General features: G+C 53.6%; 2 protein-coding genes across 2 annotated transcripts; one reads left to right on the top strand and one right to left on the bottom strand.

Moving 5' to 3' along the window:
• Positions 1 to 13607: 13607 nt before the first annotated feature.
• Positions 13608 to 18419, top strand: DLX3 (distal-less homeobox 3). The gene is made up of 3 exons (XM_038546144.1): positions 13608 to 14106; positions 15185 to 15375; positions 16951 to 18419. The coding sequence occupies exons 1-3, from the start codon at positions 13782 to 13784 to the stop codon at positions 17296 to 17298; spliced, it is 864 nt and encodes a 287-aa protein (XP_038402072.1). The 5' UTR covers positions 13608 to 13781; the 3' UTR covers positions 17299 to 18419.
• Positions 18420 to 33198: 14779 nt separating this feature from the next.
• DLX4 (distal-less homeobox 4) lies at positions 33199 to 39358 on the bottom strand. The gene is made up of 3 exons (XM_038546143.1): positions 38523 to 39358; positions 34863 to 35059; positions 33199 to 34436 (listed from the first exon to the last, which is right to left on the bottom strand). Exons 1-3 carry the CDS (start codon positions 38776 to 38778, stop codon positions 34191 to 34193), a joined length of 699 nt encoding a protein of 232 aa, XP_038402071.1. The 5' UTR covers positions 38779 to 39358; the 3' UTR covers positions 33199 to 34190.
• Between the last annotated feature and the right edge of the window lie 23095 nt (positions 39359 to 62453).

The following is a 62453-nucleotide window of genomic DNA, read 5'->3' as shown; positions in this document are numbered from 1 at the left end:
CTTCACGTTGGGGCACCAGTCTTTGCCTGCCTTCACACTGAAACATATCATCAGGCACTGGAACTCAGGCCTTGGAACTCAGGCCTTGGAACTCAGGTCTTGGAACTCAGGTCTTGGAACTCAGGCTAGAACTATACTATCAGCTCTCATGGGTCTGTCTTCAGCATGCTAACTGCAGATCTTGAGATTCCAACCTCTATAACCACATAAGCCAATTCCCTAAAACAGTCAGATGATAGATGATAGATAGATAGGTGAGGGCAGCCCTGGTGGCGCAGCGGTTTAGTGCCGCCTGCAGCCCAGGGCATGATCCTGGAGACTCTGGATTGAGTCCCATGTCAGGCTCTCTGTATGATGCCTGCTTCTCCCTCTGCCTGTGTCTCTGCCTCTCTCTCTCTCTCTCTCTCTCTCTCTCTCTCTGAATAAATAAATAAAAATTAAAAAAAAAAGATAGGTGATAGATAGATAGATAGATAGATAGATAGATAGATAGATAGATGATAGATATCATGTTGGTTCTGTTCTCTGGAGAACCCAGACTAATGCAGATTTCAAATAAGTATAAGTTACAGTTCTTATTTAAAAAATTAAGAAGGACACCTGGGTGGCTCAATGGTTGATCATCTGCCTTTGGCTCAGGTTGTGATCCAGGGGTCCTGGAATCGAGTCTCAGGTTGTGATCCCGGGGTCCTGGAATCGAGTCTCGCATTGGAGTCCACACAGGAAGCTTGCTTCTCCCTCTGCCTCTCTGTCTCTGCCTCTGCATGTCTCTTATGCATAAATAAATAAAATATTTTAAAATTTTAATTTAATTTAAAATTAACAATGTCTTATTTAACCTGGCTGCCTTTTTGTGGTAACCTTTTTTTTTTTTTTTTAGTTCTGAAGCAGTCTTTTTTCCTAAATATGAATCTTTTTTTCCTGTATAAGTTTTTGTCACAACCTACACATGATATTGAACAACTCAAATGCAGTCAGTTCATCCTTCCATAGGCTCCAAAGATCATCAAACAGTTTTGGAGAAATAGCACATATATTTCCATTTTACTGTGATACCTTTCTTCATTTTTATTTATTTTTTTAAGATTTTATTTATTTATTCATGACAGAGAGAGAGAGAGAGGCAGAGACACAGGCAGAGGGAGAAGCAGGCACCATGCAGGGAGCCTGATATGGGATTCAATCCCGGGTCTCCAGGATTACACCCCAGGCTGAAGGTGGTGCTAAACCACTGGGCCACTGGGGATGCCCTTTTTCTTTATTTTTAAAAAAGATTTTATTTATTTATATAAGAGAGAGAGAGAGCAGGGCAAGAGGCAGAGGGAGAGGGAGAAGTGGACACCCCACTGAGCATGGCACCTACCACAGGCCTGATCCTGGGACCCTGAGATCATGATCTGAACTGAAGTCAGACACTTAACCCACTGAGCCCCCTGGGGCCCCCCTTCTTTCTTTCTTTTTATCTTTCATATGCTTCCAAATTAGAGAAGGGGATTCTTCTTCTTTTACCCCTTAAAAATGACTTTACAGATCAACATGCTAACATCTCTGCCATGGATAGCAATACTGATAGTCACCTTGTAGGCAGATGTCTTAGGAGAATCTCTTTCCATGTGTATAAGGTCAGTGATCTCAGTAAGCACTTCTGCACATTTTGAGGAAACTGAAGCATGACTAAAAATGTTTGCTATGAAAGCCTCAGTATCGCAAGTAAGTACATTATTCCCCCTTTTAGCAGCATTGTGCACAGGATGTGCAGGACATTTCACAGGCAATATATTTTCTATTTTTTGGTAAGAAGTTTATAGACTTGCGGGGATCCCTGGGTGGCACAGTGGTTTGGCACTTGCCTTTGGCCCAGAGTGCGATCCTGGAGACCAGGGATCAAATCCCACGTCGGGCTCCCGGTGCATGGAGCCTGCTTCTCCCTCTGTCTGTGTCTCTGCCTCTCTCTCTGTGTCTCTCATGAATAAATAAATAAAATCTTTAAAAAAAAAAAAAAGAAGTTTATAGACTTGGGAAGCCTGGGTGGCTCAGTGGTTAAGTGCCTGCCTTCAGCTCAGGGTGTGATCCTGGAGTCCCTGGGTCAAGTCCCACATTGGGCTTCCTATATGGAGCTTGCTTCTCCCTCTGCCTGTGTCTCTGCCTCTCTCTGTGTCTCTCTGTGTGTCTCTCATGAATAAATAAATAAAATCTCAAAAAAAAAGTTTATAGACTGAATGGTATTTGCTAAAATATCAGCACAGAAGCTTCACTGAGCACACATGACAAGGAATATAGTCCTTGCAAAAATAGTTTGATAAAGTCACCAAATGGATGACTGTTTCCCATAGCAAATGACAACAACAAATCCTAGATAGAAAGAAAAATCTGATTTCCAAAGGTACCACATTACAAAATTCAAAATACCTAGTTTTAACAACAAAATGACAAGGCCTAAAACGAAACAGAAAATATAGCCCATTCACAGGAAAAGAAACTAACAGAAAGAAAGCATAGGCATTGGACTTACTAAAAAACAAAAACATAAACAAACAAAGATATTGGACTTACTAGACAAAGACTTTACTATTTCTAAAATATGCCCCCCAAAATAAAATAAAACAAAATAAAATATGCCCAAAGAGCTAAAGAAAAGCATGAACAAATAATGAAAGGAAACTGAAAGAACAATGTCTGAATTAATGGAGAATATCAATGAAGAGATAGAAATTATAAAATGAAACTAAGTAGAAATTCTGCAACTTAAAAGTACAATATCTGAAATGAAAAATTCCCTAGAGGGATTCAGCAGTAGATTTGAACAAAGAGAAGAGTCAGTGATGGAAAGAAAGTCCATTGAAATCATCCAGCCTGATGGACAGAAAGAAAAAAAGATGAAAAAAAAAAGTGCAGACCCTAAGAGAACTGTGGGACACCATCAAGTATACCAGCATATACATTATGGAAGGCTTAGATGGAGAAGGGGGACAGAAAGAATATTTGAAGAAACAATTGCCACAGCACCCAGGTGGCTCAGTCAGTTAAGCGTCTGCCTTTGCCTCAGGTCATGGTCTCAGGGTCCTGGGACTGAGCCCCACACTGGACTCCCTCCTTAATGAGTCTGCTTCTTCAACTTCCTCTCCCTTTGTGATCTCTCTCACTCTCTCTAACAAATAAATAAAATCTTTTTTTTTTTTAAGAAAAGATGGCCAAAAATGGCCCAAATTTGATGAAAGACATAAATCTACACATCCAAGAATCTCAACATATTCAGAGTAGGAAAAATTTGAAAAGATCCACACTGAGACACGTTCAAATTAAAAAAAAAAAAAGGGGATTCTTGGGTGACTCAGTGATTAAGTATCTGTCTTTGGCTCAGGTGATGATCCCAGGGTCCTGGGATGGAGCCCCACATTGTATTGAGTTCCCTGCTCAGCAGGGAGTCTGCATGTCCTTCTCTCTCTGCCCCTCCCCTTGCTTGTGCTCTCTGCCTCTCAAATAAACAAAATCTTATATAAAAAAAAAAGTCAGACTATGTCACTCCTCAGCTCACAATTCTGCAGTGGACCGCATTTCACTTACAGTAAAATTCAAAGTCCTTTCAACATCTGTGAGGCCCTATATATATAATCCCTCCATCCCTGTCACATCACCTCTCTGTCTTCATCTTCTGGCACTCTTGCTCACTCTCCAACCACATTGGCCTCCTTCAACCCCATTGGTAATTCAAACTCAATCAATAAAGGTGTGTTGAAGTCTCCAACTATAATAGCAATTTGTCTTTTTCTCCTTGTAGTTCAATTATTTTTTTTTTGCCTCATATATTTTGACACTCCTGTTAGGTGCATATACATCAAAGATTGTTATGTCTTCTTGGAAAATTAATCCCTTTATCATTATATAATGCCCCTTTTTATCCCTGGTTATTTTCTTCCTTCTGAAGTTTGCTTTGTCTGAAACTAATATAACTACTCCAGTCTTTTTTGATTAGTCTTAGTATGTATATCTTTCTTGATTCCTTTAGGTTTAATCAATTGTATCTTTATATTTAAGGAAGGTTTCTTATAGAAAACACATAATTGGGTTTTGTTTTGTTTAGTTTATCCACCCTGTCAATCTATCTTTTCATGGATGTACTTATATTATTCACATTTAAATGATTATTGATAGAGTTGGATTAATGTCTACTATATTGGTGGCTGTTTTCTATTTATTGCACTTGTCCTCTGTTTCCTTCTTTTTGAAATCTGTCCCCTCTTTTCCTTTTCTGGCTTTAGTTGAGCATTCTATATTATTCCATTTTATCTGCTTTTTATTTTATTTTATTTTATTTTATTTTATTTTATTTTTTTAACAGAAACAGTCTTTTTATTTATTTATTTATTATACAGAGAGAAAGAGGCAGAGATACAGGCAGAGGGAGAAGCAGGCTCCATGCACCGGGAGCCCGACGTGGGATTTGATCCCTGGTCTCCAGGATCGCGCCCTGGGCCAAAGGCAGGCGCTAAACCACTGCGCCACCCAGGGATCCCTATCTGCTTTTTAAAATACCCACTATACTTATTTTAAAAATCTTTTTAGTTGTTGCCCTAGAGTTTATGATATACAGTTAACCTGATCTAGGTCCATTTTCAAATGATACTATTCTGCTTCATAGCCAGTATAGGTACCTTATAACAGAATATTCTGTATTTCTCCCTCTTACCCCTTATAACTTTGCAGTAATTCACTTCACTTATCCATAAGCTATAATTACCCAATACATTATTGCTTTTATTATACAAACATGTTTCTCTTAAAGAATAAGAAAAATAAAATATTTTATTTTATCTTCATTTGTTCCTCCCCTAATCCTCTTCGTTTCTTTACACAGAACTGAGTTTTTTGCTTTTACCCTTTTCCTTCTTTCTGAAGAACTTCTTTTAACACTTCTTCCAAAGCAGATCTACTGGCAACAAATTCCCTCAGCTTTTGTTTGACTGAGAAAATATTTTTTTATGCTCACTTTTGAAGGATATTTTCACTAGATACAAATTCTTTTTTTTTTTATTGTATTTATTTGAGAGAGTGAGCATGTGAGCAAGAAAGCACAAGTGAGGGGAGGAGCAGAGGGAGAGGGAGAAGCAGACTCCCTGCTGAGCAGGGAGCCCAACACAGGACTTGAGCCCAGGGCCCTGCGATCATGACCTGAGCCAAAGGTAGACACTGACTCAACGGAGCCAACCAGGTGCCCCTCAATACAGAATTCTATGGTTTTTTTTTTTCTTTCAACACTAAAGATGTCAATCTACTCTCTTCTTGCTCACATGGTTTCTGACACATCCAACATAATTTGTATATAAATAGATTTTTTAACTTTATTTTTTATCTCATTTATTTTTTTAAGTAAGCTCAACACCAACATAAGGCTTGAACTCATGATCTCAAGAGTTGCATGCTCTACAGACTAAGCCAGCCAGGTGCTCCAATAATTCACATATTTGTTCTTTTATAAATAAGGTTGTATTTTCCCCTCTGGCTTCATCCAAGATTTTCTCTTCTTTTGTTTTCTGCAGTTTGAACAAACTCCAGTCTCCTGCTATCTGAGAGCACCCAAGAGTGCTCCCTCCATGATGCCCTTGCTGCCTCCCTCTGCTCACGTGGGGACCTCCAACCAGGACCTTTCTTCCACTTCCCTGCCCACCACCCCACTCTTCACTTCCTTCTTTGCTCAACTCAGACTCCCCTAGAAACCACTTGGGCAACCACTTTTTTAATGTATGCTTCACCCTTGCCTGTCCAACAAACCTCCATCCTGGTCAGCCCACCTGTCTGCTCACAGCCAACTACAGTCCCACTGGAGAGCAGTGTACCCCCTAGGATGGCCCCCATCATGCACTCTGGGTCACTACAACCTCAGAGTCTCCCACCACAGAGAGAGCTCTGACAACCCAAAGTTTTTTGTCCCTGATCAGTCCTTTTCCTGGTCCTCATGGCAAAAGCTACGCTTCAGACTTGCTCACCTTTCTGGACCTTTAAGCCTCTGGTCCCACCACTTCCCCTCTCCTCAGCTGTTAACCTCACAATTACCTTGCATACACACCCATACAGGAACCCCAAAATATCTTGAACCATTCTCTTTACTCTGAAATGTTTCAAATATCCAGAAAAGCACAGAGAATGACATAGCAAACACCCTTGTGTCCTGTACCAAATGCTATCAAATTAGCTTTGGAGGAGCACCTGACTGGCTCAGTGGGTAGAGCATCTAACTCTTGATCTCAGAGTTGTGAGTTTGAGCCCCATATTAGGTGTAGAGATTACTTAAAAGAATATTTTCAAAATTTACTTCTGACTCCAAACCTGCAAGTGTAGCTCCACCCCATAGAGGTTAAAAGTCAGACTGCCTGGGTTCAAATCTTGAATGTGCCACTCACTTAGTTTCCCCCTCTGTTGAAAGGTGGAAAGGGAGTGCCCACTTCAGAGAGTGGTGGGGCAGTAAATGAACTCTGGTGTAGACTGTTTTGAACAGTGCCTGTCACACAGTGAGTGTTCCATGAAAGCCAGCCCTTATCATTGCATCTTCCCTCTTGACTCAATGGGAGGGAGAATCTGTTGTGAGGCTAACCCCTTGGGTGGGGCTCCAGATCCTTCCCTCCCACCAACTCAGGGATGGATCTCTTGATTAACCGCCCTCTACTGGCTGCTATAATTGACATCTAAACAAGCTTGCTTCCATTTAAAACACACACACACACACACACACACCCTTCCCAATATGCCAAATACCCTCCAGCTACCGCACTTTCCACTCCCTCCTGCCTTTCATAACCAAGCTTTACGACAGAGTTGCCTGCACTTGCTCCCTCCACTTCCTCCCCTCCTACTCACCCCTCAATCAGCTATAAACAGCCTTCCTGCTTCCCCTCCATTGAACCCATTCTTCCTGATATCACTGACTGCCCCCTTGAAATGTCATCCAAAGGGCACATCTCAGGTCTTATCCTGCCTGAACTGCACATCCACAGCAGGATTTGACCTTGTTGTTGACCATACCTGCCTCCTTGAAACACTCTCTCAACACCAATCCCTGCTCCCACATACACATACACTCAGGGCAACTTCCCTCTGCACTGCCTTGCACACCAATCTGGCCACTCTCTCACAGGTGCTGTCCTAGAACCCTCCTTGACTTTCTTCTCTCCCTTCCTTCCAGAACCATCTCATCCATGCCTGTCGCTTCACTTACCACAAGATGCTCCCAATCCTATTTGCATCTCCAATCCCAACCTCTTTACTGATTTTTCAGACCCATGGAGCTAACTGCCTGCTGGACAGCTCCAGCAAAGATGTTCAAACTCAACATGGTCAGAACTGAGCTAAGCGCCTAACCACTTGGAAGAATGATTTGGCAGTTTCTCCTCCTCCTCCTCCTCCTCCTCCTCCTCCTCCTCCTCCTCCTCCTCCTCCTTTTAGATTTTATTTATGGAGTGCCTGGTGGTTCAGTTGGTTAAGCATCTGTCTTTGGCTAAGGTCATGATCTCCAGGTCCTGGGATGGAGCCCAGCATCAGTCTGCTTCTCTCTCTCTGTCTCTGTCTCTGTCTCTGTCTCTGTCTCTCTCTCTCTCTGCTTATTTATTTATTTATTTGAGAAAGAGAGAACGAGAGAGAGAGAGAGAGAGAGCAAGTCAGGGGAAGGACAGAGGAGAGGGAGAGAAAGAATCTCAAGCAGACTCCACACTGAGCACAAAGCCCGAGGTGGGGCTCAACCTTGAACCCTGAGATCATGACCCGAGCTGAAATCAAGAGTTGGACACCCAACCAACTGAGCCACACAGGGGCCCTGGTAGTGTCTTCTAAAGCCAAACATACATCCTATGGCCCACGAGTCCACTCCTAGGTACCCAATAGCAGCACACACATATGTGCACCAAAACACATATACAAGAATGCATATAGCGATACTCATGATAACCCCAAACTGGAAACTACCCAAATGCCCATCAACAGTAGAACAGATAAATAGATGGTGGTATATTCATGTGATACAAACCTGCATACAATTATGAAAATAAATGATGTATAAATACATCCAATAATATCAAATCCACACAAACATAATATTGAACAAAATAAGTCAGACATAAAAGAATATATACTGTGTACCTCCATTTATTTAAAAGTCAAAAATATGCAAAACTGACCTCTAGTACTAGAAGCTGTAGCTTTACTCTTGGAGAGTAGTCACTGGAAGGGAGCATGCGAGGGCTTCTGAGTGCTGGAACTGTTGCTTCTCACCCTGGGTACTAGTTACAGGGCTGTATTTGGTATGCATAAATCCGTTGTTTATGATATGTGCACTTTTTAAAAATATATTTTATTTTATTTATTTATTTTTAAAGATTTTATTTATTCATGAGAGAGGCAGAGACACAGCCAGAGGGAGAAGCAGACTCTGTGCAGGGAGCCCGATGTGGAACTCGATCCCAGGACTCCAGGATCATGCCCTGAGCCTAAGGCAGATGTCCAACCCCTGAGCCACTCAGGCATCCTGATATGTGTACTTTTTTTAAAAAAAGATTTTATTTATTTGAGAGAAAGAATGAGCACAAGTGGGAAGGAAGGGCAGAGGGAGAGGGAGAAGCAGACTCCCCACTGAGCAGGGAGCCTAAAACGGGGCTCGATCCTATGACCTGAGCCAAAGGCAGATGCTTAATAGACCGAGTCACCCAAATGCCCTGATTTGTGCACTTTTCTGCAGAAAAGTTTTAAAAAGCAAAACAAAGGGGATCCCTGGGTGGCGCAGTGGTTTAGCACCTGCCTTTGGCCCAGGACGCGATCCTGGAGACCAGGGATCGAGTCCCACATTGGGTTCCCTGCATGGAGCCTGCTTCTCCCTCTGCCTGTGTCTCTGCCCTTCTCTCTCTCTCTATCATGAATAAATAAAATCTTAAAAAAATAAAAAATAAAAAAGCAAAACAAAGAAGGAAGCATCCTCTTCTTCATCAAGCAGCCCCTCTCCTTGGTATTCTCTCTCTCTCTCTCTCTCTCTCTTTATCTCAGAGAATGGTCCCAACTTTCCACTTAGTGTCCAAGTCAGAAGTGGGGGCTATTCCCCACTGTCCCCTCTCCTGGTCACTCACATCCAGTCCATTCCCAAGCACTAGTGCTCCACCTCCTCACTGTCTCTCAAACCCATCTGCTTCTCTCCACCCTCACTGCCTCCTCCTTACCCTGGACCCAATTACCCTCTTGCTTGGACTTTTTCAGTGGCCTCCTGGCAGTTCCCCCAGCCTCTAATCTTGTTCCTTCTGATTCATCCCCACACAGCAGCCAGAGGAACCCTTCTAGAACCAAAACCCTACCACGTCTCTCCCCCGATTAAAGTCTTGCAGTGGTTCCCTGTTGCCTCTAGATAAAGCCCATTCTTCTGCTCTGGGGTTCTAAGGGTTCTGTGTTCTGGGTCTCTGGCTCCAGTCCAGCTTTACCTTTAACCAACCCTCCCCCAATGCTATGCCCCAGGCAGTCCCATGAGCCTTTGCAAAGACTTTTTCCAGAACTCCCTCCTTCCTCTTATCCCTGCTTTTCCTGGCTGAGTCTCACACATCCTTCAGGTGTGAGTTCAGATATCTTCCTGCCTCTATGTCGCGGCAGTGTGTGCTACATCTGTCCTAGTACATGTCACATGGTAGTAAAACTAGCTGCTTATGTGTCCACTTCCCCTGCTGGACCTTGGGCTCCATGGAGGGGGCATTGTGTCTGTCATGTTCATCATTCCATCCCCAGCAGCAAGTAGAGTAGAGGCTCAGGAGGAACTTATTGGATGGATGAATGACTCCAGAAGACATCAAGTTTGCCAAGTGTTAGAGGTCTGGAGTGTATCTCCAAGGGATTTGGTGAGAAGGTAGAGGAAAGTTCTCCTTTGAGTGACAAGAATCAAAGAATTTAGAATCAGAGTTTGAAGGGACCTCAGAGGCCATCTAGCAATCTGCTTTTTTTTTTTTTTTTTTTAAGATTTGTTTATTTGAGAGAGAGAGAGAGTGTGTGTGTGTGCAGGAGCAGGGGAAGGGGCAGAAGGAGAGGAAGAGGGGGTAAACAGACTCCCCACTGAGTAAGGAGCCCAACATGGGGTCCAATCCCACGACCCCAGGATCATGACCTGAGCAAAAATCAAGAGTTGGACGTTTAACTGACCGAGCCACACAAATAATAATCCTTTTTTTTTTTTAATTTACAAATGAGAAACCTAAGGGCTGTACAAGGATGGGTGGGAGGAGGGAGAGGTGGCAGCTGCAGGATAAGGCAAGGTGATGATGAAAAGGGAATATTTCGTGCTGATAGGGCTCCTAAAATCGGTGAAGAGAATATTCCTTCTGAGGGTGATGGCAGGAGCTTTGCATGGAGCTCACTTCCAGGGTCTCCCCAGGGGAGCTGCACGCTGGCCTCCTAACATTGGCCACTAGATGGCGTCAGCTCCCCAGGCAAAGGAGAGAACAGGGCTGGCCCGCTAAGCTCCCCCCCTTGGAGCGGGCACTCTGTGAGCCCAGGTGCTGTGGCCATGCCCAGAGAGCATGATGCTTGGGCTCAGGAAACAGCTTGCTTCAACAGTACCTTTTCTCATGCCCAGGGAGAAGGACATTGGACTCTGACTTGGGCATCAGCCAGCACTGCTCCTCCCTCCACCAGCCTCCCAGAGGCCCCTAACAGACTGCCCTGCCTGCATCATCCTTCCACAGGGGCAGGACTCTGGCCTGGCGGACACCTGCTCATCTTGTTGGCCCAGATGAGGGTCAGTAGGTGGCACTGATCCCACTACATCCTCCAGCAACCTTGCCACCCTGAGCTTGCAAGTGCCTGTCTAAGGGCTGGTGGCTCCAGTTGTGCTGGCCTGACAGGCCCCTCTGAGACCACACATGGCCCTATCTGGGAAGGTTCTACTGCTCCTACCCTGGAGTGAGGTAGCTTGATGCCAGTGCCTGCTCCATGCCTCCCCTTTTTCTAACTCTGCAAGCACCCTTAGCCAAGATGATTCAGTCTCTCTCCAGTACTAGAGAATCTCAGTTATTCATTCAACAAACATCTATTGAGCACTGAGGTTTTGTGTGTCAGGACCTGCTCTAGGTATCTGGAAGGTAGTAGTGAACTGCCAGAAGCAGACCCTGGTGTCTTGGAGCACACGGTGCAATGGAGGACCAGATGCTAATCTCACTTTACCCAACAATTGTTGAATCACTAACTTAAGTCTTTAGCGCACTGTTTTGTCCATTTCTTTCAGACTTTCAGAGCAGAATGGAACACAGAAACTATGCTAATATAATCCCACCAGCACCACCACTCTTTCAGGATTCCAGACTCACTCACTGCTCACTTACTGAACTCAGGAGTTGGGGTGGGGGCAAGGAGAGAAAGGACCGACGCTTCTGTGAGGACCTCACGAGGAAGGCAGACTGGCTGGCTCCTGCCATCTCTGGATCACCTGGGCCTCCTTGCCTCAGTTGTGAATGAATGAATGAATGAATGAGCCCCTGAGAAGGGGCTTGCCACACGCCCTCCCTTTTCTGTGGGGAGCTGGGGTCTCCAAAACAGGTCCTGCCTGCCTCCCCCGCTCCTATCCTGGGAGGGGAGCCGGCCGGGCCAGTGCCCTCGCTGCCCCCAGCGCCTCGGGCTTTCTAGGCGCCCTTTTGGCAACAGAACAGAGGGCATCCAGAGCGGGTGGCAACTCGCCCCGCCACGGGCTCGGAGCGGCGCGCGATAGGCGCTGGGGGGACGCGGAGATAGACAGACAGATAGCGCTCCCCTCGCCCGGCCCCCGCCCCCACCTTTCCCACGCCGCGGCCTCCCCGGAGCGGCTCAGACCTGCGGGCCTCCTGCCCCTCGGCGGGGACCGGGGCCCTCTGCCTCCGCCATCTGCGGCCCCCGAAGCCCCGGGAGCCCCTGGCAGCCTGTCCGCGGAGTCTGACTTTGCAAAGGGGCACAGAGCCCCCCGCACACGGGTCTGCCAGGAGGAGGCGTCTACGAACGAAACCCCTCCCCCAGGCTCGGCGGGACTTGGGGGGACTGTAGTGCCCAGAACCGACCACAGGGTGGCGCGCTGGCACTGCGCGTCCTGGGTCGCGTTAGCCCCGCCGCGGGGCCGTGGAAGGGGACAGCAGCATTGATTGGGGCCGCCCTGTGTGAAGGCCAGGCGCGGCCAGGGACTGAGATTCGGAGAAGCTCCCCCTCCCCCCGAAGAAAGGCGGAGAGCAGAATTGGGGGTGGGATGCAGAAATGCCGTGGGCGTCGGGGACAACTTGGATGACTTTGCAGGCCAGATAGGACTTAGGAGCTGCCAGCGCGGGAAGGGGAGCCTCTCCAGGGCCTTCTCGGAGGCACAGGACTCAATGGAGCATCATGGTTCTTAGCTGCTGGAGACTGGAAAGGCGCTAAGAGATCCATACACATCTGCATACAACTGCACATTCATGCCGGACACCCCCTCCCATGGGCATCCACTCACACTGCTTCTACTCCCTCCCCACCCCACATGCACGCTCGCGCGCGCACGCACACACACACACACTCCTGCACTCTTGTGCATCTCTGTATACTGTGGAATACGTGAAACTCTTACACCACACACCGCGAGTACACCTGTCCCATATACCTGATCACTAAAAATGCCTGCCTTCCCTAGTGTTGTCCCCAGTGCACAGAATCTGCCCCCAAACTTCTGAGGTACACAGAGAGCCAGGCTGTGTCCTACCCAGCCCCATGGGGACCCCAGGTCCCCTGCCTCCTCCAGCAAGCCTGGGCAATCTCTGAAACTGCATCACGGGACAGGTTATGCACCTCTGCCTTCTGCATAAGCCCCTAAATCCACACAACCTGCCCCCCACCCCAGTTAGCCCCCTACCTGTCTCTCCAACAGGACCCTCTCCATCCCATTATGACTTACACAGTCCCAAGGCACTTTTTCGTGATGGGCCCCTTTCTCTGTAAAGACATTCAAGATTACATTTTATGACTGCATTGCTGTAAATATATCAATATCATATACTCAAACATTTCCTTCAACCTAAAATGTCTTTCCCTCCTCTTTCGATTGTAAAAGAAATTAAAGTATTTTCGCGAGCCCTGCGTCCTTCCCACTCTGGGCACATTAGTCTGCCTGTCATTTGCATAGCGTACACACATACACCACCTTGGACCACCTCCCTCCACAAACACCCAATGGGCAAATTCCCCTGCTTCCCCATCGCACCTGAACCCACCTCCCAGCCGCAGCCAGGGAGACAGACAGACAAATCCTGGGGGCCCGGCAGAGACACCCTCCCCCCACTCCTCCCTTCAGAGACACTGGGGAGTTATCTGGACTGGGGACAGGGGCCGTAGAAGGAACAAGGTGTGTGTGTGTGTGTGTGTGTGTGTGTGTGTGTGTGTGTGTGTGTGTTTTGGGTAACAACAAAGAATGGGAGAGCGAGCGGAGAGAAAGAGAGAACGAAAGAGCGCAAGAGCATGTTTTGCCTCGAAGGCAAGACTTGCAGCCAATCAGAGCGCTGGAGCCTCCCTCCGCGACTCCACTATTGAGTCTATAACCGGCTGGCCGGGCGGAGCTGGCAGCATTTGACTGTGGCTTGGGACGCGACGAGAGGCGCGCAGCGACCGCCGCGAGGCCAGCAATGGTCTAGGCGCCCTTGGCCTCCCCTCCCCCGAGACCCTGCGGGCCCTCCCCCCGGCCTCCGGACACACACCCCCGCCTGGTCTCCCGCGCCGCCTCCGCGCTCCTGCCCGCTTCGGTTCGGCGGCCCAGCCCAGCCCCGCGACGCGCGGCGCTCGCCAGGATGAGTGGCTCCTTCGATCGCAAGCTCAGCAGCATCCTCACCGATATCTCCAGCTCGCTGAGCTGCCATGCGGGCTCCAAGGACTCGCCCACCCTGCCCGAGTCCTCTGTCACCGACCTGGGTTACTACAGCGCTCCCCAGCACGACTACTACTCGGGCCAGCCCTACGGCCAGACCGTGAACCCTTACACCTACCACCACCAGTTCAATCTCAACGGGCTTGCGGGCGCGGGCGCTTACTCGCCCAAGTCGGAATATACCTATGGAGCCTCCTACCGGCAATACGGGGCGTACCGGGAGCAGCCGCTGCCCGCCCAGGACCCAGGTGAGGGCTGGGAGGGTTCCCCTGGGGAGAGAAAGGGAGGGATTGAAGCTCAAATCTAGGGAAGCGTCGGAGGGCGGGCTGCTGTCTAAAGTTAGACAAGGTGGGCTAGATGACCCCAGAGGGGACAGAGGACCTTCCAGTCCCCAGGCTGTGTGCGTGGGTCTCGGTGAGGATGGGGCCGGTGAGGATGGGGCCGGCTAGGGGAGGAGGGAGAGGAGGGTGGGGTGTCAGAGGACCTGCGAATCGAGGTGCTTTGGCGGCACGTCAGCTTCTCCATCGGGTTCCCGAGGGCTTGGGGTTCGGCAGCGGCAGCGGGGAACTGGAAGCTCCAGGGACACTCTGGATATGGGCGGAGGAGAGGAGGGGTATGGTGAGGGGGACCTAGTGAGGGAGACACACACACACACACACACACACACTGAGAAGCAGAGACTGAGAAGTGGAAAAGTGAAAAAGAAAGAAAAAAAGAAAGAAAGAAAGAAAGAAAGAAAGAAAGAAAGAAAGAAAGAAAGAAAGAAAGAAAGACCAAAAGAGAAACGTGGAGAGACCAAGTGAGAGAAAGGAATAGAAGAAAGGCCAAGAAGGGAAAAAAAGGAAGGAAAAGGGAGTCTGTACTGGGCTTGCAACTCCTCTGAGAATCTAAGACTATTCCAAAATGAAAAGTTTAAAACCCAGAAAAAGGCAGGCAGGAAGGACGGACGGACGGAGAAAGGGCGAGAGAAGTGACCGCGGGCCGTGCGGGGCGAGCAGGGGTGGCCAGCGGGGGGGCGAGGAGCCCGGGAGGCGTCGGAGCGCAGCCGCGGCCGGCCTCGCCCGGGTGGCCGGCGCCGGGGACGGCGCTCTGGGGGAGCGGGGCGCGGAGCTGCGGGCTGGGGGGCGCGCGTCGTGGGCGGCCGCCGGGGCCGGGGCGGGTCCCGAGGTCCGGCTCCGGCTCGGTAGCCGCGGCAGACCGGCCGGGGCGAGGGCGGTGGAGCGCACAGCCAGGCAGCCCGGCGCGGGTCGGAGGGGGGGTGCCGGGAGGGCGCAGGGGCCGCAGGTCCAGGCTCAGCCGCCCCCCAACCCGGTGCGTTGCCCGCAGTATCCGTGAAGGAGGAGCCGGAAGCCGAGGTGCGCATGGTGAACGGGAAGCCCAAGAAGGTTCGAAAGCCGCGCACCATCTACTCCAGCTATCAGCTGGCCGCCCTGCAGCGCCGCTTCCAGAAGGCCCAGTACCTGGCGCTGCCCGAGCGCGCAGAGCTGGCCGCGCAGCTGGGCCTCACGCAGACGCAGGTCAGTGCGGGGGAGGGGGGGCCGCGCGGGACCCGGGGGCTCCCCCGGCGCCGCCGAACTGGCTGGCCTCTGAAATCCCCTGCAGGCCCTTGAAACCCTTGCCTGTGGATGGAAGGCCACCCCTCCCCCATGCCAAGTCTCAACTGCTGTCGGAAGTTTCTGCATTCAAACGTGTACAGGCGTGCGTATTTGTGAACCTGTGCAACTGTGTCTGTCTGCCGCAAGGAGAGGTATCCTCCCCTTACTCCAGACACCCTAGCTCGCACGCTTCTCAGCGTGTTTGTCTCTCACTTCAGAGGAGTCCACATCATGTCTTCCCCCACCCCAGGCCACGCATGTGCGTGTAGAAATGTATATACACGTGTATATGCATGTATATTTGCACACATGCTAATGGGTGTGTGTACCTGTGGGAATGGTGGCATAAGAAGTGTGACCTTTCAAGGGTCATTGTGTTCATAGATGGAGGGACACGTGTGCACAGCTGTGCACACTGGTGAGCACATGTACAAAAATGTATGCTTCTATCAAAACACTGCATTCATGCTCAGCACCCAAATGGTTCACCTGGTCCTCTGCCCCAAGCCAGGAAGGGAGATTTTCCACCAAAGGGGGATAGGAACTCAAAGATGAGCTCCCCTCTCTGCCCCCCAGCCTGTTCCTAAAGCCCCCAGCAGCCTGTCACTGCTCAGGGGTGGAGTGGCTGGTGGATGCCTGGCTCCCTGCAGGTGTTGACAGGCTGGCCTGGGTTGCTGCGTGGGGCCCAGTCCGCTGGGAATCTGGGTCACCCAGTGAGGAGCTGATTCATTGTTTGTACCAGTCATCGGGTGGGAGGAGCAGGAGGAGGGGGAGATACCCCAAGGGAAATTTGGGGAATCATGGCTCACCTGCTCCTAAGTCCCCAGGTCACCCCCATTAGCCAGCCCCAGAGCGCGTCTCCATGCCCTAGTGTGTGAACATGGGTGCCCCCGTTTGTGGGGCATTTATCTGGGTGCATGTGTGTATCTTTATAATCTGGTGTCTGAGTGTGAAGCTGTGAGTGGGTACATTCCTGCACATGGAGATGCTTATGTGGGTGTGTTTGTCTCTGTGTATCTGTGCACCTCTGCTTATGGGTTTCTAATGTGACCAAAATACCACAAACTGCCCATCCCCCACCTGGGCTGCCTTTTATTGAGTGCTTACTACATACCAGGCGGTCCTGAGCTCTTTATCTGTCCCAACTTATTTGAGCCTTGTGATGACCCCATCAAGTAAGGGCTGTCAACATCCCCATTTTGCAGATGGGGAAGGCAAGAATCAGAGAGGTTAAGTAGCTTGCCCAAGGTCACAACACACTTAGTACGTGGCAGAGCGGAATGTAGACCCAGGCAGTAGAATGTTCCTAACTGCATTTTATCCCAGATAGAAAAAAAGATGCTGGCCCGGGAGTCAGGACACCTGGGTTTTGCCTGGATCTTGTGTGTAACATGGGGTGCTGGACTTGCCATCTCTTGGCTGGGTCCCCTTGGGGTTTTCACGAAGCATCCTGAGAGGCTAACTAGCTCCCCCTTTTTTCTCCCCCGCCCCATGCAGGTGAAAATTTGGTTCCAGAACCGCCGCTCCAAATTCAAGAAGCTCTACAAGAATGGGGAGGTGCCCCTGGAGCATAGCCCCAATAATAGTGATTCCATGGCCTGCAACTCACCGCCGTCACCTGCCCTCTGGGACACCTCCTCCCACTCCACTCCGGCCCCTGCCCGAAGTCAGCTGCCCCCACCGCTCCCATACAGTGCCTCCCCAAGCTATCTGGACGACCCCACCAACTCCTGGTACCATGCACAGAATCTGAGTGGACCCCACTTACAGCAGCAGCCGCCTCAGCCGGCTGCCCTGCATCACGCCTCCCCTGGGCCCCCGCCCAACCCTGGCGCTGTGTACTGAGCACCCACCTGGCCTGAACCTCCCACGAAGGACCCGGGACCAGGCAGAAGGCGCCTCCGTCCTAGCCGACACTCAGGAATCATCGAGGAGCACAGGGGAAAGGGCACCCCCTTTCCCCCTTCCCTTGCCCCTTTCTCCAGGGACCCAAGAGCTTCCAGATGAAATTTGCATGGACCAAGGATGTCCCCTGAACCTCCCTACCCCTGCCTAGAGACTGGGGTCCCCCTCCAAATGTTGGGGCACTCCAGCTGGGACAGCCGCTCCCCTTCTGCTCCAGGAGCCTGGATTGGCTTTCAGTGGCCCATCACCTTCCAGCTTCTAAAATTTAGTGCTCATTCTGCAGACTGGAGACCTTGGGGACCAAGGAAACTGCAGAGCGTTTGCAGGTCAGGCCTGGGCTGGGGCCCTGGGCACCGTGGATCCCGGCACCTGCTAGGCTTGGTCCCTCCTAAGCCACTCGTGGCTCCCCACGTCCTGAGCATCCCCTCTGCCAAAAAGACATTGGACCTCATGACCAGGACTCAGGGTGGGGATGTCAACCAGACCCCAGCCCGTGCTTCTAGCCCTCATTTCAGATTTGAGGGTTAAACCAAAGAACCCCCCCCCAAGTGAGGGAATCTTTTAATATCTGTGGCTTTAGAGGGAAGAACTCAAGGAGCCATCTCTCTCCTCTCTCCCTCTCTGTCGGGAGAGGGGCGGTGGGTCTCAGGTGCCTTTCCTAAGGACCCATTTCTTCCGTGTACAGGACTTTGCACAACTTTGGTTTTAAAAGCTGTTGAAAACTAGGAAAACAATGGGCATTGTTAACCGATAGGACCAATCTCCCCTGCGTGGGCGCCTCTGCTCTGCCACCCCCACTCACCTCTTCCTCTCCTCCAGAAAGATGGCAGTTTGGGCGCCAAACCCCAAGTCTCCAAGGAAACATGCCAGGCAAGACAAACCCCCAAACATCCCGTTTCCGGTGACTTTGGAAACAGATTGCTCCCACAGATGGAGAACGGCGGGTGAGGTGCATGGGGCAGAGAGGGGAGGATGACAGCTCCGTGCCTTTAGGGGTGAGGGGGTGGCTGTCTGGAGGGCTAGTAGCACCGCCCCTCCTTGGCCCAGACATCCCCCCCCCCCCCCCCCGGAGCTAACCTTCCTCCACCCTGATGTGGTCAAACATTGAAGAAAAGGGGGAGGTGGAAGACTAGCTATATATATATATATATATAGTATGTATTTTTTTTTTAAGAGCAACAGAGAGAAGCAGCCTCCTCCCTACTGTGGTTTCCTATTTATGTGGTCCTTTCCTCCTGGACATACCTGCCTGTGCGTTGTGAGCAGAGAGAAACAGGGGTGTGGGCTCCGGCTGGATTTGGGTTGGGTGGGAGTGCAGGAGCAAAGAGAGACCTGGTGGATCTCAGAGTCCCACTCCGGGGGGGGCAGGAACGAAGCCAACTCCCACTCCCTCCCAGGCTTCTCATTTCTGCTTTCTTACTGGACCCATCTTTATATATAACGTTAATAAAAAAGAAGAAAATAACCACTGAGCTCTTTGAACTGGAGGCTGGAGGCAGACAGCTCTCGGGGAGGGCCTGGGAGTTGGGGAAGGTGTTGGATACAGAGAGGCCTTGGAGCCTCCAGGGGCTCCCAGGGGACTCAGAGCCCTGAGGATCCACTACTGGGACTCTGGGCTCAAGGGCCGGGCTGGGCCTGGCCCCTGGTGGCAGGTGCTCCTGACCCTGAGGTTGCCCCCAACTCGGGCAGGTCTGGGTGGGTGGGAGGCTCCCAGCCGTGGCCTCCCTGACTCCACTCTGCTTGGCAGCTTGGCGTTGCCTGCCAGCCAGCTGCCTTCCGCCACTGCTGCCGCCGCGCCGCCACCGCCGCCGCCGCCAGGTCACCTCAGGGCTGCTCTTTGATCTTGGGCTCACACGCAGACATGCTTGCACACGCGTGTAAACCCCCTGCCTCCACGCCCAGGCACTCCCCAGTCCCTCACTCTCTGGTCTGTTCCAGCTTGGGGTAAGGGTGGGGCCTCAGGCAGGGGGAACACCACTGCTCCCACAGCTGGCAGGGACCCCAGCTCAGGCCGGGGATCCAAGCAGGATGATGGAAGCAAACAGATGAAGGGGGTTCTGTGTTTACCTTCTCAGGCTCGGGCCCTGACTCAGAGCCTTCTTGCTACTGCCACCGACCGCCTGGGCCAGCACTGCTCCCACCCTCCCCTTCTAGCTGCTCAACTCCAGGACCGAGTCAGGGAGCCGGCTGTGGTAGAGTGGAGGGAGGCGTGTGAGTGACATATGTTGTCACGGGTGGGGACAGTGTGAATGCGTGCACATGCTGGGGAGCTACCCCTCTCTCTTGTACACATGTACCAAGACACATGGTGACATCTCTTCCTCCTCACACCTCTGTGGACTCCGGCTTGGAGCAAACATGCCATCATCTGTAGGCAGATACACAGACACGAACACACACCTGAGACCCCTTAGCGTCACACAAACGTACAAAGCTGTGACACTCGGAGAGACAGGGCCCCCCAACACACAGGTGCCCAAACACACATTCCCCAAGTCACCCCGGAGTTACACACAGGTTTGTGCACACACACAGACATACAGGAGACAGAGGCAACTTCTCATATTGGAAAAAAGTCTTGGATTGAGAGCAACACCACCCAGCAGCCCAGGTCACCCGGCTCAGCCCGAAACCTCCCTGTGAGGCCCTCAGTTTCCTCATCCGTCAAATGGGGACAACAAGCCTCGCCCTGTTGGCCTCTGGAGCTGTTAGGAGGCATCAAGCAGAATACAAAGTGAGAAGTCAGAAGGAAAAGTCTCTGGGTCTCCCCGAGGACCTCAGTAGACAGCTCTCCAGGGCACCTGGCCCAGGGGTTCTCCGGGCTGGGTTCTAGAACAGTGGGGAGCCCCCACCACCACCTGCCAAGCCCCACTGCACCCCTCTCCCTCTCAGGAGGCCAGCCTTCCCTCCCCCTGGGCCTGAGGGAGGCGGAAGGGAGGAGGGCCTTCCGCCCACGGACTCCGGCCGGGCTGGCAAGGGTTAAGTGGCAGCTGCCAGGCGGGGCTGTGCTGAGCAGTTTGGTTTGAGGGCTGCGTGCAGGCAGGAGCAGCGAGGCGGCAGCCGGGCAGACTTGCTGGAGACACTGCATTTTATTAGGGCTGGGCTGCCAGCAAAGGGAGGGAGAGGGAAAAAAAGGGCAGAAAGAGAGAGGAAGGAAGGAGGAGGCTGGGCAGGCAGGCGGGCGGGCGGGCTGCTGCGGGATGAAAGGATGTTGTAAGCTCCCTAATTCCTCCCAGCTCATCCCTGCTCTGTCAGGCTGGATTAACTGCCCGGGTGACCTCCCGCGAGGGTCAGCCCCACCCCTGACCTCCCCTTCCTCCTCTCCTCACCTCCAGGCCTCGAAGCTCGCCCTCCCCACCAGCCCTGGGCCAGGGATGCAAAGAAAAGGCTTGTGGGGGGGCACCTGGCAGGGTGCCAGGGTGGGGCTGCTGAGCCCATCTCCTGCCAGGTGCTTCTTGACTACACCCCTTGTCTCCTGACAAGCTTTGGGGAAGAGGGGGAGGCTAGGGCACCCCAGTCTGCCTTGCAGGGGGTGCTGGTCACTGCTCTCCAAACAGCTGACGTTCGCTACAGTCCTGCTTTGGGCCAGGCATTTGGCACGGGACCCTCAGTGGGCGGGGAGGTGGGTGATATAGGACCCATTCTTCAGATGGGGAAATTGAGGCTCAGTGAGGTTCAGTCTCTGTCAAGCTCACATAACTAATATGTGGCCATGCTGGGATTTGCACCCAGCTCTGTCTGGAGAATGGGTGCTCTTAATGGGCTTTCCTGCCGCTCAGATTACTAAGGAGCCCCAGGGCAGAGCGTCAGAGAGCTGGAGCCCAGCCGCTGCCACTCCACCCACCCCAGCCTGACAGCCCTCCTCCCCAGGCTCTTCCCTGGAGGAGACAAGGAGGGGGAGGGGCTGGTCCTAGGAAAAGCTTAATGCTGCCGTCAGGAATGTGTGCACTGGAGTCAGCTGACCTGGACTGAAGCCTGCCTCCACCACTTCAAGGGCTGGGTGATCTTGGACAAGTCACTTTAAACTTCTAAGCCTCAGTTTCCCCATCTGTAATGTAGGGATAATGCCACCTGCCTTATAGGGTTGTTGAGAGGATTAAATAGGATAATGTGAGTAAAATGCTTAACTAGGTACCCAGCACAGGGTGAGTACTGCTCAGTTCATCAGACTTGCTGTTGACGATGGTAATGATGGTGATGATGGTGCTGATGGTGATGATGGTGACGATCGTGGCGGGGGAGAAGGCACTGACTCCTCACCTTGCTTCCTGCCCTCTCCTGCCCTTCCATACCCCCAATTCAAACTCAAGCCGCTGGCTGCCCTAGATCCAGCCATCTCGAAGAGGAGTCAGTGTGCTCCCCAAAAGAGTAAATCAGTCAGTAATCATTGAGCATCTGCTCCATGCCAAGCAGTTCCAGGAGCCAGCACAACTGATGCCCAAAGCCTGAGGAAGGGAGGCACACACCTGTCCTAGGTGCTCTGGGCTAGAAGCGGGGCCAGTCCCAGAGAGGCCCCCAGCCAGGCAGACCCAACACAGTATGGAAGACTGGAGGGGCTGTCAGGGAAAGGGCAGGGGCAGAGGGTGGGAAGGAGTCCCGGGAAGGCGCCTGGAAGAGGTAGCGTTTGAATTATGCCTTGAAAGAAGGATGTCAGCAAGAAGGCAGAGCGGGGCCTGGGAACACTCTCCCTGGAGCATCACCTATGGAATAATTCCCCTTCCAGGACTCAGGGTGGAGAGGAAGGAGGCTCATGGGAGAGCTCCAGGCTGCCTAGAGGGCTGCTGGAGGAAGGGCAGCATGGATCCAGAAGGACCCTAAGTCCTTCTCCGGGTGCTGGATGCCAGGCTCAGAGAAGGGCAGAATCTGGCAGTTTCCAGCCCCTCCAATGTGCTGGCAGCTGCCCTGACACTATGAACTCAGAACTCAGGCAAAGGAAGCTACCTGCCCCCCTTCTGGGAGGACACAGCCCCTGCCCTTCCCTGTCCCGAGGCCCTTCCCTTATGAGGCCTGGACAGAGGATCCTAGAGCTCTCACCTCCGTTCAGCCTGCATACACCATTTGCCTCAGCAACACACCATCACCACCACTTACTCTTCAGTCCAGGAGAGGCCCCACACCTCCATGGGCAAGGGGTTCCATGCTCCGAGATAGGACCCAGCCCCTAGGTGAGGGCTCTGGTTGGCTAAGGGAGGCTGCAGGAGTTGCATTAACCAAGCCTGGAGGGCATGGAAGAGGAGGGAAGGGGAGAGGAGGCAGAGGGGAGAAGAGAGAGGGGAGGAGAACCCAGGGGGAGGGGAAGGGGGCGCCTGCAGCCAGCACCCTGGCCTCTGTTTTTCCAGCTTTAATTGCAGCGTTAATCACCTTAATAAGCTGTTTACCAGCCACCCAGCAGCCTGAGACTGAGAGACTTAGCAGCCAGAAAGTGCTTGGAGATGAGTTTCCCCGGCAGCCCCAGGGAAGGGGAGGCAGTGCTGATTGGGGGAACCTGGCGAGGTGGGGGGCGGTGGCTGGGGGCAGAGGGGGCAGGTGGGAGCTGGTGGAGATGGCTGGGGCCAGAGAGTCCGGAAGGCCAGCCTGCAGTTCTTCGAAGAAGAGGCCCAGCCCCTTCCCACAGAAGCCCTGGAGTCAGCTCCTTGGGCCCACCTTCTCTGAAGTCCAGCTCCCAGGCAGCCCCCTCTTTCTCCTTTGTCTCTCAATAGGCAGGCTGTGCTGGTCATGACCAGCAGGGTGACTTTCCAGATCCCAATCCCCAGTTCTGTGGAGGCATCCGTGCCTCTCCCCGCATCCCCGTTTTCACTGCCTTGTCCCCAGCTCACAGCACCTTGAGAGGATCTGACATGGGGGTACAGGGGGTGAGGGCAGGGTCCTGGGCATGCTCACCAGGACATGCTCCCCGCTCCGATGCCCAGCACAGGCTGCAGGAGCAGGATGTTAAGTGAGCACTGAATAAAGGAGGTGATAGAGCACTTGGGTCCCTCACACAAACCCTCTTGGCTTTGGTTCCTGCTCCCATCAGATGAGGCTGAGCCCCTGTGAGGGGGGAATGATAACTGTCCCTGTCTTTCGGCTCTTGGGGGTTCAATGAGACCAGGAGAAGAAAGCCCAACACCCAATCGCTGTTCCTGAGCTACCACAGGAGCTAACAGGGATTGCGCCCTCCCTGCACATCATCTCATCTAATTGTTGGGAAGCAGCCCCGGAAAGAGATGACGTGACCTGCCCAAGGTCACACAGTAAATGAGGGACAGTGCTATGAGTGCCTGTGGGGGCTCCTCTGCCTAGTAGCCGTCCACAGCTGGGCAGGCACTACCAAGTGGGCTCTGGAACCCTGGCCTCCAGACTGCAGATCCGAGAATGTTTTCTGGATGATGAGTGGGTCAGACCTAATGATCTGAACACCCCCCTCCCAGGGTCTGCAATTGCTGTAGTTCACAGGCCTGGTGATTTTGGAGGCTTCTGCTGAGGGTAGGGGGGAAGTGTAAAATTGGCCTGTTGGGCCCCTTGGAGCCCTGAAAAGCTCAGAGGCCCTGGAAGCACTTGGGAAGAGTCTGGAATCTGGTGGCTACTCTGTCCAAGGTTGGCAGTCCAAGAGAGGAGGGGCTCAAGGGTGCAAGGGGGACCAGAATAAGCACCCTAGGAGGAGACAGACTGGGGAGGGGGCCAAGAGGGGGCGGAGCCCGGAGGCTCAAACTTCTTGGTTGTCTCCTGGGGCGAAATGGAGCAGGATTGGAAATGTCTGCTGAGTAAGCAGGACATGGAGACTCCACACCCTGGAAGATTAGCTGGTACGGGGGAGGGGGCGTCCCCCCACCCCAGGCAGTCCAACTTGAACCTGGCAAAAGGAGGCAGTGTGCCCTTCCCTGTGCACTGAGACTGCCTGGCCACGTCATGCACCGCGTGTGGCACTGTCCCACACCCATCCCTGGGGCCAGACAGGCCTGCCCTGAGCTCTGGGATCACTCATGGGGGAGGTGGGGGAGAGAGAGACATACCCTCAGCTAAGGGAGGGTAGGGAGGAAGCTGAGGAAAACAGGAGGCCAGAGACAGTAGAGTCTGGCTGGTAAGGAAATAGACCAAGAGAAAATTGCTTCCAAGCACAGACTCAGATCCTCGAAAGATCTAGGCAGGGAGGATGCTGAGAATACCTACTGTGCACCAACCCTTTGCCAGGAGCTTTCATGGGTATTGTCTCATTTGATCTTCTTGACTGCGTGGAAAAGTTAGTGTACTTTTTGTTCCATTTCACAAGTAAGATCATTGGGGCTCAGAGAGTTTCAGTAGCTTCCCCTAAAGTCACTCAATGAATTTGAAGCAGGGTCCAGCCTTCTGATTCCCTGATCCATGGGCCTCTTACCATCCTCAAGGCCTCCAATAGTGAGGTGGAGAGGAGTATAGAGGGGGTCAGGCTCAACCTTTCCCCTTGTTATCAGACTGGCTTTGTGCCCTTAGGGACACTGGGATTGTCATTCCGTAGACTAGGACACACAGGTCCAAACAGGCACATGTATGCGCACTCCTGAGCTCAAACCCTGGTTTTGACACTTACTAGCTGTGTAACCTCAGGTAAGTCACCTGCCCTCTGAGCCTCCCTTTCCTTTATCTATAAAATGGAGCTAATCATACCTATCTTACAGGGCTGCTGAGGAAATGCGATTATACATATAAAGGGCTTAGCACATAGCATGGCACTGTGATGGGAGCTCAACAAACTATATTATTAGTTTTCAATGAAAGCAGCCTGTGTACATGTAGGACACTCCTCACTTGGCCTAGAGAGTTCTAGGCACCCTCAGTGGGCCCAAAGTTGACCCTTCCTCCTCTGAGTGGGGCAGAGCTCTCATACTGGGAATTCCTCCTTTTTTTTTTTTTTTTTTTAAGATTCTATTTATTTATTCATGAGAGACACAGAGAGAGAGCCAGAGACATAGGCAGAGGGAGAAGTAGGCTCCCTGTAGGGAGCCCAATGAGGGACTCGATTCCAGGGCCCCAGGATCATGCCCTGGGCCAAAAGCAGACACTCAACCACTGAGCCACCCAGGTGCCCCAGAATTCTTCCTTCTACTGGGAAATTGCTTTCTCCATTCTGATCTAAGTCTGTCATGCCTCAGATATAATGGAGGGACAGCCAGCGAGGACAGAGCCATGTGTTGGTCTTTACTGCCAACAGAAGAGAAGAGGGCAGAGGTTAATATTTTTCAGTTAGGAATCAGCTGCTCTCCACACCTATATACTTACAGTACTGTATTATTGTGTATTTACATTATAACAGGAGAATTTTCCCTTATTAATTGTGAGAGAACAGCTACTGATGTCTTTTTTTTAAAAAAAAAGATTTTATTTATTTATTCATGAGAGACACACACAGAGAGAGGCAGAGACATAGGCAGAGGGAGAAGCAGGCTTCCCACATGGAGCCTGATGTGGGACTCGATCCAGCATCCCGGGATCAGGCCCTGGGCCAAAGGCAGACGCCCAACTGCTGAGCCACCCAGGTGTCCCAGCTACTGATGTCTTATATATATCTTATATCCAGTCACTCTACCAAATTTTCTTTTTTTTCTTAAGATTTTATTTATTTATTCATGAGAGACACAGAGAAAGAGAGAGGCAGAGACACAGGCAGAGGAAGAAGCAGGCTCCCTGTGGGGAGCTGGACTCAATCCCAGGACTCCAGGATAATGACCTGAGCCAAAGGCAGAGGCTCACCCACTGAGCCACTCAGGCACCCCTCTACCAAAATTTTCTTAATTCTGATTTTTTCTTCCCCTAGTCTCTTGAGTTTTCTAGGTGTACAATCAAATATCAGTAAAAAAGGAATGGTTTGACCTCTGCTTCTTAACTTAGTAGAAGGAATTCCAGAATAATAGGAGGGGTAGGCTTTCATGAATGCAGAAGTCAGGGGCCCCATGTGCCTCTGCATTAGCTCTGAGCCAAGCACCTCCTGGATGGTCTCACCTCTTCAGGTACCTGCTGTCCGGGGAACACAGTCAGATACCCTCATCCTGTAGTCAGTCTCCTGTACAACTTCCTTCCCTCTTCTCAAAGCAGCTTTGATGCAGCCCACCACTCATGTTGCTGGGTTTCTGGGGAAGACAACCAGACTAGAGTTCTGCTCACAGGTCGAGAGCAACAGAGGAGCAGGGGTGCTTGGGCAAGATCTCTTATGGACGGAGAAAGTGTTTCTTGCTTGGTGGTCAGTGATAGTGATGATAATTAATCTTTGCTGAATCCTTACTCTATCCTAGTACCATTTGTGTTTTCATTCATATAGTCCCCACCGCAACTCTGTGAAGACCGTGCTATCATTATCTTAATTTTCCAGTTGAAGAAGGTGAGGTACAGAGAGGTTAGGAAACTTGACCCAAGTTCAGAGTTGGATTTGAACTCAGGCATTGCTTCTTTATTATGTTATATTCCTGGAGATAGAACTGTCCTCTTCACCATTATGTGGTAAGCTGGTAATCAGGGGAGAATTTAGGTGGGTGGGGGAAGAGGGATACTTTGGGCACCAAATTTGTATGGCCAAGGTGAAGAGATAAGTCAGCGTATCCCCTGGCATACTTGGTATATTTCACAACGTACCAAGAAGACACTCTCTGTCTCCATGACCTTCTGAGATATTTTGATCATTATCCCCACCCCATCAGTGAGGAAATGAAGACCCGGGAAGGTAAAGTGACTGGCCCAAGGCCTTTGAGCTATATGTCTGCATTCCAGAGACTCCAAGAAGTCTCCCCAGAGGAGACAGATTTTATTTTTCAAGGAGCCAGGAGGAATAATTCTTATTGCACAGATGGGCCTGCCAAGGGGCTGGGAGTGGGAGAGATCCAAAGCCAGGGATGAGTCCTAGGGCAGACTCAGGCTTCAGAAAAGGAGGCAAGAGGACTTGAGGAGGTCACAATTGGTGGATCCAGCTGATCCCCCTGGGCTTGGGGAATGTGACAGGAGCCCAGCAGAGGCATGTCAGGAGCCTCCTGCAGTCTGGCTTCCCTCAGGATCTGTTGGAGCAAAGAATTCCTGGTGGCTCCAGGGCTGGGAGGAGGAGTTTGCAGCAGGCCCCAGCTTGCAGAGACAGAGAAAGCAACCGCTGAGTTCAGCCCTAGAGCAGTGGACTAGTGGCACAGCAGTCAGCATGGTGGGCAGTGGGAAGCATGGGACCTGGACAGGCATTACATGCCCTCATCTATAGTCAGACCTCAGTCCAACCCCATACACTGAGGCCCTCCACCTCAAAAGAGGGTTAGGAGAGGGGTGGTCAGGCAGAGGAAGGAACCATGGAGTGGGGGAGCCCCCAGTCTGAGAGGGTAGGACAGTGCCCTGTTCTCTGGCAACCCAGTCTGAGGGAGGAGTCCCAAGGGGTCAGGCAAAACAGGACAGGGAAGGTGATGATGGGAGTGGGCTTCTAAGCTGAGGGGATTCCTGAGCAGAGGGGGAAAGAATGATGCTCCCCAAAGTGCCTCATGATCTCAACTGAATAATTTGATGCCATGCTCCTGGCCTCATGATTCGGCCTGTATGTTCTTCATTAGCTTGAAGTGGGGAGGATAAGAGTGGGGGCCACAGGCCAGAGTGGAATTCCTCATGCTAGCCAAAGGGTCTTTCTTCCATCTGACCTGAAATTCAACTGAACTCTAAAGGGGGATGGCTCAGATGTGGCTGAGAGGAATATATTCCACATATATTCCATAGAGAGTGGCACCCTCCCCTGGAAATGAAGTCATCTCTCCATTTTTGGGGCCAGAGAAGCTGAAGGCCTGGCACTGTGAGGCGTTGAATCAGAATCCTTGATGTTTGGAGGAAGCCTGGGGCCAACTCCTTTCCCTTCCCGGGCTGGCCAGACATGTCCCCCCAGGATGCCAATGGGGTTGAGTACCTTAGAGTCATCAAGCTATGGGGTTGGCAAGAAATGCTGAATGCGTCTATTCTGATGAGGGAAGCAAAGCCCTGTACCCAGGAGCCTCCAGTCTGATGGGAGACAGGCTCTGCCTTACAAAGCTCCAGACTGGCGCGGAAAGCGGCGGTGGACACATTTCAACCACTATACACATGCGCACACATGCACACACACACACAGGATTTGGCAAGAGAAATTATCTGGGCTTTGAGAGGGTAGGTCACTTGCCCAAGGTCACAGCAAGCAGGGACAGAACAGCACTTCCCTCATCACCCTGTGATCACCCTTCCTCCCTGGGGACTCACTCTCCCAAGTGGGCGGCATCTGGTGGGGATATATCAGAGAGGATGTCTTTGGGCTCCCGGGCCTTGGCTGGAGTTGATGGCCATGTCTGGGAGCCGTGGATGTGCCAGGAAGGGCTAGTGCAGGGGCTCTCGCTAGAGCTCAGGGAAGGAGGGAGCCAAGGCTTCAGGGAACAAAGAAAATAAAGTCATAATAAAATTACTGGGTTTCTGTGGCCATTCAGTCTCCCTCCCCAACTGCTCACCAGGGAAATACTCCCTCGAAATAGGAGACAGAGAGCTAGGAAAACAGGCCAGAATGAGAGGAGAGTGGGAGGAGAGAGAGAGAGACAGAGAGAGAGAGAGAGAGAGAGAGCGAGCTGTCCCCACTCCACACACACTCACACCCCAGGAAGCTAGTCTGTGTGTTTCTGCGTATGTTTCTGTTTCTGCATGTGCTTAATATGTTTAAGCCCCCAGGCCTCTCCTCAGCTCACCCTGTGTGTCATACTCCTCGCTGTGAATATGTCACCTGTGAGCGTCCGTGTCCAGATATGACCACAGCAAGGCCTGGTGCACATGCACTCGTGCATGTCTCTGTGCAGATCTGCCAACTACCCATGTGCAACGGTATGTCTGCCCACCTGTGCGTGCACCTTCTTCAGTGGAAATAGGTGTGCACTGGTGAAGTCCCCGTACTGGGGGTCCCCACATCTGCTGTCTCTGTGCATGGTCTCGGGCTTTTGCATTTTGAGAATGGGGATAGAAGGGTCTTTAATCTCCCCTGAACCCATCTGAGCTGGCCAGGAAAGAGGGAAGTGGAAGGCTTGGAGAGGCCATGACTTTTTGAACTCTAGGCCTTTTCATCTTGGAGAGGAAGAGACAGTGGTCACCCTGGGGGTGGGGGTGGGACTCAGTGGCTCCCCCAGGGTCCAACAGCCAGGCTTCTCAGAGAAGGGATGGGGCAGGGGCTGGAGTAGAGAGAAACTGGAGCTGGAGGCCTTCCTCTTACCCCTCCTTGGGATGAGAGAAGCAAGGAAAGATAGGACAGAGAAGGGGAGGCAGGAAAGAGAAAGACTTTGGGGGGTCAGAGAATTTTTCTTTTCCGCTATTAACTGCTAAAACATTTCTCACTTCCTGGAATAGGGGCTTCAGATAAGAGGGGGACCCTAGTCCCTTGAAAACCAGTTGTCTGTGGGCAGGGTTCAGAGGGGTCTTTGCAGAGGCCTGAAGCCCCCCTCTTCCCCTCTGTCTCAGCTCCCTGCTCCTCCCTTCCACCTCTAGTCCCTCCACCCCATCCCCTTCCTAGGCCATAGGAGTCCTGGCAAGGAAAGGGTTATCCAGGTGAATGGGGTGGGAAGCACCTGCAGGATGCTTTTCTGAAGGAAGAGGCATCCATGGCCCTGAGGACAGAAAACTGAGAGGAGATTTGCCACCACAACAATGGAAAGAATTGAGCTGAGACTCTAGGAGAACTAGCAAGCATCTGATGGGGGAGGAGGGAGAGTGGGTACATCATCACCTCCTGGGAAGCAAGAAGTCAGTGTGGCCTCCTCTGGCCTTTCCCCTCTCTACCCACATCCCTTACACTTTCTGCGGAAGTCCTGCATCTCCAAGACCCCGTCTACACAGGCTGTAGCCACCCGGATAACATTCCATTGACTCTGGATCCAATCCCAGAGGCAAGTTCAGGCATCCAAACTCAAATGAGGTTTGGAGCTGAGTAATCAGCTGCTCGGGCTCTGCGGACATTTTGTCGGGAAGGACCGGCTCCCCACCCCCACCTTGCACAGCAGATTTGGGGCTGGGGGAGGGTTGGTCTGTCACTCCCGTGTCTTCCCAGCCCCCTCCCACCACTGCCTTCTCCCACTTCCCACCTGCAAGTAATTTGGCCAATGGGAGGGCAGTTAAGATTGCAGTGTGGAATCCCTCTAGATCTGTGTGTGTTTGGTGGGGAGGGGCTCCCTCCTTCCCCCCCAGACCCCCGTGCACCCTTTTCCTCTTCACGGCAGCAAATTACTTGTAATTATCTCACATTGAAAACCTTCAGGAGCTGCTCCCAAAATTGCTTTAATTGAATTAATTGAATCTCATTTTGTTGGGGGAGAGGATGGGGGGCTGTCTTAAAATAGCATATGGGGTGAGGGGAGGGAAGCCCCAAGTCAGCTTTTCCCGTGGTTGAGACCCTTGTAGGTGAGAGAGTGTGCTCTGGCTTCCCTATTCCCATCCTCTGGTCTCTGCGGATTCTAGACGCCTTTCTGCACTTAGGACCTCGCCTGTGCCCTGCTTTCAAGTGGTGGTGACAAGGAATTGAGACACCTAGGTGGCTCAGTGGTTAAGTGCCTGCCTTCACGCCCCGGGGCATGATCCCAGGGTCCCACATCAGGCTCCCTGCATGGAGCCTGCTTCTCTCTCTGCTTGTGTCTCTGCCTCTCTGTCTTTCATGATTAAATAAATAAAATCTTAAAAAACAAACAAACAAGGAATGCATGTAGGTCTCAGAGCCTGTTCCTCCTCCCTACCCTGAAGTGGGGGCGGTGGCAGAGAGGTGAGAGGTGAGAGGTGAATGGATGGCAGTGGCAGTATGAACTCACCCTGGCCGTGACCCCTACTCCCCAATAATCACACCACAGTCATAAATGCCATTTGTGAAGCGCGTACTATGTTCCAGGCACCATGTCAAGCATGTTACAAGCACTATCTCACCTCATCATCACAGCTACACTGCAAGGCTGGTCCTATTAGCATTCCCAACTTAGTGTGGAGGAAAACCAGGTTCAGAGAGGGGTTAGGTAACTCGCCAAAAGTCACACAGCAGAGCTGGACTCTGGAGGCTCAAACCACTATTCTTAACCACTCAGTTTGGCCCCCTGCTTCGTTATTGACCCAATTTTCCCAGAGGAGAGTCTTCATGGGAAACCACCATGAAGCTTCTATAGCTCAGAGGGCTTGAGGGAGGTGAATGGGGCACACCCCCCTGGGCCTTCAAGCCCATCCCCACCCAGGAGCCCAGGGAGGTAAGGCCAACTCCCAAGTGGAAAGGACTCCCTCGTTTCCCCTGGAAAGGTCAGGTGGATGGTGGTAGGGAAGGGGGGCAGCTGGCCTCTGGCTGGGAGAGTAATTACACTCCTTCTGCTACTTAACTTTACAACCTGGGCTGTTGTTTTAACGATGCGACTCGTGTTGGGCTGTCCAATTAATCTCGCCTTTGGAGGCTTTCCGAGATGGGGCGGTAGATCTTATCTTGGATCTGTGGAAAGAGGAGTGCAACCTGCAGTGGGAGGAACAGCCTCCCTGAGGGCCTGTGGCCTCAGAGAAGACCCAGGGGAGGGACCCGGGGCTGGGGCCTGTGAGCCTGCAGAGCTGTGGGTTAGGGGCACGGGGAGCCCGGGAGGAAGAAGGGGCGGTTGCCTTCTTGGCACCATCATTCCTCAGTTCTCTGATCTTGGCTTCACGCACTCCTTGTATTTTGCCATCTTCAGGATAACCCTCCTGGTGTGTTCTAGTGAGTGGTGGTGACCACTGACGCTGGAGGGGCCTAGGAGGGGCTGATTGCAGGCCTCCTGGGGCAGGAGTTCCACTGACTTTTGTACCCCCTCTACCCTACAGAGACTCCAACTTGGGCCTCTCTCTGGCCAGAGGAGTTGGCTCAGAGTGCCTAGGTGGGCTTTTCTTTTCTTTTCTTTTAGATTTTATTTATTTATTCATTAGAGACACACAGAGAGAGAGGCAGAGACACAGGCAAAGGGAGAAGCAGGCTCCATGCAGGGAGCCCGACATGAGACTTGTGGGACTCCATCCCAGGTCTCCAGGATCACGTGGGTGGGCTTTTCTAATGCAAGCAGCCCGCAGTTGGACTAGGTTTAGGCAGTAAAGGGGAAGACTCGGACCTTTCTGCCTAGAATTGGAGGCCCCTCCCCCAATCCCTCGGGCTGGGCTGGATTCCCTGAATCATTCACAGCCCTGTTCTCGGCCACCTCTCTGCCACTGGGTGCTGTGTGTGTGATGGGGGTGTGGAGGCCACAAATCTACTGTGGGGTCCAGGCTTAGGTAGAGCCCCTGACCATGCCAGCACTACTTTCTTTAACCTGGCACTTACCACACAAGGGGCTGGTTATTTTGTCTGGCTCCCCTGTGCCTCAGCCACCTGGGATAACCAGCCATCCTGGTTATCTCCAGGATCGAACACAGAGCAGAAGCTTCACACTTGTTTGTTGGATGGAGGAGAAGTCCAGCTCCTTCTGAGATTTTCTTCTCCTCCCCCTCCCCCTTGGTGGGCTGGGGACTCTTCTGCCCACGGAGCACACTGGGAGGACTGGACTGGCTCAGTGGGCTTATCCTCTCTCCAGGTGAGTGGGGACTGAGACAGAGCCCAGAGGACTCCTGTCCCTGGCTCCCTCCAGAACTGGGCCAGGACAGAATTTGCAGGTGAGGACCACTCAGACTTTGCAGTATCAGCATCTTTCAGTTTCACACTGGAGTGTATGAAAATGATCATTAGAACATTCCAGAACTACAACCAAGGAGCTAGTTAGTGGAAGAGGCAAAACTGACATCCAGTCCTTTAGCTTGGTGCTGGAAGAGTCAGATGGGAGACAAGAGGGCGATGAGCAACCAATCCCCACCCCTAGAAGTCAGAAAACAAACATACTTCACAGCCAGGGCCCAGGTTTTTGTACAGATTTAATCTCTGAAAGCTCACAGTGTGGGGAACACTAAATGGATTATAAATAGGAGCAGTTCCTTTGGACAGAGGCAGCTGTGAGAAGCTGAACTGCCAGCCCACCCTCCCTAAGGGGTGTCTCTACTTACACTCATCCAGAGAGTCAGTTGTCCCCCATTCTCCCCAAAATGTTACCCTACTGGGTTCACAAGAGGGTGTGCATATGAGGTTGTTAGGTACTAAGGGTTGGGAAAGGAGAGGACAGGCTCTTAATAAATACCCGTTGAATTATAAAGATAATTGGATCTGTTATCTACCAAAACTGAATAGACATGAGAAAAAGGCTTTTTTTTTAGAAGAGCAAAAATTACCCATAGATCCACAAACTCCACCTTTTCAGCATCTCTTCTAGCTCACAAGATGGTGAGGAGGTGTATCAGTCACGGGGGTCACGTGCCCACCTCCAGGAAAAATCGGTGGGGGAGGGGAGAGACCTGATGGTGCTCAGCATGAAGACTCTGGATGCCCACTTCGCTTCTGCTTTTGCTCCTAACAGGGTTGGGCGAGGCCCAAGGCACACGGAGAGGAACAAATACTCAAGTGTTTCTCTTTTTTTTTTTTTTTTTTTTTGCCTCCAGGCAGTGGTAGACTGCAGTCCAAAGAAGCGTTGGGAAGACTAAGGGTCCTGGGAGGAGTCTGAGCTTCAGCCAGTGACTCTCCCTCCAGAGCCTCTGATCAGCTGGAAGGAAGGTATCCAGTCCACAGTATTGGTGGGGGGCGGTGCTTCAGACCAAAGTTCTTGATTAGGTAGGGTGTTTGGGTTACAAGGCAAGGGAGACAGGACTCCTCCCCATCCTTGTCCTTCTCCAACTCCTCTTGCTCTTGAGAAAACATCTGGAGCTGGTTTCCTCCCGGACCAGAAAGGGTGCAGGTGTTCTGGGTCTTGCGTTTTGTGGAGGACAGGGGTTCCCCCCTGACCCACCCTTCCCGGGACTCACATCATCTGAGGAGGAGCCAGGACATCTGGGGAGTGATGCTGGTACCAGGCTCCAAAGCTGTTGCCGTAGCCACCACCGGTGGGCAGAGCCCCTGCCTTGGGCAGATCCCAGAGGGATGGAAGGGGTGGGGAGCAGGGAGATAAGGATGGGGGTCTCCCAGGGACGTCCCCTTCCTGTCCTCCAGAGTTCTGCTTCAGGAGCTTCTTGTATTTGGAACGTTTATTTTGAAACCAGATCTTTACCTTTGGGGAGAAAAGGGAAAAGAAGGGAAGATGATGAGGAGTATGTGTGTGTGTGAGGCGGTGAGCCAGGGAAACGGACCTAACTGCAGCTGTGGCGGGTGGGTGCAGTCCTGGGAGCCCAGCAGAGATTGGGGACAATGCTGCAGTCCTCCAGAGTCCTTGAAGTGGCGGGAGTCCTGCCCCTGAGCTCTATCCAGTTCTCCCGGTCTGGGTGCCCTCCTCTACCTGCATCTGCCCCTCCCCACAACACATTTTAACACAGTCCCCCAACACTTACTGAGGGCGGGCTCTTAACACACCTGGAGAACCGAGACAACGGGCTAGGAGACCCCTGGGGGCTTCCCGCCCCCTCCCGGGGGAGGGGACTGAGTTCCCAGAGGACATTTCTGGAGCCGGCCAGCTGCAGGAAGGTTGGACCCGCCTCACCTGGGTCTGGGTGAGGCCGAGCTGCGCGGCCAGCTGGGCCCTCTCGGGCAGCGCCAGGTACTGCGTGTGCTGGAAACGCTGGTTCAGGTGCTGCAGCTGCAGGCTCGAGTAGATAGTCCTCGGCTTGCGGAGCTTCTTGGTCGGGGCCTGCGGGCGCTGCTCCGAGGGCTCCGGGGACAACGGCGGCTTCTCCGAGTCTGGGGAGCAAGCACCGGGCGGTTCGTGCGGGAAGGTGAGAGGGCCGGACGCGCAGCTTCAGGAGCTCATTTGCATGTCGTTTGCATGAAGGCCTCGGGTGGGCCGGCAGCTCAGGTGCGGGGCTCGGCCCGCTCTACCTTCCGCTCCACGCCCCCTTCTGACCCCATGGCCCCCTGTGCGCCAGGTGGCACAAGAAGCGGTTCTTGCCCTCAGGGAACTCCCACTCTTACGGGTCCTGTGACCCTAGGAAGAGAGCGCCAAGGGCTGAAGCTAGGGTACAGGTGGCGCCAGGGGCGGGAGGTCAGAGTTCAGGCGGGTGCGGTGGCGCCAGTTTGGGGTGGGGCGGGGCCCGAAAGGCTCGGTAGAGGACTGGGCTGAGGCCTGGAGCTGAAGGGGGCAGGGCATTCCAGGCGGAGGGAACTCCAGAGCAAGGCTCAGAGGCCCGAGACAGTGTTTGCGTGGCAGCCTCCCGGCTCAGAGAGGAGGGGTGGGTCAGAGGGGCCCGGCCAAGCGGGCCTTGAAAGCCGGGATGAGCACCGGCCCGTCCCCACCACCACTCCCAGCATCGGAGTGCGGAAAGGGCCCCCAGGGTTTGCCATCCCCTATTGCAGGGCGCAGCCCCTCTCCCGAGGCACACCCTACAGGGAATGTGACCAGCTCTGCCCTCCCCCAAGGCCAGCTGGGGGGACCCTATAAGCCAGGTGGGACTGAGGCGGCCCCCTCCTGCATCCTGCCACACTCACAGAGGGGTAACCGCTCGCGGGAAGGTGGCCCGGGTTCGGAAAGCGCACAGCCCGGGGCAGCGCAGGCCGTAGGGCCGCCCCAGGATCGTGCTGCCTTGCGGTCTGGTCACCTCTTGTCCCCAGGCCCAGCCACTCTAGGAATCTCAATGGGGGAACAGTGGCCCTAGAATGCGGCTGGTGCAGGGCGAAGGGTCCTCCTTTTCCAGTCGGAGCAGCCCCAACCTGTACCAGTGGGTGGGGACACCCCGGGATCATTCCATTCGTGTGATAGAGCTGGGAGGACCAAGTGGCCGAAACGCCTCGGGGCTTCGGGCCACATCTGCAGCTTTCCACGCAGGTCTGCCGGGCTGTCCCAGCCGAGACTGCTCTTGGCTCCGGTGCCCAGACGCAGCTGGCGTCCGCCAGCTTCCCGCACCCTCACCCTGCCCCTCCCTCCGGTCGTGCTCCCCCAGACGTGTGGTTCTCCGCCCTGGGCCCGGACGCGGTGACCAGTTGCCTTCACCTCCCCCGCATCCCTCCCCGGTAGCCCCGGGCGCTGCTGACTTCTCAGATCCACCCCCCTCGACCCCCACCTCGGCCAATTCCCAGAAAAACCGTTGGGTTTCCGCTCCCGCCCGCGCCTGTCCGGCCTCCCCTGCGTCGACCCTAGCGCTCGCAGCCCCAGGCTGGCCGCCCAGCGACCGACCACCCGCGCTTGTCCGGCTGCGTGGTGCGCGCGGCTCGGGTGGGGACGCCGCACCCGGGAGGCAGCCGCGGCTACTGAACTCCCCCAGCCCTGGGCGCCCTAACTCTCCCGGGGACGCCCCTCCGAGTTCCCTCCTCGACAGCCGCCTTTCTCCACACACCCTGCGGCAAGTCGCGAAGGGATATGCCCTGGTCGCGGTTATGCAGCCCGGAGGCCTCCCTCCAGGAGCCACCGCCGCGCACCCGCGGGCTCCGAGGGGTGGTGGCACAGCTCACTCGGAGCCAAACCTCTCAGAGGCAGGAGTGGACATGGAATGGGGGCGAAAAGGAGGACTCAAGCCCTCTCTCAACTCCCAATCATTCAATCTACAAGGGGCAAATCCACCAGTTTCAGGAGAAAAGTGCTAACCATCTAGACTAAGAACATGTATGGTTTTCGTTGGATCCGGGGAAATTCTGTAAAGAAAAGAAACTCTCCACTCTTCCGTCCTTAGACCCAGCAGAGGGAAGGCTAGGAGTGTGGAGAATGGGAATGAAAATACTGACCCTATAAATAGTTCTCTGAAGGACAAAGCTATCTTATGACCACCCCTAGACACACATGTACACACAAATGTCCCATATACTAAAGGGGAGAGTCTAAGGGATTCCACCATTTGTAGGAACTAGATCATTTGTATAAAAACAAAAACAAAAACAAACAAACAAATACACACAAACCTCCTCTCCCAACCACTCCTCCTCTAAAGAGGACAGACCCAGAAGCTTGGGAGAGGCAGCTCCAGTTCTGGCACAGAAGGCAGTTAACTTTGGGGGCTCTGAGGAAATTCCCTAAAATCCTCTTTTCTGGCCTCAGGCAGTGAAGATCAATTTGCAAGGGCCAAGTGCCTGCAAAACAGGCACACACACCCTTTCTTTGGGCCTCAGTTTGGCCATCTATACATCAAGGAGGTTGAGTTCCCAAATCTTTGGGGTCACTTTTGGCTCTGATGGTTTGTGAGCTCATATGTTGGAGTAAGAGAGAGATGTCTTGGTCCAGGCCGACTCTCCTGAAGGCACCCCGTGGATGTGCATCCTTGGAGGAGCCTGTGCTAAAGACAATTGTGGGGGCAATTAGTGGGGGCAGGGAAGGCAGGAGATGTGAGGTCTAATCTGCAGCTAGTACAGATGGGTATGTATAGTGTGGCAGGCACTCTGCCCAGACCAGGCCCAGGCCCAGGCCCAGGAAGACGGCCTGGCTCCTTGGCCTCTTTGAGGCCTTCCAGTGAGCACTTTCTCAGGGGCTCAGAGTTGCTCCAGACAACCATAACTGAGGCCTATGGCCTCCCTCCACAAAGCCAAGGGGTGGATATGCCCAGAATGGCCTGCTCCTTCAGCAGCAAGGCTAGGGTAGTCAGGACCTGCTAGAGACTACCTGACCCACCTGTGACTACTTGCTTAGAACAATGAGTGGTGGGGTCCTAACCCGAGATTTTGCCAGGCCAGCTTCCTCTCTGTCAGGCACATTCAGGCCCTGGCCAAGGGCAAGGGGGAGAGGCCCCCCAAAGCCCCCACTTCCACTGTCCCCCAGCTGGGACCTAACTTCATTTGTCTGTCTTTGGCTTGGGCGCTGCTTTCTAAGACATGACAAAGGCAGAGGGGCGACTTGGGGAAGGGAAGGAGAGTACGACGTAAAGAATCCTGGGGCAGGGGCTAGACACCCGCACCCACATCTGGATTGTTTCAGTTTTCCGTTACCCCTAGGTACACACAACCCCGCTGCTCCAGGGGGTGGGGTAGGGAGCCCTGCTGCCCGGCTTCGCACAACTGCAAATCGAAACCAGGTCGGTCTTGAAAGGAGACCTAGATCAACTCGCCCCCGCCCCTCCCCCCTGTCTCCCGCCCCATCCCTTCGCCCTCCCCCCACCCCCAGATCCTGTGGAATCTGAGTAAGGTCTGAATCCCGCTAGCTGCGCCCAACCAGGCGAGGGCGAAGTTTAGGGACGCACAGGATCAGGACCCCAGAGGTGAGAAGAGCCGCGGCGGCCGGACTTACCTGCCTTGGGCTCCTGCTGAGAGGGCGCCGCCGGTTGCTGGCAGGGCAGGTAGGAGTCTCCCGGGGTCGCCGGCGCAGTGTAGGAGTAGGGCAGGAGGTGGCCATAAGGCCCAGAGTAGGGCAAATCGGAGGCAACTGCGTTTGCGGGGGACAGGCCAAGCGGGTAGGTAGCCACTACCGATGGGACAGGGGCGATGTCCGGGAAGATGGCTTTGGAGGCGTCCCGGCCTGGGAGGGGGCAGGGCAAAGAGGTCATTGCGGCCGGGGCCGGGGCCGAAGGGCCTAGGCCATGGCCCGGCACGTAGTCCGCTCCCTCCGCCAACTCTCTCTTTTCCGAGCCTCGGGCGTGGGGACCGGAGGAGCCCCCCAGCCAGCCTCCCGCACACTTAAAATTGCCCGGAAAGTGTCTCTCTGCGCCTCTTCCAGCGGAGAGCGCGCGCCTGAGAAAGGGGTTCCGAAGGGGTGCCCCCCAGGGCTTTACCCCTCCCCCCTAAATCCATGGGGCCCCCCTCGCCTCGCTCTTGGGTTCGGTTCCCGGGACTGACGCGGGCACCGCCCACCCAGACACCGCGGATTGGCTGCCGCGCACGGTGACCTCACGGGGGCTGGAGCCGGGGCCCGCCCCCCGGGGCAGCCCGCGGTAGGGACCTTCAGAAGCGAGAGGTCGGAGGGGCGGTGCGCACGCTCGGGGCCCAGCTACGCCGGGGGCTTCTCCGGCAGGGGCGCTGGGGTGTCAGGGCGATGGGAGCAGTCTGGGAACCCGGGTCTCAGCGGCAGAAACGCGAGGGAGCCGGCGGGGCTGGGACAGCCCAGGGAGGGCAGCAGGGCCGTGGCGAGGCGCGGCGGCTGCAGGGGAGGCGGGGTGCGGTGTGGGGGCCCCGGGCACCGGCAGGCGCGCTCCCCAGCTGTCGGGGAGCTGCGCGGGGCTTCTCGTCCCGCCGCCGTCGCCTCGCGGGGGAATCGAGCCCGGCCGCCCGCGCGGGCAGCTTATTCAGCAGGTCGGAATGCGTCGCTGCAGAGCGCCTGCCGTTTGTTGGTAAACAGACGCCGGGTCGGGGAAGGTGCCGGCCGGCCTCGCACGCGCGCGGCGCACACGCCCCCGCGGGGCGCCCCGGGCCTGACTCGCCGCGACCTCCGCCGCCGCGCCGCGCCCCCGCCCCGCCCCCCCCACCCCCCGCTTCCGCTTCCGGCGGGGGCCCCGCTGCGGCTCCCGCAGGCCCCCGAGGCCGCTGGCGGGACCCGCCGTCCGGCTTTGCCCCGCGCGACCCCACCCGGCCTTTCCCGGCGCCGCCGCGCGAGGCAGGAGTCTTGCAGGAACCGGGACACAATCCGCGAGTAGGAGGCGAGTCCGGTTTGATGACTCCCTCCGAGGGCGCAGGAAACACGGCGGCCTGGCTGGGTGGCCCTGTCTGTTTTCCAGGCTGTGCGGGACCTGCCTCTAAACTTTAGTACCCGAGGCCTCGACGAGCAGGTGTCCGCGTAGACGAGTATCTGTGGCCACAGGTACACAACTACACAAGACCCCATTCAAACACAACAAATATACAGACAGAGGCGTCTGCACCGATGTTCACATTAGCATCCCAGCATGAACAGAAAGGTCCATTAATGGATCTGCAAATACGGAATATAGGCTGTGATGTAAAGCATACCTAGATACCCAAAGATAAATAGCACAGGCCCTGAAAAAAAAAAAAAGAAGCAGGATACTTGTCTCTTACGCAGGCGCATACCTATAACAAGGCAAACTGCCCGTGTACGCATTCAAAAACACACGACATCCGAGCACATAAACATCTAGGCATGTGTATCCACCCTCTGAGTGGTAACTGTCCACACACGTGTAAGTTGCTTCATGGTAGGGGGAGAGACAGCTACACCCCTAAACCCACCAGTCCTCACAGATTTCCAGCATACCCACATACACACCTTTGAGTATGCAACTTGGATGAGCATATTCATGCTTGTACACACATATTTGTTGCTGTTATCAGGACTCAGAGTGAAGGCAGCAGTCTTAGAATTGGAGAGTAGGAGAAGACAAAGATCAAGACAAAGAGGGAGACTTAGAAGAGGAAGAGAAAGCACTGGAGGGTCACCAGGTTCAGAGAGGCAGAAAGATCAAAGGAGTGTTCAGGGTGGCTGATTCCCCCCAGTCAGGTGTCCCCAGGGGCAGATGAGTGAATTGGCTTCAAACTGGACTCTCCTCTGGAATGGATAGAGATGAGTTTTTCCCAGAAAGCACTTGGCTCTGAGCTCTCCCCTTGAAGCCTTGGAGACTCCTCTTTGGGGGGTGGCTGGAGAACCTATTCTCTCCCATCCAACAAGGTATGCAGGGTTTGCTCTGCGGAGAAATGCTCCTTTCACATGGGACCACTTTCTCCTTTCTTTTTTTTTTTTTTTTTAAGATTTTATTTATTTATTCGTGAGAGACACAGAGAGACAGAGGCAGAGACACAGGCAGAGGGAGAAGCAGGCTCCATGCAGGGAGCCCGACGTGGGACTCGATCCCGGGACTCCAGGATTACGCCCTGGGCCTAAGGCAGGCGCTCAACTGCTGAGCCCCCCAGGCGTCCCATGAGCCACCCAGGCATCCCCACTTTCCCCTTTCTTACCCAACTCTAGCCACCCTGTGGCTGACCATGCCAGCCTCGAGCTGGGGGCTCTGAACTTACAAGGATATATCCTTCCACACCTTTCTGTCTACCATCATCACTTTCTTCTGGAAGGAGGCAGCTACACAACAGGGCTGTGGTGTTTTCCAAAGATGGCTTCTCAGGGCACAACAAAGGAAGAGAATTCTCTCTGGAGTGGAGTTGGCTGTCAGGGAAGGTTATATACTAAGGGGGTACTTTTGAGGTCAAACTGAAAGAATGAGCAGAAGGACACTTTGTCCTGTGGTCAAGTACCCAGATTCTCTTCTGTGCTGGAACTAGAAAAAAATAAAAATAAAAAGGGCAAGGGTGGGTTTTCTGGCAGGCCTCTGTAGCAGTTGACTTTGGGCATCCTCCAAAGCCAGGAGACACATAATGAAAGCTTCTCCTAAACTCTCACGGGGCTTCCCTGAACTCCCCAAAGAGGAGTCTCCCCTTCTCCTGAAGCTCTATACAACGATAGGACACAACATTCAAGTCCTTCGCATCTTCACAAAAAGCTCATGAAGTAAGCACTATTCTGATCCTCAGTTGGCGAATGAGGAAGCGTGTCCTTTCATCCATATCTACCTCTTTAGGGCTTCTTTTTTCCACAGGCTGGAGGGTGTGGGGCTGGGGCACTTGTTGAAGAAATCCTGTGGTCTCTTTGGAGCAGATTCTTCACGGACAGGTCACCTCCAGCAGGTATCACAGCCCACCAGTGGGGGCGGGGGCAGGGAAGGTGGAAGGGGCCAGGATGGGGGCTAGAAGAGTTGTGTTTGAGAAAGGTGTCTTTGAGAAGAGGGGAGAGGGCAGGCTGGAGAAGCCTGTGGCCTGGGTTTCCAGCCCAGCTCACCAGCTCACTGGCTGTGGTAGCCTCCGTTGGCCATTGCCCATCTCTGAGACTTGTTTTATCCAGAAAGGGTAACTTGAGGGAGCTGCATTTAACACATTTGAGCCTTTGTCATTTGGTCTAGAATGAACTGTAGAAATAGAAACCCCCAAACACCATAAAACCAAGAAAAAGGGGGAGGAGGAAGGCATGCAGGCAAAACAAAACGGACTCTCTCCTGCCCTCCCAATACCTCAGCCTCTGGCTTGTCATAAAAATCAGGAGTGTCTCTCTCTGCTCTTTCTCACGCAGATCCTGTCCATTAGCCAAAGGGGCCCGCCTGGAGAGCCCCAGCACCGGAGTGAGGGCCCGGGAAACGATCCAGGGTTCAGAGTGGGGGCACGGTGTCCCCCACGTCAAGAGCCAGCCAAGGGTGGGCGACCACCTGATAGATCTACAGGGTACATGGTGGTTTGCAGGCTTTTTTTGGTTCCCCAGGAAAACGCAATCCCACCCGATCCCGCCCGGTAACGTTTCTGTACGCAGAATAAATACCCTCAGCGGTGGGACCAATCCCTGCTTGAGGGACTCTCCCCGAAGCGGGGAAACTCCATCCGAACTAGTGCTCCTCCCCGGTGGCTCATATGCTTGTATCCAACACCCCAAACACACGGTGGGTGCGCAGGGCTTGCATGGACCTGCTCAGGGGAATAGAGGTTCCACTGGACCCCAGTTCCTAGCCCTGGGCGGCCAGTGCCAAATTATCGGCGCCCTTGGCCCTCCATCGTACCCACCATCTCCAAACGAAATCTTCGTTGTCTCTTGTCTACTCTCAGCAGAATTTAAGTCTGAATTGAGGGCTTTCGTAATATCTCGGTTTGGGGGAAACTTTGTGAATAATTTGACTCGGCAGGGCGGTGGGGGGTGAGAATTCCTCCCTCTGCTCCACCGTGTGTGCAGTGGTAAAGCCCCCACCTTTGGCAGGGCCGGGGGAAGGGACATTTCGTAGAGACCTGCGCACCTTGCCACACGCTCCGATTTGACTGGTCTTGAATTTTTAAAAGGTGATTTTTAAAAAATTATTTTAAATATTAAAAAAATTTTTATAGTCTTTATTTAAAAATAATCTCCAGGGGATCCTTGGGTGGCTCAGTGGTTTAGTGCTGCCTTCGGCCCGGGACGTGATCCTGGAGTCCCGGATCGGGTCTGGCGTCCGGCTCCCTGCGTGGAGCCTGCTTCTCTCTCTCTCTCTCTCTCTCTCTCTCTCTCTCTCTCTTTCTCTGTCTCTCATGAATAAATAAATAAAATCTTAAAAAAATAATCTCCATACCCAACTTGGGGCTTGAACTCACAATCATGAGATCAACAGTCGTTGGCTCCCTCGACTGAGGCAACCAGGCGCCTCTTGTCTCGAAATTTTGAATGATTGTGTCTCTTTTCTTCTCTCTGATTGATCAGTTCCTGAGCGAGCGCCGGCGCTAGCGGGACTGCAGGCTGCTGACTGAGGTCACCGCCAGTCTGGCCGCGCACTTAGGTTTGCGTTCACCTGCAGCCTCCCGGGAGAACTTTCTCTATGATTGACCTTGCTCCACCCCCCCCACCCCCACCCCCCCCCACACCCCCAGTATCATTTTCCAGATAACTCTGGAGAAGCAACCAGAGGAAGGGGAGAGGGCCGGTTTCAGGGTCTGTGCCCCCTCGAGATTGGCAAGTGCTCGGCTAGCAGGATTCACGAGTCTTCTGCTCGGTCCCCAAGCCACACTCCCTCCGGGTCCTCTTTGCTTTTCTTTCCAATGCCAGCCTCCGCTCCAGGAACAGTCTTCACTTTGGGGATTGACCGGGACGTTTAAATGACAGGCACGTATGTATGAAGTCACCAAACTATGTTAAAACAAACAAAACTCTTGGACATCCCACAACACCCCAACCCCGCAAAAGAAAACAGTTAACAAAAACCGGGGCGGAAAAAAAAAAAAACTGGGGCGTTCTGGAAGGTGCGTTGGGGGCGCCGCCCTGCGCAGCGAGGGGGCCCAGCGGCTGGATCTGGGCGCGCGGGGGCCGGAGGCGGCGAGGTGGGGGCGCGGGGGGCCCCAGAGTTCTGACCCGCTGCCCCAGCTCGAGACCCGGCGGGCCTGGGGGAGGAGCCCGCACCGAGCCGGGCGGACCGACCGCGGGAGGCGGCGCCCGATGCCGGGAACGCGGAGAGCCCGCGGGAGGCCCCGAGGCCAACCCGGCTGCAACGAACTCGCCGCGCCCCGAACGAAGGCGGCTCCGCCGAGTTCCGCAGTTTTCCAGACCCGGGCCCGGGAACTCGGGCGTCCCGCCGAGGTCGCCCTCGCCCGGTCCCGGTCGGGGGCGAGGGGAGGCGGCGGTAGGACCGGGCGGGAGTGGGGAAGTACATCCAGCCGGCACCGCGGAGCGGGTGTGCACAGGCCCCCGCGACGTACCGCAGACCCCCTGCACCCACCGCACACACACACATAATCCCAGAACCCAGCAGCTGCGGCCCTCACTCCACAGGCGATCACACAACACCTGCCGCATTCACAAGCCGTGTCACACATACACAAAACACCCAGCACACGCCCCCACACAGGTACACACGTACACACGCTACACTCGCCTGTGACTCCCTCTATACCGTGGAGATCTGTGGGGGTGGGTCACTGGTTTCACTTTCTCCCTTACCAGACCCTTTGGAGGTCCAGACTGCTTTTCTTTCATAAGAAAAGGGTAGGTTCAGTCCCTAAGTCCTAGTCTGGGATTCGAGGTCAGGGAGAAAGGGGTATCCTTATGTCTGCTGGGCTGGGCTTGGGAGAATGAGAGGAATATTGCCTTAGGGAATAGAGTGGGATGGCGACATGGGCCACGGTACCTGCACCCCCATACCTACCCCCCAAAAGGAGAAAAATAATCACAAGTACAAAAAAAAAAAAAATCCCACATCCTTTCCTCTGGGATTCATTGCCCTGAGCTGCCCTTGTCAGACCTGGTGTGGGGGCAGGGTAGGCAGGGGGAGGATATGGGGGGAGGGTGAGAGGCAATTGGGTCCCACCCCACTCTTCTCAGTTCTTCCAAACCCTCCCCCACTGGGCTCAGCTTTGGTGGGTGAGGGCACTAAGCCAGCAGTAGGGGCCCAGCCCCCTCCAGGCTGTTTAAGGAGGGGGGGGTGGCTCAAACACCCCTACCCACCAGCATTTACCTATTGTGGTCAGTTACCCTCATTAATTCCCTTTAGAAAAGGGTCACATGGTGGAAGTTCATCCACTGCTGCCTGGAGAAGGCTGGCGGAGGAGAAAGTGGGCAGAGAAGGGGAAAGGGTTTGTGCTTGGGAAGTTGTGGGGGCTGTGCACTGGTCCTGGGCTCCCAGGGGAACCCAGCTTACATGTTTCCAGCTTCTCAGACCAGATTGCCCATCTCTCCCCTAAAGACCCTTCTCAGTTTATGAGCTAACCCATACCTGTCCCATCTCAGCCTTGGCTGAGGGACAAGCTCTCCCCAGCCCAAATTCTGGGTAGGTAGAATGTGCCCCAGAACTAGCAGGGAGGGGGACGCTCAGCCCCACACCCCAACTGCCAGCCAGCCCAATGAGGCACTGGCTGCCTCAGTTTCTGTCCACAGGAAAGCCTGGGAGAGGGCCACGCACGTAGTGGTTCTCTGGCTGTCTGAAGCACAAGAGGATCCTGATAGAGGTGCTCTTCTTGGAAACACCTCCGAGGAACCTTCTGGAGCCTGCATAATGGGAACAATAGTGATCTGAGGACACGTATCTTGGGTTAACACAATAATGACAATATAGATGACACTTGTTAAGTGTTTTCTGTGTTCCAGGCACCATGTTAAGCCCTTACATGCATCATTTCGTTTATCACACTTATGAGGTAAGTATCCATATTATCTCCCCTTTACAGATAAGGAAACTGAGGCACAGAAAGAATAACTTGCCTAAAAGCTGAAATTGAGGGATCCCTGGGTGGCTCAGCGGTTTAGCTCCTGCCTTCGGCCCAGGGCGTAATCCTGGGGACCCAGGATGGAGTCCCAACATCGGGCTTCCTGCATGGAGCCTACTTCTCCCTCTGCCTGTGTCTTTGCCTCTCTCTTTCTTTGTGTGTGTCTCTCATGAATAAATAAATACAATCTTAAAAAAAAAAAAAGCTGAAATTGGAATGCTGGCCATCTTGTCCTCTTAACTATCATGGAGTTGTCTTACCTGGTGAAGTTCTACTCATTAAGGGCAGGAGGAAGGGCTGGGAGGGAGAAGGGACCCCAGGAGAGGAAAGCCCTCTATGGAAGGGTGGTAGGAGGAGTAATAATATCAATGATGGCTGATATTTATTGTGTGCTTGTGCACAATGCTTCCTGTGCATTTCCTCATTGAAATCTACATACAACCTTGTAAGGGAGTCCTGTTATTATCACCCGTTTCACAGATGAGGAGACTGAGGCATAGAAAAGGTGTGTGCAGGGTCTACACCCACCTGGTTAGAAGGGAAAAATGGGAGGAAGGAAGTGAGAGTCAGGAGGTTCTGCACTGTGGAGGGCCTCAGACACCAACCAGGAGCTTAGGATGAGGCCATGGGTAATGGGGAGGACCAGGCTGGGAGCTGAGAGGCTTCCCTGGAGCATCTCGGTACTAACATGTGCTGGGAAGGGGAGAGTCAGGTGTCAGCCCAGTTAGGAGGCTGTTGCAGGGGCGTGTTGGTGGCTCAGCGGTTAAGCAGCTGCCTTCGGCTCAGGTCATGATCCTGGAGTCCTGGGATCGAGTCCCAAATCTGGCTCCCTGCATGGAGCTGGCTTCTCCCTCTGCCTGTGTTTCTGCCTCTCTCTCTGTGTGTCTCTCATGAATAAATAAATAAAATCTTTAAAAAAAAAAAAGGTGGCTGTTGCAAATAAGGTTGGTGAAAAGGAAGGAAAGTGTCAGAGGTCGGGCTAGAGAGAAACTTTCCTGGGCCTGGTGACTGTACCACAGGAGGACGGAGGCAAGAATGACTCTGAAGTTCCTGGCCTGGGCAACCAGAAGAGGGTGGGCAAGAAGGGATGTGTTTGGTCCAGAGATTTAGGCATTTGATGGGTGGTTGGACCATGCACCCAAATTCTAGGTCTAGATGCTCCAGCAGGCAGCCAGCTACTTTGCTTTCTGTCCTTTGCCCCTGCACAGGTGTCTTTCCCCAGGGCCCAGCCAGGGTGCACAGGTGAAGCTTGCATATATGCAGATGTATGCAAATGAAAACAACCCAGGCTGGGCCTGGCGCCAAAAGCCAAGGGAGGAGGAGGGCCGCCGCCGGAGCCCTGACTCACCCTCTGACATGCCGCCTGGAATGCCACCTCCCCAGCTGGGCTTCCTCCAACTCGGGGAACTTGCTCCTGGAATCACCCTGAAGCTCAGGCCCAGATCGCAAGCCCAAAGGACCTGGGGGCGCTGAGGCTGGGGACTTTCTAAATCAGAGTAAGACTTTATTCTTAGCTCTCCTTGCAAAACTGTGTGCAAATGGGGTGGGAAGACTACCTAAGTAATATGGCATTTATAAGTGTACGAGGCACATGGCATTCCTTAAAGTATTTTCACAGGTATGACTTCACTGGGGGCTCTTAGTAACTTGTGAAGTGGGTGGTTTATGAGTTCCATTTTGCAGATAAAGTTACTGAGGCTCATGTCACGAAATGTTTGCTGGGGAAAGCCTGCCTCGTATGTACAGAGCTGGATATCCAATTCAGGCCCTCTGACTCCATGTTCATTGTACGGCGCTATGCTTTGGTGGTGGATTGAGGGGAAGGGAAGCTAATTCTCAAGTCTGGGGAATTCCTACCCCTCAGGTGTCTAGATATTCATGGCAAAGATGCCTCTAAGCCTCTTGGTCCTCAAGAACTTCAGCGAGTATGGGAACTCTTGTCTCTAGACCTGAGACCATACCCCTTCCAGCTCCCTAAGACTCACTGCAGGTCAATACTCTCTTTTTAAGTACCTACTAAGCACAGGATCTCTGTGCAGGACACTGTGGGGGGTTGGCCTAGGTCCCACCCAACAGTGAATTTAGCAATTTATGTGTATGAAAATTGTGAGAAAAATATACAGGGGTGCCTGGGTGGCTCAGTAGGTTAAGGGTCTGCTTTCAGCTCAGGTTGTGATCTCAGGTTCCTGGGATCAAGCCCATGGCTCTCTGCTCAACAGGGAATCTGCTTCTCCCTCCGCCTCTGCCCCTCCTCCTGCTCATGTGATCCCCCCCTCAAATAAATAAATAAAATCTTTTTAAAAATATATAAAAAAGAGTGAATTCTCTCTCACATACACACACACACACACACGCACACACACAAATAGAGAGAGAGAAAAAAGAAATGGTTAAAAACTAGGTACCAGGTCAAGAAGTAGGACCCAGCCAGCTCCCCAGGACCTCCTGAATGACCTTCCTGGATCATAAGCCTCTTCTCCGTGGTGCCCCAGCTTTTGTGTTCATCACCTCCCTGCTTTTCCTTACAGTTTTGTCACCTGTGTGTACTTTCTCTTATCTATTGATGAATTTTACATGAATAGAATCATACTGTACTTAGGATTCTTGCTTCCCTTTTTAGACAGCTTATAGATTCTAAGACAACCTCCCCGATCTCCTCATCCCAGACTGTAACCACACTCCCGCTTCCCTGGAGCATGTGTTTAGCCCTCTGTGGGTGGTTTTGCCACATGAGGGCAAGGATGGGTCCCACCTCAGGGAACACAGTGTCTAGCACAGGGCCGGGTGTGTAAGTACACAAGCGAGGAATGAATGAATGAGGATGAGTGGAATGGTGTACCTGTGTTTGCATTTATGAGAAATCCCAGGGGCAGGGGGCTTATAGGAGGCCATAGGGTGACAGTCATGAGATAGGCTCCTACCAAAGGGCCTCTTCTCCCTCCCTACCCTCCCGCTGCCCTGCAGGGGTGAGAGGCTGTAGCATAGCCCATACATATCCTGGCCTTCTCCATGGCCCAACCAGGTACCATGCAAAGCATATTAGCTTGGGAGCCCAGAAGACCTAAATGCTAATCCCACCCCCACATCTTACTGACTTGAGCAGATAAAACTTCCCTGTGCCACCTTAGTTTTCTCATCTGTGAAATGGACATCATAAGAAGCCCATTCTCACAGGATTGTGAAGATTTAGTGAATTACTCTAAGTGACTGGCATATAGTAGGTGTCTTCAGTTGTTTGCTTCCCTTCTTTCTCTTGGTTCCTTTGACTCACCCACAGGGAATATGCCTGTCTCCATCACTTAATCTACCTGAAGGGTACGAGGGCCAACCTGATTAAAAGGCTATTATTCCCAGAGGACTTGGTGATGGCTGGAGGAGGTGTCAGAACAGAAATCTGCAGGGCAGACAATCTGCCTTCCTCAGCACCTCATCCCTCCCTGCGGCCCAAATACCAACGACGTGTTCAGGGCAGCCTTCATTCTCTAGCTAATCCCGAAGCCACTCTGAGCTCTCTTCCTAAGTACGGGGATGCTTTGGAGGGTCCGTCTCCCTCGGCAGTGTGTGGAATACTTTCACACTGGGGATCTCAGCTAATCCTCACCACCTGGTCAGGTGGGGCAAGTATGGCTGTCCCCATTTCACAGATGAAGAAACCAATGCTCAGAGCAGCTCAGCACCTTGCCCAACATTGCACAACCAGTGAGGGGCAGAGCTGGCATTGGATCCCCAGCTTCTGGACTCTGAGGTTCTGTTTTTTTCCAAAGCATCCCAACTGTCTCTGGATGGGTGAAGGAGGAGACAGGGAGACAGGGACAGAGCTGTTAGCAACTGGCTGTTGCATGGCCTGATAGGGCCTCTGGCCTGGTGTGGGAGGGCGATCTGAGTGAAGCCCCGGACAGGGGAGTACAGCGACAGGAGTCAAGACTGGGAGAGAATTAGGGCAGCAGGGTGAGAATTCTCTGTGGAGTAATTATTTCACATCTTGTTTCCTCTGTTGGAATAAGGCATTCTAGGGGGTAGGTCTGCTTCTCTTGGAGAATCCTCCACTGTGCATGTACAGCTGGCCCTCATGAAGAGTTTGGGAGTCTCCATCACTGGAGGCATTCAAGCAGAAGTGGAGAGACACTCTAAGATGTGGCTGAGACCCTGAGCTTAGGGACAGATGGCAGTTTGCTGCTGGGACACTTGGCTTAGAGTTTCAGAGCCTCATTTTTCTCATCTGTAAAGTGGAGTTAATAATACCTACCAAATAAAATTGTTGTGAGAATCCAATGACGTACTGTATGTGACTAGCAGAGTGCCCAGCACATGGAAAGCTCATAATGTGGCTTTTTTATGATGTATGTGGTTGAGGGGCTCTATCATGGGCTAGGGAAATGGGGTAGGTGCTCACTAATGTCTCTCCAATTCTAACAGCATATGATTCTATCCCATAAGCATCAGGAAAGGAGCTAAGTAGAAACCAGGAAGCAGGTTGACTCAATGGAGGAAACTGTTCAAAATAAACAGAACCCCCATTCAGAGTCCCTAGGGATTTGAGACTGACCCATGGACTTTTCCTACCATGCCCTGCCTGTGCCCATCTTAGGCAAGTCCCAAGGTCTTGGGTTGGGACCTGGTCCTTAGAGAGCCTGGACATCATTAGCCCTGAACGGGGTACCAAGAGTCCCCAGACAGCCTGATCCACCCTAGAAGTCTAGCTTCGGCCAAGAACAGGGCCCAAATGTTCTGATTTGGCCGGCACCTGCCCTAACCACAAGCCCTTCACCAGCCCAAGCCTCTAAACCAGCCAGATGACGTGGCACCTCCTGGAGGGTGGTGGTAGCTCCTGCATGCCAGGCACCGGGGCTAGGAGGAGCCCTCAGGAGCCCCTGGAGCAGCCGTTGGCTCACTTTCAAAGTTCTGTCATCCTTCTTACAGCTAGATGCACCTCTGAGATCCCCAGAGCCAGGGGGTCTACAATTCTGGGATGAAGAAGGTCTGGAGTGGGCCTGGAAAGCTGCATATTAATAAGCACCCCCTGTGAGAAACTGATTTGGCCCAGCGCCCTTAACCCGCCCTCTCTCCCGGGAAGCTGAGCCTGAGAGGGGATGTGACTGGCCCAAGATGACATGCCAGAGCTGGATGCAAGCCCGGCTCTCCGGACCCTGGTACAGGATGTTTTCCAACCCAGCTATTCATCAAGGCTCACTCCCCGAGAGCCGTGGAGGAGAAGCTCACATAGGAGTCTTTCCTGAGCATCCCTCAGGGCCCCCTTTTAGAGGCGGTGTCAGTTACGTGAGCCCTGGTCACCCTCCCAGAAATGGCCACTGCCCAGTGAGACTGGAGCATCTCTAACTCACTGGAGGCCTCTGCAAAGTCAGGGTATAGGAGCAAGTCGGTGTTGGGGGCTAGATCCTTGGAGGGTCACACACAGCCACCTCGCTGGCAGAAAACTGTGATCTGATTTGAGAAGAGCCTCTGTGTCCACCAGCACCTAGCACAGCAGCTGGCACACGGGCCCGCACAATGGCATGTTCAATAAATTGGACAGTGATTAATGTAGATTGGGCTCGATCATCTCCAAGGCTGCCTGCCCCTCTGCTCCGGGGCAGGAGGTATGGGGGAGACAGCAAAGCCTGGAGAATGCTAAACAGTGGGCACTCGGAGCAGACGGTGGCCAGGGAAGGGCAGCCAGGAGCGGGGAGAGGGTTAAGCTGGCAGCCGCGCATCAGACACCCCCACATCGCCCCTGCGGACTGGCTCCCAGCAGATCTCAGCCCCAGAGGCTCCATGGACAGACCGGGTCTTAGCGACAGTGTGGGTCATGTGGGCATGTTGCCTTTGTGACTGTGAGCACGTGACTAGTGTGTAACTGAGATTGTGTGCCTGTGACTCTTGCGTGTGGCTTGGGTGTGGCCCTTGGCCTTGTGAGGGAGCTGTGTGGTTGGGGGCTGCATGTGACCGTCCGTGTGGCTGTGTTTGTGTGACTATGTGCAGAGAAATGGGCGTTGGCCTTGTGATGTTCTGTGTGGCTCTCGGAGACTGGTTTTGAGAGCGGCCGGGTGTTGGGTGTGTGCATGTGGCTGTCTGCGTGGCTGTGTGTTGCTCTGCGTGACCTGTGTGCACCTCTGGGTGGAGACAGCTGCCGTGGACGTGTGTGCTTGCGTGGGACTCTGCAGCGCTGTCTCTGGGTGTGCCCGCCTATCTGTGTGGTTGTGTGCACGGGTGCCACTGCCTGGTGGGCCACTGCTGTGTGTTGCGTGTTGTGTGTGCAGCTAGCTGAGGGGCCCTCAACTGTGTGTGTCACTGTGTGTCCCTCAGGGACTCAGCTGTGTCACCATGTGACTGTGACTGTATGTGAGACAGCATGCCCCTCAAACCACCTTCCCTGGGTGGCTTTGATGTGGTTGAGCTTCTAGGGGCCATAAGGACGCCTGCCTCACTTGTGAGGACTTCAAAAGATGGCTGTCCTCTCTGCCCAGTGGGGGAAAACCCATTTCCCCCTCACCCTTACCCTCTCCTCCCGGTGGCCTGGAGAACAGGCCTGTTTGTTTTCCTATTTTTACTGCTTCGGATGAGTTCATGGCCGCAACTGACTCACCACTCTTTCCGAGAGACTTGGGGAAGGAAACAGGGGTTGCTTAGTTGGGGCCTCTGCCTACGAGCCCCGGGGGCTTTCAGAGCAGGGCCAAGGAAGACATCTGGGTCCAGGGCAGGCTGTGTGAGCACCTCCAGCCTGGAAGGTCAACGAGCCTTCTATAGAGGTCATTGTCTGGTCCATGCCTCCTATCCCAAACAAGGCCTCCCTCCTTCTGTAAGGTTTCTCCCTCCCCTTAGCGGCCAGGTCGGTTGAAAAGCAAGCTGGAGCTTTGGGAGGAGACATCTCACCCAGACCCGTGTCCCTACAGGTAATTGGCGCAGTAGCAAGGATGTCCTTACTCAGCAACACTGTTTGGGCGCCCCCTATGGGCAGAGGCTGCCGCAGCTGCAGGAAGTGGGGCTTCAGGATGGAGACCTGGGCAGTTTGGTGGGAGAGACACAGTGGAGGCCCGAGGACACAGCAGTCTTAGTGAGGAGTCAGAAGCTCCCATGCACAAGCTCTGAGACAAAGTACAAAGTACAAACTATCATTCCCTGGGCTGGAAGAAGAGTCATGTTCTCAGTCTGAAGACGGATGAGAGAAGGCTTCTGGAAGGGGCTTTAGGGACTCAGGTGCAAGTCTGCAAGCCGGGAGTGAGTAGACATCTGGGAGGGTCTGGGATGGAGCAAATACAGGAGACAAGGGGAGGTGGGAGACCGAGATGGCATAGTCCTCGTATGGGGGTGATAGGAAGGGCTTGGGCTAGACTCTTGTCCATGTGGCAGAGGAACTCAGCCTAAACAGTCTGTGGACAGGAAATCCCCTCTGGTATCTACCCTGCATCCCTCCAGCTGCAGCCAGTACACAGCTACCCGTGTCTGGCTGTCCGGGAGGGAGCTCGAGGCTGGGGACCACCCCTTTCCCCTGCACTCTCCTGGCAAGCCCACACCCCACCTTCACTCCCAGCCTGCTTACCCAGACTGTAGGCCCCCACATCCTCTCTGAAAATCACCCTGCCATACTCTTACCATAGCCGAGGCCATGAAAACTTTCCTCCACTGCTGCCCCCCTCGCCCACTGCCATGGAGGCTCCTTCCACTCCTGGAACTGGCTAATTCACCAGAGCCCACCTCTCCACCCACCTGGCCCTGGTGCGAAACTCCCCCACTTCAGAATTAGGGGTTTTGGGGCCATCCTCCTGGAGGAATTGAGAAAGAACCTCTGACTAAGGAAGCCAGGCTCTGGGGAAATTGCTGGGCAAGGCATTTAGCCTCAGTTTCTCCATCTGCAAAATGGGGCTGACAGCGCCTGCCCCGCTGGGTTCCCAGAGCGGGTGGGGAATGCTCCAGTGAGCTCATGGGTGTGAAGGTCCTAGTGAGCCATAAATAGTCTCGTGTCCGTGGGAGGGAAGGAGGGAAGCTGTTATTCCAGCTGGGCCTGGCTGCCCGAATGGAGGGCTTGGCTAGTGGGGGGCTGGAGAAACTGCGAGGGTCTCCGTGCCAAGTGCTGACAACTGGAGAATTCAAGACTGGCACCCTAATGAGAGCTGGGGACCAGCAAGGCTCTGCGGAGCCACACCAGGGACACGTGCTGGGGTGACAGCAGCAAAGTCCGTGACATAAGGACTTTGGGTCAGTCACTTGGACAAGTGACTGTGACTGAAGAAAACGCTTTTGGGAAGATGGGTGAGAAACCTAAGGTCACCAGTGACATCACTCTTAGCCTCACTTGACATCCCTGCCTCTGCAGGCAGCAGGTGGAGGGACCATCTTCTCTGCTCCTCTGTCCCTGAGCCCCAGGGACAGGAGGCTGAGCGTGTTAGCTGGCATGGACTCAGGGGATTCGCCGTGGCACTTTCTGGTCAGGAAAATTCTGGAACTACAACCACTTCCCCAGGAAGGTCTTGTTGAATCTTTCTCTAGCCTGTCAGAACGATGGTTCCAGATCCTACTCCTTCCTCTTTAAATGGGCAGTCTGATGCCTCCCCTCATGTACCCTCTGCCCCCTCCAATCCATCTGCCCGCTGTCTCCCCCTACATTCTCCATTCAGCCTTCCCCTCTGAGGCTTGAAGCTGGCAGCTCTTTCCAGAATGCCCTCCTCCAGGACACCCCCTTCAGCCTCAGATCAAGTCCTGTCTCTGCCAATCTCTGCCTTCCTGGAGAAGGAGGCCTTGCAGGATGAGTAGGATAAGCAGAGGAGACAAGAAAGGCAATGTGGATAGAGGGCATGGCAGAGGGATGACCACGGTGTGCTTAGTGGGGACACAGGAGTAAAGAGAGTGTATGGGAAATCTTGGGAGTGAAAATTGGATCAAGAAGTTCAGAGCAGGGATGGCCTGGGTGGCTCAGCAGTTTAGCGCCTGCCTTCAGCCCAGGGCGTGATCCCGGAGTCCCAGGATCGGGCCCATGTCGGGCTCCCTACATGGAGCCTGCTTCTCCCTTTGCCTACATCTCTGCCTCTCTCTGTGTGTGTCTTTCATGAATAAATAAATAAAATTAAAAAAAAAAAAAAAAAGAAGTTAGACCAGACACGGAGATCCTTGAATGCCGAGTAGAGGCATTTCGATCAGACACAGTAGGAAACAGGGAGCTACAGCAGGTTCTTGAGCAAGAGAATGAAGTTTGAAAGGGAAGGAATGGGCCTTCCATTTATTAAGCGTTAACTGTTGTCCAGACTTGCTAGGCACTTATTATGTGTTCCCACTTAACCTTCAAGAAACCCAGTAGGATATACATTGTCTCCATTTTATGGGTGGGGGAACGGACACTTGGAGAGGTTAAGTGACTTCCCTAATATCATAACTGGGGACAAAGTGAGACAACCGAAGTCTGCTGAAGTCCAGAGCCCCTACACTTGCCAGCACAACCCAATTTCTGCTGGAGCCTGGGGGTCAGAATCTGGCAGGACCCCTCCCCTCCTCCCTACCCTCCCTGACCCCTTCCTTGGTGGAGTTTGCTTCAGGGGCTGGGAGTGTTTGGGGCCAGTGGAGGTGAAGCTGCCTCAGCGAGTTGATGGAGACAACAGGGACCAGACAGGGGACCGCTCATCAGTGGTCATCGACCAAGAAGTCTGGAGGGCAGGGGTGAGTGAGGAGTCAGCAGTGACTCTGGGCCTTCGAGCCTGCCTGTCCAGGAACCGGGAAGGACAAGGTGTCGGGTTCGGGACACACTGAACCTGACATAGTGGATCAAGCAGAAAGGCCCTGGCTTCAAGCTCAGTGGAGAGGCCTGAACTCCAAGACCTCTGCCTGTCTCTTCCAGATGAGACACTCAGAGAATGTGGCCTGTGGTACCTCCTTCCTTAGCCTCCCCTCTGGCCCTCAGAGTGGAGCCTGGGGGGCATCTGGAAAGATGCTGATGGGCAGCCTCCCTTATCACCTCCCATCCTCCTCCTACCTCAGTCCGTGGCACGCCCTTTGAGGCCTGGGAGCCAAAGGACCAGCTCCTTTGGGGTTGTACCAACCCCGCCAGCCCTTGGGCTATCAGCACATGTCTCTCCTTTCCCAGGCTGCTCACTGATTCAAAAGCTATCTCTTAAGCACCCACCATGTCAAGGCCCGTGCTGGGTCCCAGGGATACAGTGCGTCCTCAGAGAGCTTATGTTCTAGTGGGGAGACAGACAATAACCCAGAAATGAAAGAGAAGCTCATTTCAGGTAGCAACAGTGCTGTGAGGAAGAAAGAAGCAAAGTTGTAGAGACAGAGAGACACTATTTTTATTGGGTCATTTAGTGCGCCTCTAAGGAGAGATCTCTTGAGCTCTGAATGACAAAAATGAAGAAAAGTATAGGAAAGAGCATTCTGGTTGGAAGGAACGGTAAGTGCAAAGGTCCTGAGGCAGGGGGCAGGCCAAGTACGTGTGAGAAACAGCAAGAAGGCCAGTCAGCCTGGAGTGCAGTGAATGAGGGGGAGAGTAGGGGAAGATGAGGCACGAGAGGCAGGCAGCGTCCCGATGGTGTAGGGCCTGTAGAGTTTCTGTATTATTTTGAGTGAGGTGAGAGCACTTGGGGCAGGGCAGGGTGAGGCAGGGGAGTGGCATGTTCTGATTTAAGTTTCTCAGGATCCCATTGGCTGAGGGGCTGAGTGCTGATCAGCCAGTCATCTCCCATCCTGCGCCTCCAGGATCTTAATGCCCTGCAGCCCCCAGCCTCTTCTGCATATCTGGACACAGGCTTCAGAGAACATTCTACGGGAGCTGCCTTCATTTATTGTCTCTTAATGAGAAGGTTCTGAGGGCTGACCTGAGAGACCCCTAAGGGAGTGGCTATCATAGAACTGCCTTGTTTGCCTTGTGGGGGTTCCTTTTCTTCCCAGCCTGGTAAGGGGGTACCTGCATGTTAGGGGCTCCTGACCAGGGCCCACACCAACACCTAGACAGAAATTCACATCCAAAGAAACTGAAGGAGCCAAGGGAAGAGGGGGTGGAGCCAATGGCTCAGCAGATGACCTTTGCCCTCTGCTGACCCCTCCAGTCCCGCTAGAGCCCCTGAGTGCCCAAGTGGGGCAGGGGGCGGCCTCTGTCTGGGTGGGGCCTGTGGAATCTGGCGGATCTCCTGGGGGCTGCCCCTGGGGATGGACGCCCAGCAGCGCTGGGAAGGAACTGAGTCAGATCCGGAGAGCACCAGGGGCGGCCTGGCTGAGGTCACAGTCTAGTGGCTGGAGGTGGCCTCCCGACCCGAGTCCTCCACCCCCAGCTGGTGTGTTTGTCCAGAGGGCCCTCTGACATGCACCAGGCTCCTTCCTGGACTCACTGTGGCACTCCTGGGACCCAGGATGCTCAGAGCCAAGACCAGGCTGTGGCTGGGCTCCAATCCCCACCCTTCCCCATGGGCCCGATTGACAAGTGAGCGTGACCCTGTTCCCCTGGAGCCCGCAGACTTGGGGACAGACATGCCCCTGCCCTCAGGGAGCCCTCAGTCTCTGGGAAGACCACAGAGATGGAGATCAAAAGGAAACTCTCCAACTGAATCAAAACTAGAGTGGAAGATGATAATGGTGGGAGGGAGGATGGAGTAGAGTGGCCCCCAAGGAGGGTGGAGGGAATGAGGCCGGGCCCAGGCTCTGAGACCCTCTGTGGACACAGGGCTCCTCGGCCCAGTGTGTGTCCCTCCTGTACTGCCACCCGAAGGCTTGGCCCAAAGGCAGTCGTAGGCTTTGGCAACACCCTTGAGCCCTTGGAGGGAAGCCCCTGCCCTAAGAGCCTCCGGGGGGCACTGTCCCAACATGAGGGTGTCCTTGGGACCCATGTGGGTCGGCTCATCCCTGGCTCCTGCATCTGGAAGCTCGGTCTCTGACCCTCTTGTACCCACAGTGCACTGAGGCAGGGAGTTGTGCAAGGGTCAGGAGGCAGGGCGGCAGGCTGGCTGGGGAGGGGAGATTCCTGTCTCCTGCCCGGACTCCCTGAGGCCTTCCCTCCCCGAAGCCCTGGCTTGTGTGTGCAGCAAGCGCCCTCCTCCGCGGTTGTAGCCGGCTGTCAGAGCTTGTTTGGCCTGAGGGTTCTCACCCCAGTGCCTCCTCCCCCTTACCTTCCGCCCAAGAACAGCAGCCAGAGGCCTGAGACGGGAGGCAAGCCAGGGGCTAGAGCCAGCCTGAGCCGTGGCTGAGGCTCCAAGTCCAACAAGAGAATCAAGTGCCTCCCGGACAGAGCCTCCTGCTGGGGGTTGCCTGCCCGAGGTGGCATCGGTGAGCTGCCCACCCCCTGTCCCAGCCCCACCCCCCACAGGAAAGACAGGACTGAGGCCCAGACCCAGAAACACAGCAAAGTGGTGTCTAGATTTAGGGCCATGAAAATCCAAGGGCCCCGGGGAGAGATGTCGGTGAGCGGTTTTACAAAAGTCTCAGCCATCTCCAGGTGGCACTGGCTGCCTTGGGAGGGGGTGAGCTGCCCATTGGAGAGGCATTCAAATAGAGGCTACAGAAGTTAATCACACTCTCACTGAATATTCATTGAGTACCTTCTGTAGGTGGCCCAATCCAGGCAGTAAGTGGAGAGGCAGGTGTTGAACCGCATGATAGTTTCAAGTCCCTTCCAGCCCTGACATCCAAGACAGCATCAATCTGGGCGGGGTTCTCAGAGGAGGCGACCAAAAAAAAAGGGCTTCTATCAGGGGCCGGATTGGCCGGGAGCCTGCCTAAGCCTGGGGCCAGCTGCTGCTAGACATCAGTCCCTGCCCAAGGAGGTGAAGGGGCTTAGGTCTTGGGGTTGCAGGGTGGGGAAGGGGAGCCAGACAGCTTCTTAGAAAGTGGCAGGCAGGTGAGCAGGTCTCCCCAGTGATAATTAAGGAACAAAGGTGCCGAGGAGCAGGGAGCCTGCGCAGGCCTCTGGGGCAGGCTGGCTAATGGGAGCCTGGAGGAGAGGTAATAACAAGCAGAGAACGAGCAGACAGCCCGGCGTCGCTACGCCCACAAGCCGCCCCCTCGCCCTCCTGCGCCAGAACAATAACCCAGCGCCCAGCTGGGGGTGAAAACATATGGATAATGCACGGGGCGGGCAAGCTGTTCCGGTGCTGCTGGGAGGCTGCAGGGATGTGGATCCGTGGGGCCAGGGGGTCTGCGGGGAGCAGATGAGCCTGGGAGTGGCAGGAGGGGGTCAGGGTGAGGGCAGGGATGGGGGCAGAGAACTTAGGCAGGTGCCCTTCAGCCTGGAATCCCGAACATGTATGAGTGCCTGGGAGGAGATGCTTAAAGGGAACACTGTTACCCATGACTGTCTTCTGGTGACTCACCTCTCCAGATGGTGGAGGTAGCCACTGAGGCAGGAGTGCTGGGCTCAGAGTCAGAAAGCCTGGGCTCTGCTTCGGCTTCGGATCGTACTGTAACCCAGGGGCCATGTTCTTGGATCCTGGGCTTCCCCACCTGTTGAAATGGAAACAATAGTCTGTACCATGCGGGGTGATGGGATGGATCAGTGGGCTGCTGTGCAGGAAAGCCCCTGGCCTGTAGCAATCCTTAATATAGGTATCCCCAGCCCGAATGGAAATCACATTCTCACCTGGAGCCATAGGCCAGGTTAGTCCTTCATCGGAGCCTGCATGAGCCAAATACACTCACAAAACCTCGCACACCGTGTGGACCTCCCCACACTTTCCATCTCCCTGTATATACCCACACACATACCTGTGTGTCACACCTGTGACAGTGGAATTCCTGAACTTCCCTTCCCACAGATTCCCATAAGGGCATGCATATCTTTAAAGTTTACTCTGCAGCTACACCACCAAACAGAGGCCCACAAAGCTGCCCCAACCCCAACACCAGCACAGTGTGCATTTCTGTTCACTGTACAGAGACCCATCAATGAATAAAGGGGTGCTGAACTACGTTATTAGTAGACCCTTGAACAACATCGGGGATTAAGGGCACTAAGCTCCCACCTCAGTCAAAAATCTGTGTATAGGTTTGACTCCCCTGGAACTTAACTACTAATATCCTACTGTTGACAGAGGCCTTACTGGTAACATAAATTGTTAACGCACGTTTTGTATGTTGTATGCATTATACACTGTATTCTTACAGTAAAGTCATCTAGAGGGGATCCTAGGGTGGCTCAGCGGTTTAGTGCCTGCCTTCCACCCGGGGAGTGATCCTGGAGTCCCGGGATCGAGTCCCACGTCGAGCTCCCTGCATGGAGCCTGCTTCTCCCTCTGCCTGTGTCTCTGCCTCTCTGTCTCTCTCTCTGTGTCTCTCATGAATGAATAAATAAAATCTTAAAAAAAAAAAGAAAAAGAAAAGAAAATCATAGGGACGCCTCGGGTGGCTCAATGGTTGAGTGTCTGCCTTCATCTCAGATCATGATCCCAGGGTCTGGGGATCAAGTCCCGCATCGGACTCCCTGCAGGGAGCCTGCTTCTCCCTCTGCCTTTCTCTCTGTATCTCTCATGAATACATAAAATGTTTTTTAAAAATCATAGGGAAAATACATTTATGGTATTGTATTTATTAAAAAAGAAATTCCATGTGTAAGTGAACCGATGCCGTCCAAACCCGTGTTAAGGATCAACTGTGTACTCACATGTACCATACGTGCACACACAGCCACATGGACTTGTGCACGTGACTAAAACTTTGGGAACGGGGCTGAGGGATTGTTTAAGTCTCCCCCTGCCTTAAGACTGGAGACCAATCAGCATTCTCACAACTGATGGTTGTCTAGTCATTGGAGATTTCTGCTTGCACACACTTTGTACATGTATTCACATGCACTCACACCCACTGGGGCGTTTGGCTAGTATAGTAATTGGTCTCCTCCCTTCCATAGCCCTCCTTGTTCCAGTCTGGTCCTACACAGTGCTGTCTGATTCAGCTTCCTAAGACCCAGCTTTCCCGTGTCTCTCTGCTGCTCCAACGTCCTATATGGCTCCCCACCACCCTCTCTAAGATAAACTCTAAGTGTTTAACCCCGCCATTCCTCCTTCCAGTTCTTCAGGGGCTTCCCCCAACTTCACAGGACCCCAGTAATCTTAGAAGATATCAATACTGTCCCCCAATCCAGTCGGTGAATCCTCTGACAAGTGGTGACCAAGCTTCCTTTGAGGTCCCAGTGAGGAACTCACTGCCTTCCAAGCTAGCCCATTTCATTTCATCGCAGATAGGCTATAGTTAGTTGGGCTTAATCCCTTGAAGGCAACCCAGCCTGGTTCAACTTCTGCTGCCTCCTGGCAGTATTCCGTAATCTGCTCTGTGGCTCTGCCTTTAGCATTCCCTCCTTCATGCCAGCTGCGGTTCCATGACTTCTCTTTGCCACAGGACTCGGAGCCTCTTGGGGACAGGGTGCTTGAAATAGCACAGATGCTCAGTGATCGGGGGTCTGTTCAATGGCACACACCTGCACGCACATCCATGTCCAAGTGAGCGTGTGACCATGTGCGTGCAGGCCTGTCCCTGTGCGCTCTGGGAACTCACAGAGACTGTGTGTTCTTTTTTTTTTTAAGATTTTATTTATTCATGAGAGACACAGAGAGAGAGGTAGAGACACAGGCAGAGGGAGAAGCAGGCTCCATGCAGGGAGCCTGATGTGGGACTCAATCCCGGGTCTCCAGGATCAGGCTCTGGGCTGAAGGCCGTACTAAACCCCTGAGCCACCCAGGCTGCCCGAGACTGTGGGTTCTGACACAGGTGGCTGTCAGAGATCGTTTCAAGGGCATCTGGGTGGCTGAGTGGTTGAGCATCTGCTTTCAGCTCAGGTCGTGATCCCGGAGTCCTGGGATCGAGTCCCACATCGGGGTCCCCACAGGGAACCTGCTTCTCTCTCTGCCTATGTCTCTGCCTCTCTCCATGTCTTTTATGAATAAATACATTAAAAAATATAATCTTAAAAAAGAGATTGTTTCAGGAGGCTCCACTGTTCCCACTCTACCATGATGCATAGGGACCACTGGCCTGAGACTCAGGAGCTCCCAATTTCCCAGTCTGCTTCCCTCTCCCTCCAGAGTAGTGGCCCAGCAGGACGAAGGGGTCCAAGGTCCCTTCTCTACTCCTCTGGAGCCCCCACACTGTCACAGCACCAGTTCATTCTGTGATGTAATTGCCTCCTGCTCCCGCTCCTGACCCCCTCATTGTATTACTTTTTTGCACAGCACAAGCCCTTCTACAGGCCGTATCACTTGCTTATTTCTTCTAATTATTTTCTGTTTCCCTTTTCTAGAATCTGAGCTCTGTGAGGCCTGGGATTTGGGGCTGTTCTGTTCATTCGTGGATCCTCAGTGCTTAGAATAGTACCTGGCACACGGGGCTCATCATCTGTAGAGTGAATGGAGGTCACTTATTTTTTTCTCTGTCACCCCCACCCGACAGGGAGCTCCAGGGGGATGGAGCACAGGCCCGGCACTGTCTGCCCAGTGCGGTGTGGGGCACACAAGAAGAGCTCAAGTCCACGTCTGCTGGCCGAATGACAGCAGAGCTTCTGTCCATCCGTGGCACATCCTGTGGGCACAGCCATGGGCAGGATGAGCCAGAG

Source organism: Canis lupus, chromosome 9 (genome assembly GCF_011100685.1).
Source record: "Canis lupus familiaris isolate Mischka breed German Shepherd chromosome 9, alternate assembly UU_Cfam_GSD_1.0, whole genome shotgun sequence".
Taxonomy (NCBI): Eukaryota; Metazoa; Chordata; class Mammalia; order Carnivora; family Canidae; genus Canis; species Canis lupus.
The sequence above is the reverse complement of the archived record's forward strand: the minus strand, read 5'-3'. Positions and strand labels throughout refer to the sequence as shown.

Excerpts from the sequence above, each read along its gene's own strand:
- DLX3 (XM_038546144.1), top strand. The coding sequence starts at position 13,782 with ATGAGTGGCTCCTTCGATCGCAAGCTCAGCAGCATCCTCACCGATATC. Across the intron at positions 14,107-15,184 it reads GCTGCCCGCCCAGGACCCAG|TATCCGTGAAGGAGGAGCCG; the intron begins GTGAGGGCTGGG and ends CGTTGCCCGCAG. Across the intron at positions 15,376-16,950 it reads TGGGCCTCACGCAGACGCAG|GTGAAAATTTGGTTCCAGAA; the intron begins GTCAGTGCGGGG and ends CGCCCCATGCAG.
- DLX4 (XM_038546143.1), bottom strand. The coding sequence starts at position 38,778 with ATGACCTCTTTGCCCTGCCCCCTCCCAGGCCGGGACGCCTCCAAAGCC. Across the intron at positions 35,060-38,522 it reads TCAGCAGGAGCCCAAGGCAG|ACTCGGAGAAGCCGCCGTTG; the intron begins GTAAGTCCGGCC and ends CTTGCTCCCCAG. Across the intron at positions 34,437-34,862 it reads TCGGCCTCACCCAGACCCAG|GTAAAGATCTGGTTTCAAAA; the intron begins GTGAGGCGGGTC and ends TTCTCCCCAAAG.